The sequence below is a fragment of the Platalea leucorodia genome (assembly GCF_965183815.1).
Source record: "Platalea leucorodia genome assembly, chromosome: 11".
Taxonomy (NCBI): Eukaryota; Metazoa; Chordata; class Aves; order Pelecaniformes; family Threskiornithidae; genus Platalea; species Platalea leucorodia.
Window position 1 is genome coordinate 13,672,633 of NC_138833.1, and position 71,103 is coordinate 13,743,735.

At 45.4% G+C, this 71,103-nt stretch overlaps 2 protein-coding genes across 5 annotated transcripts; both read right to left on the reverse strand.

Annotated features, from left to right (window-relative positions):
• Positions 1-1,384: 1,384 nt before the first annotated feature.
• On the reverse strand, positions 1,385-11,614 carry LOC309596328 (uncharacterized protein). The gene is made up of 6 exons (XM_082324399.1): positions 11,535-11,614; positions 3,679-4,775; positions 3,541-3,585; positions 3,410-3,436; positions 2,584-2,724; positions 1,385-1,575 (listed from the first exon to the last, which is right to left on the reverse strand). Exons 2-6 carry the CDS (start codon positions 3,784-3,786, stop codon positions 1,468-1,470), a joined length of 429 nt encoding a protein of 142 aa, XP_082180525.1. The 5' UTR covers positions 3,787-4,775; positions 11,535-11,614; the 3' UTR covers positions 1,385-1,467.
• Positions 9,352-26,498, reverse strand: SLC25A48 (solute carrier family 25 member 48). Of its 4 annotated transcripts, XM_082324397.1 has the most exons (8): positions 26,283-26,494; positions 24,227-24,270; positions 20,597-20,668; positions 19,759-20,011; positions 18,246-18,494; positions 16,864-16,997; positions 13,788-13,917; positions 12,983-13,204 (listed from the first exon to the last, which is right to left on the reverse strand). In XM_082324397.1, the coding sequence occupies exons 1-7, from the start codon at positions 26,326-26,328 to the stop codon at positions 13,795-13,797; spliced, it is 921 nt and encodes a 306-aa protein (XP_082180523.1). In that variant the 5' UTR covers positions 26,329-26,494; the 3' UTR covers positions 12,983-13,204; positions 13,788-13,794. The 4 variants fall into 4 exon arrangements, with proteins under 4 accessions (XP_082180524.1, XP_082180523.1, XP_082180521.1 ...); XM_082324398.1 differs by lacking the exon at positions 13,788-13,917 and having other exon boundaries at positions 9,352-13,204; positions 26,283-26,490; XM_082324395.1 differs by lacking the exons at positions 12,983-13,204; positions 13,788-13,917 and adding an exon at positions 13,926-15,958 and having other exon boundaries at positions 26,283-26,495.
• Positions 26,499-71,103: the final 44,605 nt, after the last annotated feature.

The window sequence follows — 71,103 nt, forward strand, 5'->3', positions numbered from 1 at the left end:
TGATTTGCCAGAAATGTGGATGATTTTTCTTCACACTAGAATCCAAAAAAATGTTTATTTAGAAGAACTCTGTCTGAGCTGAATTTTGAGTAGAAAATGTAGGAAGATATGAAAATGTGAGAAATGAAATTGTTGTTTTATTTCTTGGTTTCATCTGCATAGGCGTTACCACAGAAATAGTGTTTTTTATTATCTTCTTATCATATTTGAACCAGGTGGCAGAAACACATCAAGAAATGCATTTGATCTGATATATAAGTTTAACTCCTTTTATATACTTGAATCAGATGCATTTTCTATAATCTAGTTCTCTCTTTTTCCCCAAGCCCATATTAATGGAAACCTTAAGAATAATGGTGTAGTTGATGAGCATTTCCATCACACTTTTGATCCTAGAAACATGTTCATCCCATCAATATCACACTTAATGCTGGAAAAAGAGAGGGAATTACATGCCTGTGTCTGTTCCTTGAAGTCTGAAAAATCCACCATACTTCAGGGGAGGTGGTGAAGAAATGACGTCATTGGAGATCTTTTAAGATCCTCCGTCTCAAAGGCCAGCCCTGTTACAATGCCTCATCTCTGAGGCACAAAGGAGATGAAATCTGACCTTCTCTCTCCTTTTGGGGACTTTCCCTTGTGTGAAGAGATCTTAGAAACTACTGGTAAGGCTTGAATAGGTGGCTGAGATAAGCGTCTCCCCTTATATGTTTTTTTTTTTTTTCCCCAGCAAAGCTCCCTTCTTGTGTCTTTAGTTTCTGTTGAGCTGAGTGGAGAGGTGATAGAGAAGCATATCTGAGCTCATGGCACTATAGAAAGATCTTCTTCAAAGCTGGTGTTAAATATGTCCTGAGAAAGAAACAGTTGTCCACAACACCTTCCAAAGACACAAGCCCATTAAGAACTTGTAATTAACCCTGGGTATGGTCTTGCTTTTGTACGTTAAGATGTTCATGAGTTCTCTACTACTGAATACTTAAAAGAAAAATAAAAGTGGCTATGGGCAGGAAAATCTGCAACCTTGCAAGAAAGAAGCTAAGCGACTTATTCATGGGATGTAGATAATATTGAAAAATAAAAGTGATGCAGAAAGAAAAGTGATGCAGAAAGAAAACACAGAATTTCTGTTTGAATCTCAAGTCACCAAATATTTCTGGTGGTATAGAGTGGTCAGAGTGTGCATTTTGCTGTAGCATCTCATGTGAGTGAAATTATTGGACTGGAGCTTTGCAGAAGCATTTTGACACCCACTACAAAAACAGGATGTTCAGACCTTTCACCAAGTACAAAACATACAATGAAGAATAATTTTGGTGCTCATGTAAATTATAGTTTTATTGGTTTAGCAGTTGTTATTTCTACCTTTTATATTTCAGGTGGACAATAAATACAATAAATAACTTTTCTGTTCCCCCTTCTTATCGAAGAGTTTGGGGATTTTTAAAGCTTTTTTAAGTTTTTTTTTCTTTAAGCTGCAGGTTTATTGATTGCTTGATAGGTTCTCAGGATTTTATTTAAAAATTCCTTCACATTTCCCTTGGTCTTGTACTGGCATTGATTCCCGCGTGCCAGGCTCTGTGATGGAAGAAAGAATAAAGATTGAGTTACCAAAGATTTTATAAAAAATAAAGGATTTAGATGAAACAGCTAAAACATACATTCTTTGGAGCTAAACAAGGATTTAAAAAACAATTCCTAAAGAATTGTTCCTTGAGCAGTTAGTGTAAGAATGGCTTTTCATGGTGACTAACAAGGTGACAGCTGGACTCTCACATAGTTATAGCTGAAGTAATTTAAAGTAGGCTGTTTCAACCCAGAAAACAGGGCAGACAGAGCAGTATGAGAAGCTGGGTAAGACTAGGGCAATGGGTCTGCTCGGTGTCGCCGTGCCTCTCTAACAATATTCCCACTTGCAACTTTGAAGCTAGTTTAAAGGAGCTCGAGACACTGCAGCATCAGCATCTTCCGTGTCTCGTTGAATTACACAACAGTTTTGCTCAATATGTAAATAAAGGATGTTTCACTGCCTCAGAAGAGGCATCTGGGGATCCAGAAATCTTCCTGAGCATCATCACAAGTTTGAAGATGCTGCAGGTCACAGCAGTATTTCATGCCCAGGCATCCTTGAAGAAACTGCAGCATCAGTAGAATTAATGCTCCAGAAGAGAAGGATGTCTCTGTCTGCCTGTCCCCAGCCATGCTGCTTCTGCACATCTACTCTCTGTTTGTATATCATTACTATTTAGTGTAGAAACACATTTTGAGAGAGGAAAATAGAAAAACAATTTAAATAAAGTTCCTCTCCCAGAGATCTGTCTTTAAAGGTCCTCATTCTAAAGGGGTTTGGAGAAGGGAAAGGGCACAGTGGGGCAGAACCCATCTCCCTGCTTTCTCTGCCAATTTTAATAGCTTTCCATTGCCTCAGGCATGTTGCAGCTATGATATGTGGCTCCTGCATAAAATGACTATTTAAAATATATTTGAAATTAATCCAACACTTAGCTACAAATGTTTAAATTATAAAAAGTCCTTTCTTTTACAAAAGATAGACAAAGATCTATAGAAAAGTAAGAAAAGTCTTACTTCACAGAGCTTTCTGTCCAGTTGAGTCTGAAAGGTTAGATTAAGCCTTGAAATTATTATGTTTGAATTGTTGTGGTTTAATATGTTGTTTTTCAGCATGTGTTCCGTTCCTTCCACAAAGCATGCCAATTCGTGGCCAGGCTGTTAAACAAAGAAGGTATTAGAAAAAGCTAGAATGCATTTTGTGTTTCTCTACAGAAAGGAGAAATACGTATTCCTAAACGAGGCAGCACGTAACAATTAAACGGGATGTATTTTGCATTCTATTGAAAACCAATATGAGAACTTTGGGGTGGTTATAAAACAACAAATCATCATGTATGCCGTAAGAAACACCTGTCACGTCTCTCAGAAAACCTCAAACTGTAAAAGTAGCCTCTTTGAAGTATAGTTTCAGCTAATGCTGGGTTTCACCATATCTGAGGAGGCTTACAAAAATGAAATGGTTTTTGGATACACCTAGAGCTGAGCATCTGCGGCCTGACATCTCTGGCCCAGGTTCAGGTATTTAGGCACCTAACCATAAAACAAAGTCCTGCGGAGATTTTCAAAGCAAGAACCTGTATCTCTTCATTTGTAAGTAAGTCAAGCCCACAGAGGACTTCTGCCTGACTCTGGACTTGGCTCTGATTGCACTGGTAATGGGAGGACTTCTGCTCCCCTTCCCACCACTATTCCTCAGGCTCAGTTTTGCTGCTACGAGTGTATTAAAATCTTCCTCATAACTGAAAGCAAAAGTTACATAAGGAGCAAAGTGAAAAAACTAAAACTCAGTTAATACTGAACTTCTTTAACAACTATAGGAGCTTAAAAAAAATAGACTTACCTCAGGAATGGGAAGACATGAACATGACTGAAAATGAAAAGAGTGAGCATTAAAATCCAGCATCACTAGCATTCACCACACAAGTACATTTTTGTTTAGTTTCATGATATTCTCAAAAGCAATGTACTCACACTGACAGCTGTCTCCCTACATGGGCAACTTACAGGACTTTCACCCTGAAAGAATAACAAGTGAGAAATCAGTATTTATTATCATCTACTTTACAAGCATGCATTTTTACAGAATTAAGGTGCTAAAGAGCCACTTACAAGTAGATGTTTTGTATAGCGGATAATTTCACGGACACTGCAATTATGTGCTTGCACAGAGAGCAGCAAACAAGAGAAGAGCATGTATGACAGCATGCTGGCATTCATGTGCAACTCAGTCTGATGGGTGACAGACGAATAGGAGGACACTCCTTTTAATTGAGTCTTCACAAAATTCCCATTCTAATATGGAAAAACCCAACTATAAAACTGATACCAGATGCCCACTATTTTTTCCCACTAGCTTGGACAGCATTTTAGAGAAATCAAACGTGCAATTGAGTCACCTACTGCAGTGACTTTTCTTTAGTACTGCGGAAATTCACAAATCCTCCTCAGAGGTGATTAATTTGAACATTATGATATCACACCCCAACAGGAAACAATGGTTAAAAATCTACGAAAGCATTTTTTTTTCAGATGTGGGGTTTGTCTCCTGTGCTTATGTAAATTATGGTTCCATGAAAGCGAAGAGACAATAACGTTCAGCATTGCCAAAGTTCCTGAGAAAACAAACTGACAGGCTTCCCCCTAGATTTAAAGCAGGACCTTTCTCAAAGAAAGCTGGTAACACTGCAGGGGTCTGTTGAGCAGACAGACAGACAAATGGATGGAGTTGTGGAGCGGTGGCTGGAGAAGCTGTCACTCTGAATTACAGCTGCCGTGTCCAGAGGGCAATCCCATAGTCCCTGGCTGTGATCCCACCTTTGCCAAGTGCAAGTGCACTAGTGTGCGGATAAGGATCGGGCCCTCAGAGTGCAAACACTGACCGCAGTGTCTCATCCCATGCGCTCCTTTTTAAGCAGAAAGGAGTGGATGCAAAAATAGTCCCAAGTGACCAAAATGGTATTAACTTGGAAACTCTCTCAGATGGAGTCTCCAAATCAGGTTGAATGTCTGCTCTGTGGCCACAGAGGTTTTCTTTTTTTCAGCAGAGCAAGCCCTTCAGATTTCTTTTAGATCCCCAGTGTTGTCTCTTAAGCTTCCCTCCTGTTATGCCTTTAATCCTGTTATGCCTCAAAGATCTCCTCCAAAAGCTTGAGCCTTCTGCTGGTCAGTCTGGCTGCAGGATGAGCACGATCTCGCTGGAGACTGTCCTGGAAAGACAAAACATCGGGTTGCAATTTGCTGGTTTTGATCTGGCATTTGCCTGCCGGCAAGGGATTCATCAGGCTGAACATGGCTCCACTGCCTGCCCGCATGCCAAGGGGAGCGGAGGAGGATCTGCGTGCGGCTCCTGCCCCTGCCTCGCTGCCTGCCCGCCAAGCACCAGCTCCGGGCTGGGGCGGATGCTCCCTGCCTTTTATTTGAAGTTCATCCTTAGGTGATTTAGTGTGGGAAGTGTACATCCCATTAGGCAGCTACAGCTTTCACACAGGCCCCAGGGAATACCTAGAAAAAGCCAGAGACCCTCCCTTGGCAAGTTAAAGCTGGTAGCAGGCTATGTTGTGATCAACAGACGCACGAAAGTATATTGAGAGGAGGGATGGCATTCATGAGCCAGGCAGTGGCGTCTTTCAAGGCACTGGGCTGTTAGAGAAGGGCTAAAATCATTGATTTGTGATCGAGAGCCTATGATTCCCTGAAAAGTAGTAAAGAGACTTCTGTGATGGGTAGGTCTGCCTTGAGGAAACAGCTTTTTGCTGAAGGAAAGCAATGGGCGTGCTGCTCTCTGTTTCTTCAGCCAGTAAAGCCCCACGGCAAGAGCTAGAACAATTAGTTCAAAGCATAAATCCGTGAAGGAAATAAATTATGTGTGACATTTGTGGGACACTTGGTTTCTCAGATCCTTGAAAAAATGATTTTGCATGGTTTTAAAGGAAAGAATTTGCAAGCATCTTTGATTTAGCCAAGGCTGTGCAAGGAATATTGTAACAAGTCATGGGGAGAGAGGGCCAAGGGGCATTTCGTGACAGCCAGGAGTTTTTACCGCTTCTTGTTTTTAAGGAAAATATGTTCATTCAAAATCCCCTTTTGCCCAGGTGCTGCTACACTCTGTCTTTGCAAGGATTTTACAAAATCTGATACACTTAGCAGGGTCCCTAGGGCCTCTTCACCTAAGGAATGATGTCTCAATGCAGCTGCCACGCTCTGTAAGTGAAAGCGATTGGTGGCACAAATTGTATGCAAGATACATAATTAGGACCTTTCCATACATGAGATGTAATTATGTTCACCGGACAGTGGGCAGATCAGATAACTTCTTCCCAGGCTGATAGCCCAAAAGGACAAGATCTGTAGTTTTATTACTAGTTGAAGATTAGAATGGCAGAGCTTCCAGAGCTGCTTCTGAGCTGCTCCTTGAGCCCACGATTCCTCCTCGCAGTCTCTATCTGCCAGAGGTGCCAATGCTATCTCTACATCTTTTAATTTCTATTTGATTGCTTAATTAGATCCATCTCATGCGGTTGTTGCTCCAGGGCAAATAGGTCACCAGAGAAGTGGTATTCCAGAGAAGTGGTATTCACCAGAGAAGTGGTATAATTTAGAGTGAATCAGAAATCACCAGAAGTCGAACTGGCAGAGAAAGAGCTTTCCATGTATTCAGTGGAGCAGCAGTGGATTGGGCACAGAAGCAAGTGGCACCAGTTATGGCTTTGGAGAGTTTAGGCTCTATTCCGGCATTTAGAGGCTGATCCGAAGACCAGTTTCCAGGTGGAAATTAATATTTATTGCCATCCCAGCAAAAAGACCAGCTTTTTTATATAATCTTTAAATATTTAGTTTTGATATTCTAAAAGTCTCCATTTTGATGACCAGCTGCAGCAACGTATTTTCACAAATATATTGTCATTTGTGTGTTAAATACGATCAGCAGTTTATTTTCTGTCCTCATGTCTAGGTATCTGATCTCCCTCTGTTCCTCTCCCTTAATCTCTCTTTCAGCAACACAGGCCAAAACGTAGAGAGGAAATAGAGGTTTTTCAACCATCACTCAAAAAAACACAAACAAATTCATAATAAATTCAGTAGCCAAATTGCAGTAGGTAGGAAGGTGACTGTGTGAGTCCACTTCCCTCTGAGGTTGCAAACCCACAAGCCTCAAAAGGCCGGTTGTCAAAGTGGGGAGCCACCAGTGCAAAGTCTGGTCTTTCTGAAGCTTTTTTTCCCTTTTCCAAATAACTATTTTAGCCTGGTCAGCATGAACCTCCAGATCTTCTGAGTTCTCATGAGAGAATTTGCATCCCAGTGTAGTGTTTCCAAGAAACTCTGTACAGTTTGGGTTTTTTTAATGTAGAAAATAGATTCCCTGTAGAAGAAAAATACCAAGATAACATACCAGCTTGTTTTACATTTGCTGATCAAGATGTAAGAGCTTGCAAAGACCACAAATGAAAAGATGCTATTGATAGTTTCATTTTCCAGAGATAAGGTGGCTTGGAGTATTTTTTTTCCTTTCTTTTACATATAGATGACATATGCTAGTGTAGAAGTAAAGGAAAATAGGGTCATTCTAATTCCTCCACGAAAGGGTAAACCATAGCGTAGTAATAGCAAGATTGCCTGTGACAGAAAGGTGTAAAATCCAGATGAACTCGGGGAACATTTCATGTGCCACCTTGAAGAGGGCAGTGGCACCTCCTGATAGCCACACGCTCTGCTCTGTCCTAGCAGATGGACCACGGGACGTCCTCAGGACTCGCATTAGCTTCTGTAGGTCATAGAGGCCCCATTGCTTTCAGAAGAGTTTTAATAAATTTGAAACCATTTAAACTAACTAATCAAAACTAGTGGTGCTCAGGAGCTGTGAGATGGGGAAGCACACCTGAAAGGGACCTTCAGAGCTCTGAGTCATCCTTGTTTCATGCAACAGTACAGTCACTGGAGCTTTCCTGTGTTTTCTGGCAGGGGAGCCAAGCTTTCCATGCTGCAATGATATTTTGCAAGAGCTGAGGCATCAAAAAGTAAAAAGCCCTGACAGCAACACACCAGCCATGCTGGGCGTTGGATATATTGCAAGGGCATCTCACAAACAACAGCCTCCAGAAGTAAGCAGAGGAAAGCAAGAACTGTCAACAAAGGTCACCAGTTCTCTTGTATTTTAAGGTTTTCCTGATGCCATTACTCTCACTTTGGGATCCCCCTTTGTGGGCCTGATTGCTTGCGCACCAGCAAAGAGAAACACTGCAGAGCTCTGAGATCATAAGTCCACTCACCCTTCCTTGCTTGTCCCACTGGGAGATGACCCTGGGTGCTTGGTTTCCCTCTCAGCGCAGCATGCAGAGGAAGGTTGAACATGAGGGACAGACAGACAGCGCAAGGCATTCACTCCGTGGCTGTGTTAGAGCCCTCACCAGCCAGACCCACAGTGCAGCTTGCTTTTCATGCTGGAAGCATTGAAAAACTGCCTGCAGACTGCTTGATTGAAACACGGCAATCACAATTTAACAATGAAATAAGCATGGATATTGGTTCACACCTAGTTGCATGAGTAAGAATAGGCTGGCCCTCTTCCACAAGAGTTGGCAGGATTTTCTGTACTATGTGTAAAGTAGGCTACATTAGTGCTAAAATGTTTTGAAACGGGAATAGACCATGAGCCGGTCCAGTCCATGAAGATGAGCTATGTAAGTCCTCATGCTTTTACAGCAGGTGATGCTGTGTAGGTGCCAATCCTGAAGCACCAGGTGTTGGCGGCAGGGCAGTCTCAGCCTGTGCTTCCCCAGTTGCAAGGTTCTTGTTTCTCCAAGTGTTTCGCCTTGTGACCCAAGGTTATCCACTGCTTTCTCCATCACTCAAGAGGACCTTCATATTCTTTTCAGAGATTTGGTGTTCTACAGTCCAGTAGCCTTAGTATTTCACCTATACTAAGAAAGGGTTTCTTGATGTATCCAGCATTTTATATCTTACAGTGAAACCTCGTATGGGACCTCTGAGACCCCCTTGAAACGATACTCTCCTGCTGCTGCATGTATGGCTCAACAGGTTGGTTGTTCCACTAGTGTCTGATTCTGGAGCTGTTGCAGGATCTACAGTTTAGGAAAACTGCTTTGAAAATCAGTGTAACTACTTAAATTTCCCCTCACCAGGGGGAAAGGCTTAATTCCCTTTGGAGCCTATCTCTGGAATGATACTTTACATATTACTTATCTAAGTTGGCAGTGATCAGTCTATGCATCCCTATAGGAGCATGTACGTAGGCAGAAGATGGCTTTAGAGAAAGGAACATGTTCTTCTGCCGTTTATATTCAATTTAGCAACTTGAACTTCTCACTTCTGTCCTTGGATCTTACCATTTCTTCAAACTCTACACTTTACCTTTTTCTTCACGGGTACAAGACAGGTATTGGCCTTCTTGTCTTTCTTACATGAATGCAATATCTAGGAGAGAAATCTCCACTATAACAACATCTATGACAAAACAAGGAACTTCAGATAAACCAAGGAAATATAATATATCCTAATGCATGCAAGGATGTCACCTATTCTTCTGTCTTACAGTACAACAGAAAAAGAGAAACTGAGGTGGGGACTGTGATCTCACCTTCCCCTGAGGTGTGGACACGCCAGGCAGGGACTCCTGAGGCATGAGAAAATCTCAGCCTGACCCAGAGCCATCACAGGCAGGGCTTCAGCAGGCACTAAAACCGCTGGGGGTGAGCTTCTGCATGGGATGTCAGCTGCTGCCTGCCTGGAAGAAGGACTCAAGGACATTATAGGTGCCCAGCAGCAGTGGGGATGCAGAAACAGGGAGGTGAGGTAGCCCCCTCCTTGCCCCCTGGCCAGAGGGCAGCCCCAGCCTGCTCCCACCTCACACCGCACCAGGCTTCTCCCAGCACCAAAGACCTTCCTCCAGGTCAGGGCTGTTGTCCAGAAAAATAGCTTTTCACTGGGAAATTAGTTCCTGTTTGTTTGGGTTTTTTTGTTGTTTTTTTTTTTTTTAAATGAGGAAATAAGCTGCTGTTACCTTTTTTCCTTCCATAGCACTACATAGTGTATCAACTGGGAAAAACAGCTACACAGCCAGCATCTCATTAAGTAATATCGGGTGTTGTAAGAGCTGGAACACCACCAGCGACATGGAAGTTGGGCAATTACAGACTCATTTGAGGCATGGCAGGTCTGAGTATGCTTTCACATTCCAGGCAAGAAAAGCACAGAATTAGGTATCCCTGGTCCTTCTGGTCTCCGTTCTCATTTTATACCAATTTCAGGATTTGCTGGATTTATCTGAGAAATGTGGGGCTCTGTGAGCATCTGTGAACAAGCTATCAAGCAGATGTGTCCTCCCACTCCAGCGTGCGTGGTGCTGGGGAACGTGCCACCGACAGCAGGTCACTACAGCCACAGCACTGACAGAGGAGCAGGTCCGTATCCTGAATTATGTTGACACGGGGGATTTTTCTTTTGTGTAATTCAGGGACAAAACCACCAACATATGCAATCAGTGCCCCATACAAGGGATTTGAATCAGCTGTATGTATGGCGCTTTGCCTGCCAGGCAAGGCACTGTTTTAAACTCCCATCAGCAGGTCCCCAAAAAGGATTCCTTAGAGATCCTGATTTCTATCAATGGATAATGATATTGATATTATCTCTAAAAATTAATGCATTTGATATATCATAAAGAAAATCTCCCACAAGACGCAGACCTGTCAAGTCTCTGTGTGCATAAACTGTAATTGCCATCCCTTATCTTCAAGACATGGGGCTGACCCCCTGCGGCATCACCCAGCCCCACCACTGGACCTCTTTCCTTGGTGACGCAGCCACGCGCTCACTACTTCAAAAGCAAGACCAAGTTATTTATCAGGCTCTGTGTGCAGGGATCTGCTGTGATCGATCGCAGCGATGGGTACAACCATATCACAAAGTGCTGTGTCTTAAAAGCTGCTTGTCCCAATCCTGCTGTGCCTGGCCCAGCAGCAGCCCAACCTCCTGCACGCTGGCCAGGGCTGCTGTCACCCTCGAAACCTTCGTGCTCCAGCCTGGCATTGCTTTGCCTCACTTGTGGTTTGTCTACGAATGCTAATGGGGTGATACACTGATTAACCAGTGCATCCAAGGCTTGCCTCCCGCGCTGCTGGGCTAGGGAAGCCATTGGCAGGGCAGGGTCACCCCAAAATCACCTGCACGCTGCCAGTGTGGGGCTGCCTTGTTGGGGAGGGAGCATGTGCTGGTCTGGCAGCAAGCCTGGACTTGGGGTTGAACGGAGCAAGACACAAAGAGATTGCCTGGCAGCTCCAGCAAGCCGCACACGGCTGTGCCCTGCCACGGACGAGGATGCCATCATGTGGCCAAAGCTTTTTATTCACTTCCCACTTGCTTTTCTTGTTTTTATATTAAAAGCTTTCTTCCCTCTGCTCCCTCTCTACACTGGGTAGTCCACAGCTCTCCCTGACAGCTCCTTCTGGCAGGTGTGTGTCACACAAGAGTTTTGCCCAAGTAAATCCTGGGCATCCATCTCAAAACTGCTTTAATTGAATGAAGAATATCAGGAAAAATCACTATGCAACTCCAATGTGTGTCTTAGGGCTTTACGCCCAGGGGGGCACTGAACATACCAAACCTGTGCACCGTGAGGGCAGGATCATTCAGATACACAGCTTGTTGCAAACCTCATCAGTTTAATTAATTCATGGTCCATTTTACATAATGCAAGCAGATAAGCTACACCATTTATTTGCACTGAAAAACTAGCGTCCCCGAGTATTATCCCTGGAGACATATGATATTATGCATCCAAAGGACATGTTGTATGTATATGTATTAAAAGAGGTGACATGGAAAGGATGAATCCTTAAATGCAGCCAGCAACAAATACTTCTGTGAAGGCTCATCAATTTTATCTGTATTGTTTACTAAAGAGTTCCCTGTGTTCTTGCCAAGCTCAAAGGCACTGTGAGCCTCCTCACCTGCAAGTCCTGAGATGAAGCAACACCAGTTGTTTCTCCCACTTTTTAAGGCCAGTTTTGGGGGAAGCCACACTTCTGTTTTTAATTTAGGCCCCAGTGAAATAGAGCCTAAGGTTGGGGACCCCATTTCTGAGTACTGCTTCAGACCAGAGTTTTTAGGCACTTTCTGCTGAAGTCTTCAAGTCTTGTCGCCAGTTCCTCCATTCATCCAGGGAAGAGGACGCAGGAGTTTCTCTTTCCTTCTCCTCCTTTTCTGGAGGACAGCTGGACAGTTGCTGAGGTTGTCTTCAGAAACCTTTATTGAGGGCATCTGCTAAAACTGCCATTGCTGGGCTATTTCCCTAGAGCTCTTCTTCTCCAGAGGAAGATGGGGGGGAACCATACATTTCCCAGAGGACAGTGTGGTCCCAGACTGTTCCCCCATGCTGCAGGTCCCTCTGCATGTGAGGCTGTTACCCCTCAGCCTCTCCTGCCAATGCCAGCAGATTGCTCTCGTCCCAACAGAGCTGGTTCTTCTTGGGTTTTGGCATCAGAAGCTCCATGCTTAGAAAATCAAGCATGGAGATACTTAACAGCATAAACAGAAATAATCATGATGTGAAAGATCTTGGAATAATTGAAAGGCTGAGGTAGACCAAAGAGAGACCTGGGCCTGCCCCAGTTGTCTCAGTGGGATTGCAGCAAAGAGCTGGAGGTCTGAAGCTGGCCTATGTATTTTAGAGAGTAGTTTATCCCAAACTCCGCATCCTTTAAAAAGACTTCTTTTGCTGGTGGTCTCTCAAGGCTGCAAAGTGATGTCTGCAGGATTTGGCAGTTGGCAAGCTGGTCTGTCACGTCAGCAAAATCAGGTGATCTAACGAGATACCTCTAGCAGGTCCCTGGAGGGCTACACAAGGCAAGTTAGGTGAATTAATAGGCAGCCATCTATATGAAATGCAGATTTGTTTTATTGTTTTCTGAAGAAAAAGAGCAGCTTAGTCTCTGAATTTAACATCCTCCTGCTGCCCAATTTAATTTATATCTTGGATAACAAACTGAAGCTGTTGAAGCCCTTCACATCTTTTCATGATGATCTTGCCCGAATGGTGGCAAACTGGAGAGTTCTGTGATGTAAAACATGAGTATTCGTTTCATACAGGGGGAGTCATCCATTTCTTTGATCCTGAAAGCAAGCTATGTTTTGGTGGGAATCCAGACCTTCCTATATGAAAAGCACCTGCACACCCATCACACCTCTCCCTTTCATTGTTCACAAAGACAAGCATTATATGCAGTGTTGTACAAAAGACATTCCCTCAGCTGATGTAGGGTGGGCTGGTGTGGGGTATATCTCACTCGAGTGGGTAAGGGAAGTAAGTTGTTCTTTCGGCTCAATGGGAAAAATGTCAATGGGAAAAACATCATCAGTGAAAAAGCCCAACACCACCATAGGAATTATTAAGGTGCTCTTAGACAACAGAGTGAAAGATTTGATAAGAAAATGGTCTTTGGATTTGATTGAGCTGGTGCAGTTTTCGGAGTCTTCCAGAGACTAAGTCCGTGGCAGAAGAGAAAGCAGATGCTGTAGGTTCAGGACGGGAGTCTTCAGTCAGAGCAGCTGAGCCCTCACCAACACCACACTGCTGATTTGGCTCAGGAAAGTAGGAGACTTTCAGGTCTTCTTGGCAACACTTTTGAAATAAGAAAGAAGGAGGTTTATAATGTACTGCAAAAAACAGCAGACTGCCAAGAATAATCTTGACTATTTAACTGCTAAAAAAGCTTCTGTAATCAGATATTTTTAATGCTGCTCCTTTATGCAACCCTAGGTTTATGAGGGAAAGAGTAAAACTGTGAGCTGATAGTCAAGACACTTTGAAAGGGCTTAATTTCAGGTCTGTGTGGATGGATCAAAGGAGGAAAGGATATTGTGCAGGGACTTCAGTGAGAATGATATTTCAAAACTTATAAAATGTTAGAGAATATTTTCCTTTCAGATCTTCTTTTCTGATTCACACTCATCAAAACAATCACAACAATCAGACTGGATAGTAGTGAAATTCCAGGAGATCTGGAATGAAACCAAACTCTATCAGCACATCTATTGTCTGCTCCAAATCCCACAGACCCCAGTTTGAAAAGTGTTTGACTATTCAGATGTAGGTAGCCATGTAAGTTATCTGACTTTCAGAGGATCTATACAATTGCAATTCCATTTGATTCAAAGATTAATTCTCTAATTTTAATAAAGCTGGAGGGTCTTTATGCGCTGACCTGGAAGTTAAGGATTGGTCTCAGTTTGGTCTCTTTTCATTGCTTTGAGGGAAAGTTCATAGCCAAGAAACATGGCTGAACTCATTGGGAATCCTCGCACTGCATTGACCGTGATGCCCCTAAAAAAGACCTGTTGGGGATGGAGAAAGGTTAGAGCATAGGAATATACTGGCTATTTTAAGAAGAAGAAGAAAATATTGAATGAAGTCATGGTGGGATTCTGAAGAACCAAATCGTGGTTTGCTCAGGAGATCGCTCTCACTGCTGGTCTTTGCTGAAGTCGGTGCTGGAGAACAGAAATGCAATGGCAAAAGTCACTGGTTTGGTATCATTGTGCTCCATGCTCCCTGCGGACCCACATCTGCATCTGCCAGCAAGGGCTACAGGAGGTAAAGGGTAAAAAATGGCCTCATGCCACTGGTGTAGAGCAAGAAATCTAAAACGTCTTCCAGTGTTGTCCTACCTAGCTACAAGTCCTCCTTCCTTTTGGGTACAAGGATCATGCAAACCACAGGGTACAACAAAAAGGCTGTTGTTTTCATGCAGCAAATGCTCTGACACCCGGGGCTGGGTCTATGGGTGCAGAACACGTTTGGGAAGTGGAGAGGGAGCGGTGTGGCTGCAAGCCAGCCCAGCCGACACAGGCACTGTGCCACGCAGACTATTTTGCAGGTTTCACCTTTGAGCATAGAAACAATTTCTCAACCAGCAGAAAACTAGACTTACTCTGTACCTTGCTGAGAACTAGCTCTTGCCACCGACTTTGGAAAAAATACTCGATAGAGGCTGATATTTTCACATGTGGGTTCCTAAGGTCAAGCTTTGGTGTTCATACATATCCCAGAGTTTTCTTTCATTAAGATAATAAATATGAATTTATATAGTCAGACTTCCCCATTCTGCTCAATATATATATTTTTGAAAAGATGCTGGCACTTACAGGAGTGAAAGACCCTGCGGCTTTTAAGTGCTTGAACAGTAAAGTGCTTTTTGGAAAGTGGAGAAGGGGCCCTTGTCGCTCCTGGCATTGGCTTGTCTCCCTTTGAAAACCCGCCTCGGTACAGACACTACTGCCTGATATGTGCAAGGGTGCGCACAAACCACTCGCTCTAGGGTGAGCCTATTTACAAAATGATGATTGCAGGGAGTATCTCTGCTGGCCTATTTCTCTCAAAATCACTCCGTTAACCACCCAGGCTAATCACTGTAGTCACTAATCTAAACACCAGAAGTTCACAATAGACATAAGTGTCTAACTGGTATTTTCCCTGAAATACTGAGCTCTGCTAAACATGACTATATGTTATACCTAATAAAAACAAGTTCATGGTGCTGACTCGTATGAGACAGAATAAAAATGTCTGCCTATTGTTTAGGATAGAGTTTGCAATGTGAAATTGCAATATTGGGATATTTAGGATATTACTTGATTTATTGGGGTGGTTTATTTTGCTAGGAAAGACAGAATTTTCTGGGAGAAAATTCAAATTTTTGCAGTATCCATAAAGAAACACGAGAGAGCCAAGTTAAGATTTATGAAGAAAAGACTAAGAGGCATAAATTTTTCTCATCAGAATGAACATACCTGACTATGAAAGAAAGAAGAGAAAGAAGAGGGCTATATTTACATTTTTTTGTACCCCAGGCAATTATTTTCAGCACTGTTCCTTTGTCCTAGAATGAAAACATCCAGAGCTGAGTTTGCTGTTTATCAGTTGTGTCTCCCAACATATAAAAAGATTTTCCTTACGAGAGAAGGATCGAGTCTTATCACCAACTGTTACTTAATCCTATTGCTGGCTTTGGTCCGGGTACCAGGCATGATAGCAGAAAAACCGCCAGCAGTTCAGACCTCAAACAAAAAAAACTAAAAGTGCCTGAATTAGCTGTTAGTATTCAGGCAGGACAGGGAAGGTAGGGGGTGAGGATGGGGAAGGTGAGAGAAGGGAAAACACATGGAAATTCCCTTTTCAGCCACCCTAGGTTTTACTGTGAAGCTGTAAGCCAAACTGAATGTGCAGGGCAGGTGGTCTGCAGAGAGTCCGGGGCACCCTGACGCTCCTCTGACCGTCCAGGCATGGTCTGTAGCCTCTCTCCAAGTGCCTGTGCTTCATGTGACTGTGACTTTCTTCACGGCAAAAAACCAACCAGACTGCAGGCTCCTGTGACGGCTGGCATAACATATTGGCATGTTGGCAAATATTTAAATCACACTGACTTGTGACTTTGCAGGTTATTTTTCTTTTTGTAACTTACTACTATTCCCTCAGAATGCGAAAATTAACACTTTGGAGCTAAGAGCCCACATGATGTTTTGATGACAACTTAAATACAGATTTATTTCAGTATCAGAAGACATTGCTTCTCATAACTGTGCATTGGCAGTGCAATAAAGCTGCAAACCCTGGTCCTCTGCCATTCACATTTAACTGAGGCAAAGTTTGCAGGTAAAACAAACAACTTTTATTACACTAATAGACAAAGTCAGAAAAAGGAAATAAGTTCTTTTTAGCATGCAGCCCTTCTTCACGTTTGAAGCTGAGGCAATTCTGATTTAAGAGCATTTTCAATCTACTCTGTCTTGGTGAAAAATGAGGGTAGGCAGTGCAAACCACAGTATCATTCCCACCAAAGCATTGCCCAAGGCAACCAAATGCAACGGGGGTGCCAGCACAGTCCCACTGGAATCAGTTCCCATTGACTACGGTGTCAATGGGAAACATTTGACCTCTGCATTTTGTAGAAGCAATCACAGAGGCAAGATTTTCTACCTCTGATTTATGATAAATCAAATCATATTCACAATTAAATGCATTGACATGACGTGTTCTTTTAAGTTAATTACACCAGCAGACTGTGACCCCCAGTCATTCATTTTTTCATTGCTGTAAGGTGCATTATTACTCTCACTATTATGATTTAGAAAGAATCTGCACTATGATTACAGTCATAATTTAGCAGTAACTGGCTTTAGCTGTCTCTCAACCCTGCAGATGATAGGTTTGTAACAGCCACTGTATTTCCCAACTGAAAATTAAATGCCTAATACCCACATTTTACTTCAAGTAACACTTACTTTTAAGCCCTCGTTCTGGTAGCTCTGCAAGATACAGTCAAGGGTCCCTTTGTACTTGTTTAAATAAACTCCATCTGCCTGAAGTCGACTTTTCACAACATCCATTGGAGTAGCAGTCCCCCAGGAAATGGCTCCTAGAAAAATGCAGAAGTGTTTGAACAATTTCTTCTCTATATTTCCTTGGCCGCAGGTCAGTGAACTCAGAAATTCACCTCTCGTCTACCACATGACATCCATGGGATTTTCGTTTCAGGGCATTCACCCTGTTCAGGGACAGGAACGGTACTTCTGGAAGCAAAGTTTCCTGTTTCTGGAAGAAGCATGGAGATTTTGGGGGTTACGCTGGTAATCAAACGCAGACAACCCAGGAGGTCCTCTCCCAGGTGCAAATACATCTTCTGCCGTGCTTCTGGTGGAGCATGGACATGCCGTGGGAAGGGCCCAAGCTGCAGGGAGCTGCTGCCTGGGGCAATTTCAGAAAAAATGGAGTCCTCAGATAATGCTGTTGAAAAGCAAAGTTTGAGATGATAATGCAAATAAGAGGCTGGTCCGTGCCATGCAATCAGGATTAGGCTCCACGCAGCTGAGATACATCATCATTCCTATAAAGAAACGGTCTATTTACATTGATCAGCCTGCAGCTGAGTGGGATGTTTCACCTCCCTGAAAAGGTCAGCATGTGACCGCAATACCTGGCCCAGTTGGATAGACAAGAGTTTGTTTGGACCTGCGTGAGTGTCGGGGCATACTAGAAAAGTTGTCCAGATGGGCACTGTTTATTTGCAGGAGTAAACGGAGAGGACATTTTGTAATCATTACCTGAGCTAAGGATTGACTTGCATTTAGGGGTCTGCAGTTTAGAAATGGCCAAGAAATGGGGAGTGGGTGTAGGGGTGACCTTACACATCTAAGCATGGTAGGGGATGCACGTGCCAGTCTTACTGGCGGGTGTACACAGGAAAAAAAGAAGGTGGTCAGTAACAGTCAACTCTGCTTCTGCTGCATGCAGGTAGGGTGCACACCCTCCTGGTGGGCAGCCAGCAGGTTGAAGTCCTCTTCTGGAGGCATCTTGGCTGCCATGGATCGCTGGCAATGTGATACACAGGCTGCCGTGAGACATCCACATCCAGGGAGATGAAGGTGCTGGCTGTTTTCCTTCTTGCTGGCATTGAGCCTGATGAAGGTCTGATAACACGACTTCCATAAAGTTTGTCAAGTCATAAAGTGAAGCTGTGGTGCCAGGGGACCTGGCCCTGGGGGAGGAAGGTCATTCAGCCCCATGTCCTCTCCTGGTGACCAGGAGGATGTGGCGGCCCCTGAGCCACCCCTGGCAACCTTCCTGTCCTTGTTTTGCCAGTGTTTTGGGGAAAAAAGGTGCTTACCTGCTACACCCCCTGCCAGCCAGATGGAGGAAGGATTAGGCGAAATGCATCCGTCAGGGGTAATCCATCCACAGAAAAATGTGTAAGGGATGAAATAGAGGCAGTACCCAGGAACATCCCTCAGAAGCATTGCTCCCACGCCTCGGTATATTCCTGCTATCCCTTCTTTCTGTAGGACTGTCCTAAAGCAGTGAATTGGGCCTCGGTACACAGGAAATCCAGGAACTGTGGGCTTTAGTTCAATGTTTGCTGCAAAGAAAGATACAACTGTTATAACAGCTATATTGCTACAGAACTCCTCCCAAAAGCCTACCACCACTGAACAGACAAAAATCACTGCCATCCATTTTCTTTTGCTGGGATCAATATGTAGTGTGGGAAAAAACATTTTAAGAAAGAGGACTTAGGTCCATTTTTAAAAGATGTTTAGATAATTCAGGACAGATTTTTCTTAGATGCATTTCATGCCTCCTAATAGGTACGTGCCCAGTGAGATTTCCAAATGAGTTTAAGGCTATGTGCCCAATTTTCATGGATTTTAACCACATCTGGTGCCAAGCTGCATCTTTGAAAGCCTTGGTATCTTCAGAGCCTGGCCCCTCTGATGTAGAGGACCAAGCTGTTTTTTGAAAGGGCATTAGGTTGCTAAGCTGCATGCAGGCTTTTAAAAATGGACATAATATTATTTTATCAAACCAATAAAAAAAAGTCACTATTTCACAGTTAAGCACTGCAACGGTAACATGAGAAAGGTGCTTGTGAAACTGCTGAAATCCAAGCTGTTCAGCTCTGGAGCTGCACCGTCTCTTCCTTTGGCTGTGCATGTGCTCCAGTGGGGTTTGCTCTGCCCTGGCAGCCTGCGATGAAATTCAGCCGCCACCTTGAGCAGAAGCAGCTACTTCTGCCTGCAGCTTCTGGAGAGATTACAGCTGCCTGCTGCCATCCTGCCAGTGTCCCCTCCTGACCCATCTTGCCTGCACCTGGGTACCTGTAACCCTGCCCTGAATGAGCCAGCAGTTTTCAAATGTACATGTGAAATTTTTGCTTTTGAACAGAGGAGGGTGAAATAACAGAGCGGGGTTTATGGGCAAATGTACGTGGAGCTGAGAGTGTGCAGAAGGAGATGCGGGGCTGGCATGACTGCTGGCAGCTGTGGTGGTGCTGCTGGTGGGATCTCCAGGGAACCTGACAGCCCAGGGACTCGCTGTTCCTGCCCCATGGCCGTGCAGGGAAGGTGGCTCCCGCAGGTCCTGGTCCTGAGCAGACCTGCCCCTGTGTTTGTTATAGATCCCAATCAACTGGAAATGCCAGCAGAGATCTGATCAATGTCATTGATAAAAACCCTCCCCTTGAGCTGGGCAGGATGGGGTCCATCCTGAGGCAGAAGGATCTGTAGCTCAATTGTGGTGGCACAAGGCAGCAGAGAGATGGGCCTTGAAGCAAAGTTGTCCTAAAGCTGATGGGAAATACCGAGAACTGGCAGAGAAAGGAAAAAGAAACTCTTGCTTCCTACCTTTGATGTACGGCTGCGTTTGCATCTGTAGCCTTATCTTTACCAGGTCCACAGGAGTGCCGATGCCCACGGAGATGAACCCTGCCACCACGCTGGCCAGAGCCACATCAGCGAGCACCGGCGTGCGGGATGGTTCTCCATGGCGGAGCTGGCTGAGGAGCCGCTGCGTGTTGCTGAAGACGCCAAACACCACGGAGCTGTAGACGGCGATGCTGGCCAGCGGGAAGGACATGCCTTTGAAGAAGCCGGCCACCTACCCAGGGAAGGGAGCAGGAGTTAAGAGAGTGAACAGGACTGAGCAGAGTAAACCCCAACTTGTCTGTCAGGCCAGGAATGCAAATCCAAGTACCAGATGTCTCCTGGAACCAACCGTTCGCACATGCTGAGCAAGTGAAAATTAATTCATACTGCTAAAGACTTGTAAAGATTGTGCAGAATACAGGATATGCTGAAAGCACTGGAAACGGTGTAAAAGTCCCTCTTATGGCCAGCTTCTGTCCTGGCATCACCAAAGCCAGAAAAATACCTGCAGTAGAGCTTTGCCAGCAGGTACAGGCAAAAGAGCCACCGTGGATGTAACACCCTGACCCATGCGGAGACATGGGCAATGTCATTTATCACTCCTTGCCAGGGATCTCTGTTTTCCCTAGAGGAGTAACCAAGAGAGTTACCTTGGACTTAGCAAGAGAAGGCTGTAGGAATTTGCAGTCTCAACTGCAACTTTATTGATCTTCATATAACTGCTCGTGTCAACAGTGATTTTGTATAATCACTTTATGTATTTATCTATTTATCTATTTGCATTTTCTACCAGCACATTTTAAGATAAAGTACTTACAGACTCATTTCTGTACACAGTGAGAACACAGTTGAGTGTATTTCCGTATCCTTGTCCAGCTTGCAAACGAGTCTGCAAAAGACATTCATGAAATGCAATTAAAATCCCATGCTTCCAGCCCAGTGAAATCTCATGCTACATAAACAATGTGTACTTTGCTTTGAGAGCGAATCCTTCCTTAGTTGTAAAGAAAACAGAGCAATAAAATAAGATATATATGCATCCACCCCCTTGAACTTTGCCAGAAGCAGGGCTAAACGGGACCTCAGAGGTCTGAAGCTTTCTGCAACATCTGGAACCGATGACTGTCAAATTGCTCTCGAGTCCAGACCAGCTACCCTGGCCCGGGACAGCGCTCACAGCAGGCTGCTGGCGTGCAGTGCTGTCACTGGCAAGGTCCTGATTTATGTGGAAATTGGAGAGTGATGGGGTCTCCTCCATTTGGGGACTCTCGGTGGAGGTTGGGATGCATTGCTGAAGGATGGAGAGGAGAGCTGCCCTGGGAGGCTTCCGAGGCTCTTCCGTTCCAAGGTGGATTTTAAGACATAGAAATAGTAAATGGAGCCAAAATAATTCGGCTCCATCTCAGAAATTCTCCATGCTTGACTCAAAAATACATTTTTACATCATTTCCAACAAAGACATTTTGTTTCTGGAAAGCAATGGTTGTACCCCTTCCAAAAGATGCCTACAACAACTGTAAGAAATGGCGTGTAAATCACGACAAAGCCTGTATGCTTCAACATGCTTTCCCCTTCTCACATATATATATATGTATGTACATGCACACACATATTTAGATCATCTTTCATTCAAGCTGCTCACAAGTTTGCAATAAAAAAATCCTCACAAGTGATGCATTTTTTGGACTTAGAGGTGTGTGAGGAAATGGAAACCCTGTTTGGTTCATAGGACCCGGGGCTTCAGCAATTAATCTTGGCTGAGGCCAGAGCTCATTTTTTATAGGAATACAGTCACACGTGCTCTATTGGGGATGTTTTTAGGGAATGGGGACATCATTTCTGGTCGTATCCATCATCATTGCCGCTATCAGGAATGGCAAAATGAAGCCTGGAGGGACAGTGCCAACCTGTGCTGGAGGCAAGTGCCCAGTCCCCTCCAGTGCCTCAGCCCTGACTTACACCAGGGTGAAGCAGGAACTTTATTTGGAAATGTAAAGCCCAAGGGAGTGAGTGTTCTCCAGAGTTCAAGCCTGGGGAGAGCTTTTGGATAGCAATCAGCAGGTTGAATGACAATGATTTGGCCCAGAGCCCTGCCCAGGGCCCTGCAAGAGGCTGGCTGGTAGGGTGCTGCTGTGGGACCCATCCAGGGAGCGAGAAGGACCAAAGCCCAGGCTCACCCCTTGCCCCAGGGCTGCTCCTTGCAGCTGTCTGCCCGCACCAAGCACCGAGCAGCACCAAGCACCACTCTGTGCCTGGCCAGAGGCCACGGAGAAGGCGGTAGCGAAAGCAGAATATTTACTGAGCCCTTACAAACAAGCTGGTACATGAAGATGGCGGCTACAGCTCATGCAGCACACGCTGTGCGATGCAGGCAAGCCTGGGCCATGGGTGCAGACCTGTGCACACTGTGACTCACGCCAGGGTAATGGGGCTGGGGGGGACCGGCGGGGAGGCTGGCTGCACCCCAGGCAGCCCAGGACAGAGCGACTGCAGTGCCCAGCCCTGCATTCCCTCCTGGCTTCATCTGCACACTTAGCCCAGGTGTTTCCATTTTGCCTCCATGGGCTTGTTTTTTTTTCTTTTACACAGTAACCGGGTATTTAGACGTTCAAGTTAATACATTTTTTGAGTAACTGAGGGCAACTGAGTGCGCTCACAAACTGCTCCTCACATATATGCCCCTTACCTAAGCTGTTAACACCCAGCGCTAAAATCCCTGCAGGCATCTCTGTCAAAGTCAGCTGATACCAGTATGGATATTCCTCAGGAAACTTCTCCTCTCTGTTACATTTTAATTAGATGGGGCCCTTGGGTGACACCCAAAAACTGAAGGAAGTTCTGGGGAAATGAATGCAAAGTGGAGGATGAAAAGTGAGTAAATGTAAAACTATTCAGAGTTTTGCAAGGCCATGGAAAAACAGCTGCTTAGGTTTGATGGAAGCTGCAACGCTGGGAAGGGGCCAGCTGAAGGAGGAGGCCTGCTTGATGGGAACCATGGTGCAGATACCACATACTCCATCCAACCTTTCGTTCAGTCTTGTCCTCTCCTCCAGGTGGGGAAGGACCCCCCATTCCCCTGGAGGCTGCGAATGCTGCTGAGCCGCCCCTTTGCTGGCTTTAGTGCTGTGTAAAAACTCTCCTTTCCAGTTCCCTTCCCCTAAATTTGGAAAGATCACAAGTCTGCCTACTTGGTATTCCCAGGCCATGTCCAAAGCCAAGGGCAACAGAGGGGTCAGCCTGACAGTTGTCTTTATAAGCACTGAAGGATGGGCTCGCTCTTTCTTGGCATCCAGCAACTCAATGCTTCCCAGCAGGATCCTCTCTCAGTTGTTGCCAAACTCCCCCAAAGCTGGCAATGATGCCCCGGTGGCCAGCCTGAGATGGGGATTGCCTTGGCAACCCTGGGCAGAGCCTGCCTGCACTGCCTGCGCCCTGGCCCTGCCCGTCGCTGGGATGGTGCGGGCAGCTTGCGGCTCCTCCTGCGTGGGGTCTGCACCCATCCTCACACGGCAGTGCTCCCAGGGCTGATATCACCTTAGCAGTGCCAAAAGGATAGGGCTGGCAGGCCAACTCCCAACCCTAGGAGAGCCAGCTGTGTGCGAGCAGATGGCTGTGATGGTGGGGGAAAGGATGTGGCGTGGGCTGTGCTGGAGCCTGCCTCCTCCCCATCTCCCTCCACGGTCTCTAAGGTGCAAACAGGACCACTGACACTTGGGTCTGCCACATCTGACAGCCCCGCCTGGTGCCAGCAATGAGGCTTGAACGAGATCAGAGCACATGGGCAGACCAGCTGAAGCAGTGAAAGCTGGCCAGAGATGCCTGTCACACTGTGCAAAAGAAGAAAGGAACAGAATCTTCCTCTCTATCTCTGCATCAGTAGGGATGGTCAGCTTGGTTGGGCCAGACTGTATTGGTGTGTGCATGGGCTTGTCTGCATCCTGCTAGCAAATATCTTCTTACATCTCTAAATCCTTCCCCCTGAGGAATAATTGTCTTGCAGGAATAGTAAATATTGCATCTCATAGCCCTGGGATAACAATTTCAGCACTCCTCCCTTCCAGCAATGCCGACACTAGGAAAACACATAAAAATGTGCCTGCAGCAAAACAAATATAGTTCCCCCATTGCCCTTTGAATACTTGTCTGTGGCAAAGTTCAATAAAACATTTGGTAAACCACACATTAAGCGAGGCCAGGTTTAATTTTCAACATTAATCCTCACCAGAGAACTTGCACGTATCTGCCAGTTCTTTTAGTTTCTCATTCGAAATGAGCACTGGAGAGGAAGAAAGGCTAAAGTCTACGAAAACCTTTCTACCCAGGCTAAATTCCTCCTTGGGGTGACGGGGGAAGTGAAGGTCTTTGGAAGCATCATCTAGAGAGAGCCCATCTCCCCATTGCTGGGGTTTTGGGTGGTGACACGAGAGGACGGTTCAAAGTGGTTTACCTTGATTGTGTCCAGGGGGTGGCCCACAAGGACGCTGGCGGCTCCTGGAGATGAAAGCAAAGTGTTACGCAAAACATTGAAGAAGCTTTTGTGATGGTAGGAAGCGATGGGTTTATAGGGGAGGAGGAGAGATTTCTGTTGGAACAGCTGTACTGGGCCAAGCCAGAGCAACGCCCAGCACAGTGCCCTGTCTCTGACAACAGGCAAAAGCTGGGCAGAAACACTTCCACATCTTCCCTGCATATTCTCCTGGACTCCAAAGTTGTCCTGACTCCAACGTACTCTAAAGTTGACTTTACATCTCAAAGGCATCCAGATGAGAGGAAGAGGTGTTGTATTTGTATGACCTGTCCATGAACACCCACCCTTGCTCTTGCAAGGTCATGCAAACTTTTAGACTCAAAATGGTGAGATTCAGGTTAGACACGAGGAAATGCTTTCTCTCGGTTCAGATAGAGATGCTCTAGAGCCGACTGCTGATGGGCACCGCGAACCCCCAGCCTTTGCCATTTTAAGAGCAGTTTATAGAGATACCTGTCAGGGATGATTCAGATAAAGAGGATCCTGCTTTTTCTTGATCTCTACAGTCCCATCCAGCCTCATTCCCCAGGGTTCTTTGGGAGAAACTGGTCCATTCCCCATTACCATCCTGCCCATCTACCCGTGCCGCTCACTGCCAGGAGCCCCCATGGCAGGGCAGAGCACGGCTTGGTTTCCCCCTTCTCCCGGAGAACAGAGCAACCCATGTGCTGTGGCCAGGATACGGGTTTGTGCACTTGCTCCAAACAACACTGGCAGTTTTTAGGGTGTTTGTGGAGATGGTGGGTAATTTGTGGTGCTTCCCCATCTGCAATTCTCCATGCAAACCAGTGTCCTCAAGTGTTTTAGAGACTACATGAAATTGCTCACTTGTAGCGGATTAGGACTGAAAAGAGAATCATGTTCTTGGTAAACACATTATGACTTTACTCAAAAATGTGTTATAAAATGTCCCCTCTCCTCCTGGGCCTTACCTGATGCCACCTGTGGCCCAGTGCTATGCATGAAGACTGGCCACTGCCACCGACACTGAGCGCTGGTGGCTGTTCACCCCCAGACGCCCTGTCCCACTCTCGGGGATGTGGGGCAATAACACAGGGTCAGTGGGGCAGAGGCAGCCACTGCGTGCTGCACAGCCTCCGCAGGCTGCGAACATCCAAAAATCAGCTGCTCGTGTAACTTTTTGGCAGAGGTTCTGGGTTTTTTTAGAGTCAGCTAACCTATTAACCTCATCTGGCCGGTCAGGATCCGCGAGCCATCTCACGCCCCTTCCTGGCGTGAGCGGTAGCCTGGCCAGAGCTCTGGTCTGTGGCGGCCGGTGCCGCGATTGCCCCTCTGCTCGGCCGCTCCTGCAGCCCACCCCGGGCACGGCAGCTTAGCCGCGCACCTTATCAGCTGCTAAACCCAGTGGGAACTTTCCGTTCTGTGAGAGATACTACGTTACCAGCGCCTCTGCAGATCCTCGCGTTTCCTTTTCTTTCGGCTATCTGTTTCCCCGGTGTTTGCCATCAGCATTTTCAGCAGACCGGATCAATACCCCTCCCGGCCAGCACCGCCGCCCTGGCCACCACTCTGTTTGCCCTGTCGGGACCGCGGGGTCAAAGCCAAGCGGTTCCTCTCCCGGGGGTGTGTGCGGCTGGGCGACCCCGGGTTGGCTGCCGGTAGCCCCGGCTGCTCGCCTCCGAGCCCGGCGGTGCTTCCAGCCCTGAGAGAAGGGGAGGGAGAGCCGGCGGGGGCCGGGGGCGTGCGGGGAGGCTCCGGCAGCCGCCCCCCACCCACCTGGGCGCACGGCAGCATCGCCCGTGCTGACACTTACGTTTTAAGCATCCCGCCCGTGGAAATTGGATTAAAGCGCACTTCTGAGGCAAAGCGAAGCAAAGCAAACCGCGCACCCGCTGGTACGAGCACTCCGGTCGGCGGCACACACCACAGGTGACACGGAGGATTTTATTCCCACGCACGCCCCTGTCCCCCTCCTCGCTGCCTTCCCCCGCCCCGAGCCCACGGCACCACTTACCGCCCACCCAGCCCGCCGCGAAGTCCTGCAGCTGCAGGCTGCCCATGCTGCGCGCCCGAGCCCGTCCCGCCGGCTCCCTCCGGGCAGGGGGTCCCCTCCGGGCAGGGGTCCCCTCCGGGCAGGGGGTCCCCTCCGGGCAGGGGGTCCCTCCGGGCCGGGCCGCGCTGCCGCGGCAGCCCCGCCGCCCGCCGCGGTCTCTCCCAGCCGCAGTGACATCACGCACCGGGCCTTAAAGGCGCCGCACAGGGGCCGGCGGCGGGGAGAGACCGGCCGGGGCCGGGGTGGGGAGGGTCGCGGTCAGGCGTGGGGGGGTGGCGGTGGGGGCAACGCGGGTGTTTCTCGTGGGACTGGTGTTGCCGGCTGTCGGATAACTGGGGTCAGACCAGGCTCCACTTTACGCTGGGGTCGGTGGCGCTGAGGAGCGGGAAAAGCAGCCTCGCCCCTTCGGCCAGGCAACAGGGGATGGGGGCTCTGTATGGAGAGGAAAAACCAGGGATTTGGGGGGAAGTACGCTATAAACTCTTAAATTAAAGATGTAAGTCGAGAGCTAAAGAGTATAACTCACACAGCCTTACTCAACTGAAAAACAGCTCTGTTTGCTTCACTGAAATCACACTGCCTCATCTTTTCAGAAGATGCCCCAATTTCTGTATTATCTTTTCAGGAGATATCCACAGTTTCTGTGTTTTGGCAAGCAATGAACAATTGCTCCCTTCTCAGTTGTGAGTGCAATCTACTCTAACAGCAATTATAAGGGAAAGCGATGAGGGCACTTTGCCCACTGAAATTCAAAAGGGAATTTGGGATAATGCAACTCAATTTGAAAGGGAATTCCAATCTTGGTGGTGTCTAGTCAATTTTACCTATGACCCCACCGACAGTAAAGCCGCAGCTTTTGTTTTGACAATATGCAATGCTTTGGTATACGCCATGTACCCAGTCATTGCACTGGGATTCAATCACGATGGAACTGCCCTGTGTCCATCAGAACACAGAGTATGGGCCCAGCAAAATGGGAACAAATGGCAAACTATTGGTGTTGGTGCATGTGTTGTACGGGAACAACAGGGATTTATTTGTGGAAGTAATACCCTTAAGGCCCAAGACGTTTGTCTTGACACTGAACAAAATGTTTGTCATTTTGAAATACATCCTGATGAACCCCCTGAAACTGTACCGGTATACGTTGGAAATGGATGTGTTTGTATGAGAACCCTTTGTGATTCTGTATTTATAGATGATACCACTGTAGATATATACAATCACTCAAGTATCTGTATTTGTAATTTTACCAAAATCATAGGATGAGACTTCAACTATTCAGCTCCTGTCACAACTCGCCAATTGTTACAATCTGACTATGCATCGTATCAAGATTCATTGCCTACCCCCATTGGAATGAATCTCACATTGGTGAGAAAACTGTTGCAGCACACTGACCTGAGTCAATTCCTAAAACAAATTCAGAACAGCGGACAAAACCCCCTAATTACTGTCCATCACGATGCAGAGGAGATACACCATGTCCTGGAAAGAGTGAAGAAAGATGGAAAACATCACTGGTGGGAAACTCTTTTTGGATGGTCCCCGACAGCAACTGGGATTTTTGATGCTACACCCAATTGTAGTTTTGTTGATTTTGACCTTATTGTGTTTACTGCTTATAATCATTCTGTAGATCAGAATTTGGCAAAAAATTAAACAAATCACATCAGTCCAGCATGTAAAACATACAATCAATTGATTCTGTATGTAACCTGGTATATAACTAACATTAATTACAACACTTTAAGATAATTGGACTCTTACCACTGATCTACAACACGCCACATATTTATAACATAGAGGCAAGAGGTGACCGTACTGCCACTGTATGAGTCGATAAAGTGGATTGACTGTAGGCACAGGGTGGAGCATGACGGGTGCGCTCGACCCCTGGACCAGACTGGTGGTGGTTTGGTGCAGGCTCGGAAGAGGTAAAGGCCTGAGCCGTAGCCAGGCCGTGAGCTCCTCGTGTTTCAGTCTGTTCTCTGAAAATCCACAAAGGAGCAGAGCGACACAGTCAGTATCGATGCACATGAGCTTGGAACACCGATCATGCGATTAACACGTGAATAGCGCGTGGCTTTTCCAAGACTCATTTATCAAGGAACAAAGAAAATTGTAGGTACAAGGAGTCTCCTGCAGACCTTTTCTATGGTGTGTAATCTGACTGCAAGCCAACCACTTTATTCCATAAATATGACAGCCAAAGTGAGCCTTCTTCGAGCTCTCCCTGCTAGGCAGCATGGCTGTGTGGTGGTGATCTCCCCTTGAGCTGGAACACCTCTCAAGGTTGCTCCTTGAGGCAGAGAGACCTTTTACCAATGACAGATGTTTGGTAATCAACCAATATCATGCATAACCTTGTAGTAGGGTAACTTTGGTTGCATGCTGAAGTGATGCTAATGAAACATTGTCTAAATTTTGCATGTACAATCTCTTAGACATAAACCGTTGACCAAGTCTGAGACTAAGATTATACCTAGCCACACCTAAGCAACATGAGGAGTTTAGAAAGCAAGGGGGTCTACTCTGAACCTCGTGACTCACCGGGAGGGTCTTCCTTACTCTTTGCATCTCCAGTCTCTCTGTGAATCATTCTGACACAAGTGTAACCCAATTTTCCTCTGTATGATTCTTCCATGCTGTAATTAATAGAGTGAGCCTTGCCATTAAACTTTGTTAAGTTGCACTTTTACAACATCATATTAAAACCACTTTTGCTGATACCTTTGTTGGTGATTCCTTAAGTGATCTAAATCACCCATTCATGACACCTTCCTTCTCCATAGCATTCACAATTTTGTTATACATCTATTACCTGCTTCTTCCTCAGTCCTGTCTTTCCCAGAGTTAAGAGCCCAGCTCTGTTTAGTTCCCCTTTCATGCAAGATGCTCCTTTTTACCCTCCTCAGTATTTTTTTTTTTTTTTTTAAGTCTTTGAACTGGGCAGCCAGAACCACAAGTGATAAGAACAAGCCAAGCACTCAGGACCGTAAAGATATTTTCTGTTTTGATCTCAACCCCTTTTCTGGCAATTCCTAACATGCCTTTCTGATTGACGCTGAAGACTGGGCTTTCTTTCTTGAATGGTAAATACCTGATTTTGAGCCCAGCCTGGGTGTTGTGCCTCTTGTGTGGCACTTTCAAGTAGTAAATCTAATGTCTTACGCCTGAATAGCACCCAGCCACTCCGTAGCAGGACATCCTTCTGGTCCTTAACCAGATCACTGGTATCCTTGTGCTCACTGGCTCCATTGGAAAACTCCTCTTGAACTCCAGGGGCACGACTTTGCTCTGCAAATATGCGTTGGCCCTTCACCACCGTATGTATGCATCTGTCTCGTCTGGCTGTGGTTTACTACAGCCCAAAGTGAATTTTGTTCTATAGAGGTCAGATTTCTGCAGATAGCAGTTCCTTGGATCAGTTTTGGAGACTTTCTGAAAAGATTGGCATCAAGTTTGCTACATTGCCTTTCTGGAATACCAGATTGGGTTTTGTTGAAATGTATTTTGTCTACATATTCTGGTAACTACAGAAAATGTTGATAGTTCATAAACAAGAAACCCTGAACACCAAAATACTGGCTGTAAATATAAATATTTTAATTTTTTGCTTAAATAATTAGTATTTGATTTTCCATTGATAAATGAATATTTTCCACAAAAAGAGACATAATTATTCAAGCCGACCTTAAAACAATGTCCCCTTATGTGCGTGCACATATAGGCAAGAAACCTTATCACCAAGTTGGCTGAAGGGAGCTTTTGTCTAGAAGTTGCTTATGGAAACTTGATATTGGGTGCATAGTTATCAGCTCAAATAATCTACACCTGAAACTTTAGATTTTTCAATGTATGTAACAATGCACGCTCTCCATGAGGAGGGTTTTGCTCAAGCACCAGGTCTCTAATGGCTCAGTGCGGGTTTCAGGGGGGCTGTGGTCCTGGATAAATGTTGGGTACAACATGTGTGCACAAGCACTGTGGAAACTTGTCAGTTATTTGTTTTCTCAAATAAATTTATTTTCTTCTTTTTAGAAGAGACGTGATTCATATATACAGTAATACGGAAAGAGGATATTGTCCTCATTTTTCGTGCATGTTTTCTTGCAAAATGAGAAGAAAAGCTGGCTGAATGAGGTAATTGTTCAAATAGCAGCATTAATCATTAGTCATATGAATTCTCTTTAACTGTGAGCAACACATTTCCACACCAAATTCACATCTGCTAACTCAGGGAGAGTACTGGAAATGGTCTTTGTGTGACGTTGAACCAAGAGTTGAAACCAAATGTTACAGAGACTTTATTGTAAACAACTCCTAGCCTGGAAGAGGAAGGCAGAGAAGCTAGGATGGGCACAGAAAGTGAGCTGAGATGCCCTTGCAGCTGTACCTGTGGACATACTCACCCCAGCGGCATGTAAGGGTGCAGGACGCTTACGGCTCTTGCCATCGGCTGCTGTTAGCAATGCCCACAAACCTACAAATCAGCCCCGGAGTGGGCAGAGACCTGTGCACAAGCTCGGAGTGGTTACTGTTGGTTTGGCTGCTCCGTGCCCTGCTCCTCTGTGCTTTGTGAGGGTGTGTTTGCCCCCAAAGTGAAGTGGCTCAGGAGGAGAGCTTTTTATAACTGTCAGCTACGGATTGTGAGCTGATGAGCCGTTTCCACGCAGACTGCAGCACCTTTCACTGGTTATGCACAAGTAAACCTGTGCCACTGCTGGTCTGTCTGCAGGCATTTTGCCAAACTGCTGTTACACTGGAGTGAACTGGGACCCATTAAAGCAAAGAAGAAGTCCCCTGCTTTGGGCAGCGGCACTACCAGGGGCATCTTTGCACTCAAAAATACTTTCCAGCATGCTGCCAAGTCTTGCCCATGGGCTGAGAAGCTCGTGGCTCTTATCTTCAGCCAACAGCATCAGATATATTACTGCTGTTTGTTGAGGCCTGTGCATACACCTCCATCTCCCGGCTGACGGAGGATCTCCTTTTACTGATAACAGGCAGCAGTGCTGTCTGGAAAACTGGGAAGAGATCCATCCTTTCTGCTGCTCTGAATCCCAGCCCGGGCTTGTAGCTGCTCATAAGAAGTGCTGGTCAGAGGGAGATGAGTGTGGTTTCGGTTAGGGATGAGGAATCCTCTTCCTCCTGCCAAGAGGAGGAACAGGGAGGTTGTGTCATCCTGTACACTCTTGATTCTGCCTCCTCCTCAACCACAAACCCATTGTTTTTCACTGTACCACACTATTTTGACCAGCTTACATTCTTTCCACAACAGGTTTATAATGCTACTGATAAAAGAGAGGAAATTTCCCACCATCTTACCAGGAGCCATGTATTTTCTCTGGGCAAGCGCTGCAGTGCAGGGACTGGGGCAGACTCAGTAACTCATGGTAGATTCATACTTAACTGCTCTGGGAATTAAAGAAATGACTCAGCAGGGACAGAGTATGTTAGAGATGAAAATGGATTATACATTTCTTGTCCAGCTGTAAAAGATTTCTGGGCTAGGATGCATTTCACTGGAAATACAGCAGATCCCTGATTTAAAGGGATAAATTCCTTTTAAATATTAACCTATTAATAACATATAATGGCTTAAGCTGCTGGGCAAGATACAAGTAAAACAACATTAAACCTTGCTGCTGCAGCCAGAGTTTCTGGTCATCAGGGTCTAATGCTTGGTGTCTCTTTGAGGGGCTGAGTCCCATGAGCAGAGGCCAGTAAATTAAAAAGCAATGTACACAAACACCCTGAAGCAATGTGCGAGCAGTGATAAGAGGACAAATTCATGTGCTACAGCAATCAGACAGATCCAGGCAGCGGGAAGACATGTCAGGGGCCACATAGCAGAAATAGTTATCCCCACCAGGAGCTTCCAAGCAAGCTTGTTCCTGTGGGCAGCAAGGCATGAGTGCGTTCTCTGCAGGAATGTGCGTGGAAGATGGATTAGGGACTACAAAGGCACCAGAAACAGGCATGGAGGGCCCCACTACCAATGACTGCAAAGCTCTTCTCTGCCATTCCTTGCCCAGGACTTGGGTAGGTTTTACTGGAGAAATAGTGTCCCAGGAAGAATTAGGCAGCGAGGGGAACCCTCTGGTCTTTTCATCACCCATTTGCTTATGGTTTTATATAGGGAACACCTCTGACAAATGCCTGAAGTAGCTGATGTCCATGAATGCCTCCCGCCCTACAGGCAAGGCTCAGCAGATGCAATTGCATAATACTGGAGCAGACCTCCTGGGACAGGCTGCCCTCCGCCTCGAGGGACCAGGAGATTTCCCCGTTACATGCAACGTATTCCCCCAGATCACAGCCTGAGCACCAGCCAGCAGTCAGGGCAAGTGTCCCAGGAGCAGCCCCCTAGCACCATCCAACAGCTTCACTTGAGGGCCATGAACAGCCCTCTCCAGCGCACCAAGGTGCTGCTGCAATTTCTGCAGGAGAAGCAGCAGCATCTGGAGCCTGGCAAGCTGCAGCCACGCTCCCACCCAGGCAAGGCTGACCCTCCGAGAAGCCAAGGAGGTTTTGGCTGAGATGAGCCGGCTCAGTAAGGACATGCTTGAAGCTGAGAGCAGAGCAATACTGCAACAGGCACCTACAGTATGGAAGAGAAGGCATTTTTCTCCATCCTGTCAGGAGGAGACAGCCAGCTGTGACTCATGCTCCCTGCTCCCATCCCCTGGGTTCATTTTCGACACAGCAGCTATTGATAAGATCTTGAAAGAGCAAGAGGTTTCCCTGGCAGAGGTGGCTGGGCGGGCAACTTGTGGTTATACTGCTAATGAGCCTAAGTAAGTGGAGCGCTTTGCTCAAAGGCATGAACAAGTTTCTGTTGATGATTGTATCATCAACAGCCGCCTGCTCATGGTGCTCAACTCAGCCCCACCACACTTCATGGTCAAAGGGACACTTTCACCAGCACCACCATTATATTAGTTTTATTATAGGCAGAGAGGAGAGAGAGCTGCCAAAGAGGAGATCAAGGGACGGGTTGATGTTCAACCAGAGCAGAATTTAACAGCGCAGGCTGTGCTGTGTGCAACAGCAATGTGATGGTCATGGGAAAAGTACTTTCCCAGATCTCTCTAGGAAATGTTGACTCCCGTGACCTGCTCTCTTACACGTCAGACCCTCCACACTCTCACAGAAGGAATTGGAGCATGTAGAAAGAGTGGTTGAGTAAGGAGGAGGTTTTCTCCAAGGTTAGAGACAGGAATGTCTCTGGAGGCTACAAGCAAGTTGCAAGCTCAGGGAGCTTCATGCTCCATTAGCCAAGCATCTGCAACAGCCACCCCAAAGTGCTTACACTGCAAAAAGCTGCAGGAGATATCCTGCATTTGCTGCCCTCCACCCTACCTGTGGTTGAGAGGCAAAGCCCTGCCCAGGCTGCCCAAACTCTCTTTCTAAACCCCAAAATACTTCAAATATGATCATCACATGTTATCCCCCTGACAGTGACCTCCTGATGGACAAAAGTCCTTGTAAGTTCACCTTGGAAGTTCACCAGCCTCTCTGTGTTTTCATTTCGTGGGCAATGGTTAATGTTTCAAGCAGAAAACCAATTAATTTTGCTCAAACTCATGAATGAGAAAATCTGAGCCTCAGCCAGTTTTTATTGGAAAACAACAGTAGAAACACAGAAAAAGCTTTGAAAGAAGTGTCTAGGCCTAAGAGGTTTTTGTCAGCTGTGATGGTTGTCCTGCCCTCTCTGACAGTGGAGGGGAGCTGAGAGGACTGGAGCCAAAGCAGGGCCTGTGCAGGTGGGCAGGAGCAGAAACAAAGGGGAGCAGAAGAGGAGGTAGAGGCAGGAGGCAGGCACAGGTCTGCAGGGCTGAGACATGAGAAGGTCCTGGAGAAAGGGGTGGTTGTGGAGAGGAATCTTCTCAACGTCTGGGACAGGATTTGTCCCTTTGAACTTTACATTTCCCTTCTGCAGTTGTCTGCCTGAGCTGGTCATCTCAGCAGCCTTAGGCATCTAAGATGAGCCGTGGCTTGTGATCCAATGGAAACCTAAGCTCAGATGCACACATTTCCACTACAGAAATCCACATTTAGGTGAAATAATTCCCGCTCTTGGCTTTCAGGTCTTGTGTCAAGTCAGACACCAGACAAAGACTCACCGGGTGAGATGAGCTCCGTTTGAGCTCCAGCTTCATGTGATCAAACCCCTCCTGCCTATATGCATATGCTTAATACCACATCTGTAATAGCAGCACGTGAATGCACAGTTCCTCACACAAACGCCACTGGCAATTGAAAATTAGAATAAACTATTCTTTTCAGCTTGTGGAAGCTGGATATCTAACTCTCTAGAAAAATAAATGGCAATTTGGAGCTTGGCTTTTGTAAATTGCCTTGAAAATCTCAGTAATTGTGAGTAATTAAAGTATTTAACCCTAAAATATAGTTTAAATGGGTTTTTGTGTGTGCATGTATGATTATCTTCAGCTAAATAGTTTCCTCCATCTTTACCCCTCCAAACATCCTTCCACCCTTTTTTCTATTATTCTGTTGTAGGAAAGGGATTTTGCTAGGTTGCCAAGCCCAGCTGGGCTGGGGTAGAAGCTCATCATCGGGGAAAGAGGAGCAGGCTAATTTTACAAGGTGAACACTCCTATTTGCATGGAAACGTCTCTGCAATCAATAACATCAGGAAGAAGAATGGCAAACAAGACAGTTAAACTGAGATCTTCGAAGCTGCAAATACTAATCAGAGTGCTTGAAAGCTGCAGGAAAATTTATATGGGAGAAGCAAACAACACTTCTTTGTGGGCAACGATTTGATTAAACAAGCACAGTGAGACAGTTTCTCATTTGTGTTAATGGAGAAGCATCCTTTGTTCATGTTCAGTCCCAATGATTCCCTGCTCACAATGTCCTATTTAAGCTCCATTAATTCACTGTGGAGCCTATAGGAAGAATTCGTGTTGATCCTCACTGGAAGGACTCGCAGCATTACTGCTAGTGAAAGGAAAAACCAAGACAGCAGCTGAGAAGGTCTCAGATCTGAAAAATCAGCAGAGTGAAAACTGGAAAATGAGGAGTGGAGCCTTGGGTCTGCTGAAGAAATCCTGCTGGTTGTGCCTGAGCCAGGAATTCACCCTTTGCGAACCTCTTCATGACAATTATCTGACCTTATAAAACAGGACTCCCAGAAGGTCCCTCTGGAGGCTCCTCAAAGGCCGGTAAGGCAGGGAAGAATGCTGCACCTTTAGCTGGGAGTGGATGTGTCTGTGTGCATTTTGGCTCCATGAGCTATTAAAGATGAGCAATGCCTCAAACACTAACGCCTGCATGTGAGCCCTTTCCCTCAGACATGTGGGACCTGCCCTGGCGCTCGGTGAGAGGCTGTGTGATTAAGTAAGAGCTGCCCATCTCCGGCTGCCTGGATAAACAGGGAAAGCAAATATGCTGGAGCAAAGAGCCAGGCCTTCTACTGAGCTTTAACAGAGTGAAGCTGCAGCAAGTATTTCAAAGAAAAAAATAAAGTCAAGGTACTGCTGGCAAATCCAATTGCTCATCACACATGGTCATGTTCACATCCAGGCAGTTGGGTCTCAGCAGCCTGGGTGCCGTGAAGGGTCACCTTCCTGCATGACAACATCTCGCGCTGGTTTTCAGTGCTGCCATGGGACATGGGGCTGTCTCAGCACTTGTTTCCCCACGCTGGGCTCCACATATGTAAGGCTGATGGGCATTACAGCAGGGGCTGGGTCTTTGTGTGGATGCTTTTCCCTCTAGAAGTACACAGTTCAGAGCCCAGATGTGGTCCAAGTGGTGCTTTTGCAGCATCTATCCAAAGTTCAAGGAAATGCTCATTCTTCAAAATGTATTATTTTTGCAAATGGCTCATTACTGTGCTTCCTTGCTGTCCTTCCAGCGTCCCCATTGGTGTGGCCACTACCAAAAGGAAGCTATGCACAAAAACTTCAGGTCCAGCCTGGACCAGCATTTGCCTAGCAGATATTTATCGCTGTTGTGATGCTATCTAATTGCACGGATCAATACCTTTCCTCCAAAACCTGTGGAAGCAACAGAAACAATTTGCTGCAATGTATTTCCCCCAGCAGCAAGAGCTGCATTTTGGTACCTGGAGGAAGCCAGACCCCCAAGGAGGGATTTCCACCTGAAACAGCAGCTGATGATTTGGTAATATTTGGGCAGACAGTGCCACCAAAAGGAAACGTGATAAACTACCCAGCCTAAAAATGCCTTTTGCTGGTGCTTTTTGAGCAGTTGCCATGACTGCCCTCCATCCACAGCCCTCTGCTTTGTTCCCCCATCAGCTCCTCAGACAGTGCTTCGGTGCATCTCTCTCTCTCAGAAACACACACAGCCCTCCTAAGGCACCGGCGTTGAGAAATTAATGTTTTTGTCATTCAGCTAAGGGAGAGTCTCTTTTTAGCCTAGCAGCTAAAGATTTTTCCAGCCCTACACAGCACAATCTTATGAAATTGGTTGAATACTAAACTGCAGCACATGGAGGAATCGTTCTTTGAGAGTTTTTAGATAACATATTCCTCTATATCCTGCAAAACAACACTTTATTTGCTTGTGATTAACTTGAGTACTTTTCTCATTTTGTTTCAAAGCAGGCACTACCAACGAGAAATTAAACATATTAGAGTTTGCCTGGATCTTTAAAGTACCCATTGCCGTAGCTGACTTCGCTCCGGGATGCAGCTCAGAGGCTGAGCCTGGTCCCGATCCGTGGCCTGACTCTGGCCACAGCCACCAGACCCTTGCGGTCTCACCACGGATGAGACTCCGCTGAAGCCTGGATCTGCCAGATGGGGACAAGGAACTTCGCATCCAATGTGCTTTACATCAAGCTGATATCACTACTGCAAGTTTCTCCTAAATTAATGAGAAGCCAAAATAACGGTCTCCATTTATAGGGGAAGATGGATTAAAATGCTTCTCCGAGGCTGTTTTTTCCCAGCTTTCGCTGCCGGGGTGGCTGCAGAGGGTGCTGTTAACCTGCATACACCAGCACCGAAACGGGGACTCCACCGAGCAGGACAGACCCTGCGGGCTGCTGCAGGCGGTGCGTGCGTTCTGGGGGGACATTGCAGAATTGTACTGTTAGGACGTTAATTCAGGCACTGCGCAGACCTGTCTGCTACAACCCCACCTGAAGACTTTAATTGAATATGACAGAGAAAGGCCGGGTCCAGTTGGCATGTCCCATCCAGCTGCCTAGAGTTTGTATTTTGGAAAAACCATTGTCCTCTGTTTTGATGTTGGGTGTAGCAGGATCTTGCAGCTCCCTGCTGGGTCTCTGGGTGTCCCCAGATGGGTGGGTTTGAGGGGGACAAAGCCGGCAAAGGGGGTTCGATGAGACAAGGCTAATTGCTTGGAGCAGTGCAGAAAGGATTAATGAGCTTCACACAAGTATTTTCTTTGCTGGTGGGGGAGGACGTATATCTGTATTTCTGGTTAATCTGATGATGGGGAAACCACGGCTTGGCTGCTCTGCACTGCTGAAGTATAAAAATAGTCCTTTAACACCATCCTAAGGATCCTTGTCCCTTCCCAACGTTTGAATTTCATTACCAAGGACAACACAGTTGTTATTTATTTTACCAATCTGAGAATGCCCCATTTGTTTGTGGGGAATGGGCTGGGCAAGATGGGCTGCATCAGTCCTGTCCTCCAGGCTGAGAGCTGGAGCTTTCCTACAGCATCACGTCTCAGGAGGCAGTAAAAATTATTTCACTCCTTTAGTATGATTCAAAGCTTCACTTTCTATTTTCGAAGGCATCTTCTTGCCCTAAGTAATGACAAAACCAGGCTGTGCTCCCACTACCAAACATTGTCTTCTGCCCTTTCCTTTGATTTTCCCTAATTCAGAGGAGACCACCGCTGGGCTGAGAGCATGCTGGAGGTTTCCCTGAGGTGCTCACAGGGTGGGCACCGGGATGGGGCAGGGATGGGGACACGGATGTGGGGGGCAGGTGATGGTGGGAGCCGTGAGTCCTCTCCAGCTGCTGGACATCCTGGAGGAGCTTTCACAGGACTCGGCAGCAGAGATCATTTATTCATGATGGCTTTTAAATCCATTTCATTTCAGCATTAAATGCATATGCCTTGCTCATCATCAACTACGCAATGGTTTTAAAAGCTGTTTTTTTCCCTTAAAAATCCTGCCATGGTTTTGCTCCTGGTTGCTCTTGGGTTTTCTCTAATCCTGCTGCTCTAGCGAAGGCGGCTGCAGCTCTCCCGTGCCTCTGCTCTGACACAGACCACCTTGAGAATTGTGATTTTCAGCATTTGGCTCACCACCTATGCAATTATTTTCTGTTCAGTGAGTACACGCATGTGCCAGCTAGCAGATGCAGCCGACAGACTGGTCTGAACGGGCCACGGCTGGTGAGTGCCCTTTCGAGTTGGGACTGTGACATTTTTACATATGGACTACTGTTACCTTCTCAGGTTTGTTTTTTTTTTTTCTCCTTTTTTTAAATAAGAGTTTCAGCATCATTTTTCTGGCTTTCTGCGTAGCCATATAGGGAAGAGTAATGTCAGAGGAGTCAGTCCAAAGCTGATTGATTGAATTTTTGTTACTGCTGCTACGGTAGGATGGGGGCAGGAATAGACACTGGAGAGTGAGGATCCTCCCAAGGGTGGGCTGGGGCTGTGTGGGGAGGAGGCAGAAAGCTCCTGTTTCCAGCCTCAGCACCCCTCAGACAGGGCATGTGGTACCCAGCCTGGTCAGCCCTGCCTCTGAAACCACAGGCGTTTTGATTAAAAAATGGCAGAGAAGAAAGACAAGAGGGAGAAAAATGTTCCCAGTGAGGGACTTACACAAAACATCAGAAGACCCATTCCCAAATTTTCCCAATTTTATCCCACTCCATCCACTGTTGCTGCTCAGTGGAAAAACAGTGAAAAAAATCATATAAAAGACTAGTCCAGAACTGCTGTGCATGAAGGCAAACAGAAACTCTCAGCTTATTTTATTATCCCATAGCTGCTTGCTGCTGCACAGTGGTTTTAGTCTCTGTGACCCAAACCTCAAAGCTGCACCTGTAGGCACCGTGTCTGGATGTGCTTTGACTTTGTCCCCGTCACTCCTCAGGTATCCTGGCTCCATCAGCGGAGCTGCTCTGGCAGTGAAGGTCCTGGGGAGCCTGGAGGGAAATAGCTGCAGCAGGTAGCGCTGCAGCTGCTTGCTGCAAGCCCTAAAGCTGCTTGGGGCCGCTTTTAGCACAGTTAATGCAATTAGTGCAATTAGCAGTGTTAGTGCCGTTAGCACACACACACACGTCAGGGCCATGATTGAGCCACCCGAGCTGCTGCTGCTCCCTACCAGCTCACCTCCAGCACAGACCTGCAGCCAGGCTCCCTGCTTGTGTTGTCTCCTTTCCTTTTCCTTGTATGCGTTTTTATGTTTTATTAAACTTTAGAGTTCCTCAGTGGTCCATAAGAAGCATCATCCTAGTTTCTGTCCCTTCATTCCCCCATGAGCCAGGAGAAGTGATTGCTGGGGAAAAAAAAAAAAAAAAGCTATTTGTGTTTTTCTACCCAAATATTTCCTTGCTGGTGATTCAAGGGTGCCGTGATTTCCCTTCAGGTCCTTTGGAGTTTTCAGTAGTTTCTTCTCCTGTCCATTTTCTGTGATAACAGTCTGAGAAACATCTGCACCCCATTAGGAGCGGCTTTGGGTACATAAAGCTGAATCAAAGGGTAAAAAAATGTTTGATGGCCGAGTCACGCTCTCATCCAGGAAGCAATCTGGCAATCAGCACAGGATCCCTGGGGTATCCAAGCTGAAAAACAGGCTTGACCCTTATTTCTAGCACACCACTGAAGCTACTTACTCTGTTAAAATACTAAAGCTACTATGAATCATACCTAGAGCATGAAGAAGCTGATACCTTCTGTGTCACCTAGCAGTATCAGCTTCCTTTTTAGTAAAAATTACCTGGTGAAGTGCTATCGTAGTGTCACCACCCAGAGAGGGGCTGTGTACCCACTTTCTGGCTGCTGCAGCGATCAGCTTCTCTTGATGTTTTCTCAAAAGCTGGAACAAGGAGATGCTGGAAATCTGACTCACTGTCAAGGGGCCTCAGGTAGATCTGATTTTGGTAAATTGGGGGCTATTTGGTAAATTACCCATCAGACAGCAGTGATTTGCCAGCTGTGCTTTGTGGTTAATCTCAGCTGTGTATCTGAAGTCAGCATGGTGCTTTTCAGGGACTGCAAGCTCAGCGTGGGACTGGTGGGATACATCTCCATTGAACTTGGGTCCTGAGATCCCCCTGAACCAACCACCTCCCTTGGGTGATTTTACACCCCGTCTGCCTGCCATGATCATTTGAATGTGCCCTTTGCAATCTCTTCTCAGGAAATTCAGAGCAACCCTCAATGTTGGTGGGCTTCATTTTTTTGTGCTACCTGCTGATGCCGCGTGGCTCCTTTCTTCTCCAGATGACCAGCAGGCTCCCCGAGAGCTCACCTCCCCTTTTTGTTAGCCCATTTTCTCTTAAAGCATTTCTGATTTTCCTCCTGTTTCTGGGAACAAGCAGAGATAAAGGTGTATAATGGCCATTTGAAGATTCATTTTTCCATTTGCAATCTTCTATTTTGAGGCTGTTTTGACTGTGAAGCTCCTTCCATGCCCATTGCTGTCCCCAGCAGACTTGTTGCTGACTGCTGCAGATGCTGGTGGTGGGTGAACTCAGGTGTCCTCACTGTTTCCCTGGGCTGGATGTGGGGCATTTGCATCAATTCCTGAAGAAAACTCACAACCATGCACACAGCTATTTTTTTTTTTACGTACAACCTGTTCGTGCTTTCTTTGTGCCCACATGGTTTAACAACTTATTTTGGAAAGTCTGATTCTAAGGTCGAAGTCTTTGTGGGCTGAGGAATGTTTCAGACACAAAGGCTGACCGTATTTTACATCCTCATCTGCTGATTTTCTTAGTCTTTATACATGAACGTAAATCGCAAGATTCATGTTCCTACTTTCAAGTGAGAGCACAATCAAAGAAATCGTATCCATCCAGCCAGGGTTCAGGCATGTCTGGGGAGGGTAATCAAATATTAAAAAAATGGAAAATGTTTTTCATGCTGCCTATTGCCGCAGCTGACAGTGCATTGCTGAGAGCTGGGAGGAGATTCCGCCAAATTTAATAGCCAGGACTTAGATGGATAACTAGAAATAAATCAAGACAATCATAGACTGGAGCCAAATGGTTTGCTACAGTGTGTAAAGAGAGGATCGTGGTTTGGGAAGCACAGTGATTAATTTGTTTTCATAGAGTAATTACCAATTAATCATTTGGCTAATGATGCTCTATTATGAATTAGTTATAAACAGACTTCAGCCCAATTATAAGGACTCAACTAGATCATTTAATTGAATGTTTATTCTTCCAAAAGTGCTGCAGAAGACTTCTTTTTAGCAGCTGAACACATACGTCTAACTGGAAAATGGCACACATTTGAAATCACTGGCTGCTAAAGATGCCTTAAATTACACCCCGTTGTAATTAGGAGGCTCAGTGGTGTATCCATAGCTGAGCTTGACCTCTGTGACAATGCCAGTTGTTTAAGCATGTAATCATTCTTTTACATCAGATCCTTTTTCCTGAAAATATTGGTATTTAAGGTGGTTTTTTACTTCATCAGATGAGGGGGCCTAAAATAAACATTCTTCTCTAGGCTGACACATGACAGCATTAACAACGAGTTGAAAATAAAATTGCACACGATATGCTGTTTAGAAGAATGTCCTCGAAATTGCTGCAGAAAATACCAGCTGTACGTAGCAGACTAATACTTAGCAATTCAAGTTCCCCCTTGGGGGTACATCTGCCAGATATAAATATTAATGAAAGGGAATTGTGACAGGAAGATTAAGATTCATTAATCACTATTATTATCCAGCATCAGGTGCTAACGGGGCAGCTGCTTGGAGTGAGATGCCGTCACCTTGACCTAGCGCACACGTTCATGAGGAAGCCGTAAGAAAATGAGGTCTTCAAAGGAAGCAATAAGCACGCTGCTGCAAGACGAGATGTACTGAGGGAGCAAATCCAAAGCTCGGTGGCTGTGGGTGTGCATCGGGTCCCCGGGAGGATGTGGTGGGACAGGGGAGGACCTGTGGCACCACCTCTGGTTTAAGCAAGTGGCACTGCAGCCGCTGTCTCTGCATTGCCGGGGTGATTCCCTCTGCTTTCCCCTCTGCAGACGGGACCCGCGGTCGCCCCACACACTGACGGTAATTCAGCTGTCTAGGGAAAATAACAGCCAGAGAAACCAGGAAAAGCTGCAACTCCCATGCTTCGGTGGGATATAGAAGATTTCACAAACTTTCCAATCCAACATGTTGTTCAAACACTCTGCAGCTGTCAGACCCCCATTGTTCAGGTTTATATCGTGTTGGGGTTTTTGATGTCTCAGCCATTGCAGAGCTTTTGAGTGGGAAAGAGAGGCCACTGCCTCCTCCTCCTCGGTGCTGATCCTCCTTTCCCAGCCAGGTTGGTGTCTGTTTTCACAGGCCTCTGTTCAGCCGCAGGCTTAACTCCTTGCTCTCCACCACACTCCCTTTGCATTGCATGTGTTGCCTGTTGCCTTCAGATCTTGCTTCAGCAAGAATTTCCATTTTAGCTGCTTGCATTTGATAATTTTGCCCAGTACTAGCCATCACGGAGTGCGCTTGCTCCTTGGTGCAATTGCAGTAGAAGCAGTTTTGTGCCACCTCTAGTCTTTGGCATTATTTTTTCTCTCAGCTAATAACATGAGAAGGTGCCCCAGTTTCCCCCAGGCAATTGTCGTGCAGGTTGCTGTGCCCCATGCAATGGCTGTTGCGCAAGACCACCACGCACAGGAGGTAGGTGCTCAGAAAAGCAGAAACACAGCCATTCCCCTACACAATGTATATGTTTCAAACATTAGGTTGGAGGAGTCCCACAGCTCAGGTGATCCTGTTGTAAGGCTGTCCTGGGGAATTGGTTTCTCCATTTATTTTTACCAGTAGCAGAAACTAGCCCAAGGACACCAGCCTTGATAAAAGACTGCTAACTAAAATACATAGCACATGCATTTTTCCACGTGTGAGACTCTAATGATTGCTGCAGAAGTCAAAATAAAGACTACATAACTTGGATCAGGTGCTAGCATTTCTGCCTTACCCACACCTGCAAATCCCATCAGCTTGTGTCCCTGGGAAAGACGAAAGTGCCCCCAGCAGCCTGGGAGCCTGGAGGCACTTAATGAGAACTGGTAGCGTTGGGGTAGGGACAGATAGATTTATGGGGTATTATGTAGGTCAGTGGGCTATTTGCTCTTTCGTCATCCATTCCCACCTGTATCATTAACCGAGAAAGGATTACAGACGGGTCCAACCTGCACCTTCATCGCAGCCCAGCTTTTCTCTTTGTGTTTTGGGAAACAGTTGCTCTGGGAAGAGACCTCACCTGGATTACACACCCATTTGTTCTGGAGAGAATTAAGATATAAATATAGATAGACAGAGATATACGTCTGTGTGTCAGGATAGACTAATCGAATCTGTTCAAGGGTCCAGGTGTGATGGGGACCACAGCTGCTTCCCCTCCTGATGCACCAGCTTCCATGTGGATCCCTGGAGCTTGCATCCCTCACTTCTTCATTCCTTTGTATTTCCATTTATTCCTGCTGATGATTAGCATTTGGCACAGCCCTCAGGCACTACCTTCAACTTATCCCTGTTCTGCAAAACACGGTTCCTATGTCTGATGTGGTTCCTAAGTTGCATTGGCAAAACAAAGCAGCCTGGACTAGACTGTCTCAGCAGGAGGGCTGTGTGGTTCCCCCATCAATGGGCTTACCTGGTGACGTGCATGTGCTGGTATTTGCATGAGAGGTATATATTCAAGGTATTCTCTGATCACTTACCGTAAATACGGTTCTGAATGGAAGCCGAGTTGTTTCATATTAATTAATCGCTTCCAATCCTCCCTATCACGTTGTTGGGAAGGGACCTATTTAAGCTTCTTTGTTTAATGCTGGGTTCTGTTCCTCTGTGATAAGTGTTGCTTGCCAAAAGCTTCGTTTCTAATGATGTAGTTCAAAGTAAAGTTATTAAGTCATATATGTCGACGTAATCAGGATTTAGGAGAGGAAGAAGATCTTAGCTAATCACGATCCTTGGGGCAGGATGCACACTGATGCTGTTACGTGTTGGTGAGCTGTTTTTCTCCCTAAAACATCATTTGGTGGGGTTCAGGTTTATAGAGAGGGAGCATTTCAGCCTGCTGCTCTGTACCAGATGGGGACACTGGAGGCCCGAGCCCGGCCTTGCTGAGGCTGAGGGAATTTTCTTATTGATTTTAGGATGTTTTGGGTCTAGGTCTTAAGGCCTGGAGTACTTTAGCAAAGAAGGCCTCTTCTACACGGTTTCAGAGACAAATTCCATGCCCTGCGATGTCTGTGTGAACCTTTTTACTGACTTTGAAGTAGGTTTTTCCCTAGGGGTATGTAGATTAACAAATACTGTGACTAAGTCCTTTCCTCCCCCGTTTCCAAATGAAATCTGATATCAGCTCTTGAGAAACAAGAACCTGCGTTATAAGAAATCCCCAAAGACAGTGATGGTCATCACCACTTCTGTTATTAAAGGGCATATTTTGCCGTGGTTTGTTTGATTTGTTTTGTGAATTAAGTTTGTGAATTCATGAGATTAAAAGCTTAAATGGGATCAATGAAGACTACACAGCATGCATCAAAGTAATGGTGGATTGTTTTTCAAACTCCGGAGGACCACTAGTATTGAAGTACTAAGACTTTAGAGCAATAATTATGAATTTTTCAAATAGAGAGATGAAAGGAAATGCATTATCAGTACATGAGGCTGAACTGAACTCTTTGTTATTTCCAGCTGACCAGGACCTCTTTTGGGGTGAAGGTACATGATGTCCTCTCTAAGGTAGCAATCTGATCCACGGAGCAGTTTGAGAAAAATCATTTGCTGTTTGTGTACAGGATGTTAACTATGTGGAAAAGTAATAAAGCAGCGTAAGTCTTTGAGAGAAACACAGAAGCTTCCAACTCTGCCCGCCATCCTTTCCTTTTTACCTCTGAGCAAGACTGTATGGAAAATATATTAAAACAATGAGTTTTATTCAGCTCCAATTTCCAGATGGCAGCATATGATATGATATTTGCTGGCTTTTGATTAAAATTAGGATTTTCTGATTCATAAGGGTAAAACTTGTAATAATCTCATCTCCCAAATCCTTGATTTCTGATGTTCATTGTTCCCATAAATTATCAAGTACAGCCAATAGAAAGCAGCTAATTTTTATCTAGTGGAAGTCAGGCAGATTTGTGGATTTGGTACTATGTAGTTTAAACTATTTTAATATGCCAAATTTATGGAAATGCTGAACTTAATATTCTCAGAACAAATCACACCTGAATTTCAGGCAGAACTCCCTCCCTCCTCTGCCCAATCCCTTGAGTTTAGATAATCCCACTATATTTTGCATGGTTTTCCTTCAACATACCCAAGACATAGGCCTTCTTCGTGCTTAAAACTAGAAGCTATTTCATATGGCCTGACTCGGTTCAACCAGAGTCTGATTTGTCTTGTTTTTCAGTGAGGAGGTGGGAGAATGATATTGAGGTGCCCACAGGGTTGCAGGGATGTGGGGCAGGGAAGGCAACACCGGCTGCTCCAGTCACGTTCCTGTTTCCAGCCAGGGCAGCTGTGCATGAATATTGGGATGAATTTTCACCAGTTTGGCTGACCCCACGTTTCCTGAAACAGCACCAAGCTCTCATCCACTGTGGGACACAGGCAGCTACTGCTTTGGGGTGGTGCATCGCCTCATCCTGAGCAGTCCCTAGCAGAAAGACCGGGGTCAAAGGTCCTGTCCTCTGCTGGGTCCCAGCATCCAGCCAAAAACCCCTCCCTGCCTGCCAAAAACACTTAAGTGCAACGTGGGCAGAAATTATTACGCAAATCATCATATACCTGACAAGGCTGTAGCCTTCCCGTTCTCAGTGTCACACTTACCCACAGGGAAAACTGGTCTATGGGGATGTGAAATAGCTAAATATGATGTGTTTTGCTTCTTTGATCACTAAGAGAAAATACGCGACACTGGTACATTTAGCTGCGGGCTGCTCTCTGAAGACAGTTATTGGAGGCTATAGATACCAATGTGTAATCATTACAGAAGCACTCAAAGATTAACTAAACAATTGGAGTAAGCACATCTGTTTTGAAGAGAAAGTGTCTACACACATAGCAGCAATGGGAAAGAGCCGTGTTTCATCAACTTGTGCGGTGTCTCAAAGAGGTGACATAGTTGGCAGTTAGGAGAGTATGTTGCAAGATTTCACAATTACAAAGAAAACACCGAGCTGACCTTTTTTTGGTCAGATCCTCATCTGGTGTAAATTGGTCAAGATTCACCAAAGCCAAGTTGTTCCTGGAGGCTGTTGCCCAGTTTTCCAGAGTCAAAACTGATGTTTTATAGAAGCTCATAGTTGCACATATTAAAGTAATCAGGAGTATTTTCATTACTGACTGTGCAATTGAAATGAAGACAGACATAATGGAAATGTGTTCAAAAAATTTTATTGACAAAGAATTTAAATAAAAATGTTTTTTTCTCCTGTGTATGACTTGTGCACAGTAACCAGGTCTAACAGATGCCATTAATACAATGGAAGGATTGTAGTGGAGGGGAGAGGAAATGCATTTCCCAATCCCTACTGGAAATTATGTCTCTGCTTAATTCCTCCAAGCAGCTTAGATTTAAATAATTCTTATTTTTTTCCCATTGGCCATTTCCCATAGCTGCACATCTCTCAAGTGAGCACCTAGCCTTTGGGATTAGCCACAGAAAAGCACAGTTCTCTCCCTCACCCTCCTCCTTCGGGATGTTTTCTAGAGCAAGTTTATCTGTATTCCCCCAAATCAAGCATTTCCCTCTCTGCTGCTTTCTGCTGTCATTACACAGTCCGGGTTATCACTTGTTGTTTTGTTTGAGGGGAGGATTATTTTTACTCCATATTCATGCAGATTTTCATGTTGTTGTAGTTTTCAAGAGCTTCTCATTCACACCTGTGTTGACTCAATCTTTTGCCGATAAAGACAAACCTCCTGCTTTGTTCTCAGCACACCACGCAGCTGGCGCCGAGACTCCAACTACCTGTTTCTCCCTCTTGTTCTCCCTCTTTGTTCTCCAAACCTTCTGTCCCAGTGAAGAACCTGTCACCTAGAGCTGGAGCAGTACAGAGCTCTCCCTCTGTCCTGTAGTAAGGAAAGTACCCACCGGAGGGAAAGGGCTGATTCAGACCTGGCAGCCCACTGGGGAGGGAGGTCATTGACAGGCGGTGTTCAGAGTCTCTTAGGACTTGGTGGGTTGTTGGTTCTTCATCGGTCATAGAACAAAGCGCCCTCTTGTCCAGCTCCAAACTTGGTGGGATGGTCTGAAAGAAACATGTGCAGGGCCAAAAGCTAAGGTCTCAAATGCATGAAAAAGCAGGGATGGCACATTGGAAACTGTGCTGTATTTGGGGACGCAGCAGTCCCCCGCAGCAATGGGACAGATCTCATCCAGAGCCAACAGTGTCCCCACACAGCAGGAGCCCAGGGTCCATGAGGTTGTTTCAAGGGACAGGGACCTTGCCAGGGCCATCTCATGTATCTCCTCCTTGCAGATAGTTCTACGCCTGCATTATGTTTTCAGAGCACAATTCATTATTGTGTTCTTAAGGGCCTAATTTTGGGGAACAGTATGGTGTGAGATGTGCCCACCTTTCTTCCTCCCTTCCTACCCCTTTCAGAAACATTAAAGGTGAGTTTCACCTCACTTAAATTAACCCAATTTAACCACATAGACTTTGAAACAGTCTGTGCAGGGTGACTTCTAAGAGGCAGCTCAGAGGGGGCCAAGATGCCTCACTCAAACAGGGGGGACGTCCCCATCGCACACACCTAAAGGCAACTTTAAGAGCTCCCACTCTTGCCTTTGGCTTATTTTGTTTGGGTTTTTTCCCAGTTATGTTTCTTCCTGTCCTGAAAGTATGTGTTCATGCAAAGGCACTGCCTGTACAAATCCTGCATTTCTTTCTTTGTGCGTGACCTTGACTAAAGGAAAGTGCGATAGCAATGCTCAGGCAAAACACATCTCCACGTCCAATTCAGCTACAACACTAGTGCCATCGGAAGGGCTAGCAAGGCCCCAGGGCAAGCAGGAGGCACCGAGATTGGTGAGGTCAGTGCTCCCACTCATGGTGGATGGAGCATTCCCTGACTCTGCAATCTTGGGGAGCAATTTAGCAATTACCCTTGCAGCTTACTTTCTCAGCATCTCCAACATCCTCTGCACATCCACCTTCGCTTTCATCTTCCCCATCGTTATCAGGCTTTTTTTCCTCTGTATTTAATCCATATGTGAGTGGCTGGCCAAGAAGCTCTTCGTACGTTCTGTAACATGGAAAATATCCCATGGAAATGGCTGAATAACTCACTTTCTCATCCTGCTTAGTGTTAACCTTGCCATCATTGAAGCTTTCTGCTCTTTCTGTGCTGATATGCAATGCAGCAAGGGAAGAAGGGCTGATGAAAATGTAAGACGTTCTGTAGTAGGGCAGGTACGCAAAAGCAAACACCAGGTGATCTGGGACTGACTGGTCATTGCACAGCGAGAGTTTAGTATTCAAGTCTTCAGGACTGTCCCTGGTCAGCAGGACATGCTCCAAGACTCCAGGGCTGGATGGCGGGGGAGTGGTTTCATCCCTTGTCTCCAGATCTCGTGGAAGCTCCTGAAAGAAATTTGTATTTGATCAAATATAACAAGATTATGCTATCAATGGGCAAGACCCATTAGCAAAACCAATCACCAATGTTAATCAGTTCTGCTGTCAACCCAGGGCATGGCACATCAGCCACCACAAAGACATAATGAGGCCAGTCGGAAGACTGATGATTGTAAGGATTTGGCTGATTATCTTTCAGCTCTTTCTTTTTGAGTCTTGAAATGGTTTCTCATACAGGGTTTTCAATTAAATTTGAATACCCAGTTAGCTCCTATACTTTCAAACAGTCTTCAGTAGTTCATACGGGAAAAATATGAAATTTCCTGTTTTCCCTGTGTTGATGAAGAGCAGCAATAACCAGGCTTCAGAAATAAAAATCCAGTCTCCATCCCCTGCTACCTGATTTTTTACAGACTACTGTTTGGCACTGTATGAAACCATGGCCCGGAGAGACAGTTTTTGTACCTGATGTGAGGTTAAACTTACATCTGATTTCATGAGCTGCCTTGGCAGACTCCAAGCCAACGAAATAGGACTCCCAGGGGCTTGGGCTATTTAGGGTGATTTATGGCCTCCTGAAAATCTTGGTAGGTCAGCGGTGCTTGTGAGCATTCTAGAAATGGAAGAACATTAAAATTTGGGTAAAGCCTGAAAAAAAAACCCTTTACAGCCCTCTTCTCCTCCAGATGTTTTCTTTCTGAATTTTCCATACAATCAATCAAAACTGGCACATACAATGCAAGGCTTTGAAAGAGTTTGGATTTGATGTTTCAATTCAACATCAGTTTTATCTCTCTCTATTTGAAAAGCCTATGTGTCAGATCACCACTATTATAAGACACTTTCATTGAAGAAAAAAAAAAATGTAGAAGTTTATCTTACTGTTACAGATAAACACACACAAATATTTTGCTACTAGAAAAATTGTCTACCCCTTAGCTGTTTGCTTCTCTGGTGCTGTTAGTTCCCCATCCATATTGACTTTCCTCTGCTTTCTTCTTATCAAAAAGAGCTGTCTCTAAGGTTTTTTGCATTTTAAGGATATTTTACAAATATCTCATTCAAATTGGCCTGAATCTGTACATTTGAGTAACATAACTGCAACCCACCTGTTCACAAGGGTGAGAGAAAGGAAGTTTTTATAGTTACCAGGTGCCTAAGAAACATCCAAGAAGGGAAAGCCATCGGGGAGAGCATCACCCTGCGTCTGCCTGGCTGCCTTGGTAACAGGGTTCCAAGGCAGCATCACAAATGGGGGGACATTCCACCCATCCCCCCCGGCTCCCTGCTGACAGAGCTGTCCCCTTCCTGCTCCCCAGTACAGTCTTGTGGACATCCTGGTTTTACTGGCATGCTCACAGATGGCCTAGCTTCTTTGTAAAGAAGAATCAGTTGCTTTTATCCCTGTCAGTGAGATAATGAACTAGTGAGATAAGCCCTAATAAACCAACTGGTCCCAGCAGGGGTGATGATCCTGGGTGGGGTGTTTCAACAAAGCCTGGAGAGGACGGGCTCCTCCACCTTGTTCTTCACTGGTGCAGGAAAGCTTGTTTGATGGACTCCCAACCAAGCAACCACCAGCCCAAGTGACACATTCAAAAGAATAAATTTCAACAGAAATAGCATCAAATTGATGCATTTTTTCATTTTCATACTAATTGCTGCAAAGATGATGGTAAGTATAAATTTCATCTTACCGTGACAGAATAATGCGTCTCTCTCTGGTTTCTAAATGTAGAAAAAAGCACAGGAATACCTCAGTTGTGCCTTTTAAGGCATTTTCAAAGCCATGTATTTCCACACTTTAAAAAAGAATATATCCTGTAAATATATAGAAACAGACAAAGACTTCCTGATATTTCACATTGAAATAGTTATCATCTATTTTCCTCCATTCAGTTTTAAATATTTTTTGCTAAATGACAGATGATTTTTCTTATTACTGCATCAACATGTATGTTTTTCAGTGTTTAACTGGCAAGTGTAATAGAGTGGAGCAGCTCCTCTGACAATACATTAAAAATGCTCATAAATACCTGGGTAACAGAGAAATTCAGAATAAGATTCATTCCCGCATAGTATTTGATCTATTTACTGAAATTCCAGAGCTCTAAAGCACAGGAAGGATTTCGAATGGACTATATTATTATTCACCCCATTTATTATCCTGGTTGCTGCCTGCAGTAAAAAGTGGTTTATTATAATGTGATTTCTCAACTGCATCAGTATGATATACCAGCAGCTAATGAAGTGTTCAGGCACCCAAAACCCTAGCCTCATTGAAATTCATTGCCACAAAGATTCTGCCAGAACTAATTGCTCTCAAGGCTGCTTATGCATATGTCTTAGTTTCATTTCACAAAATGACAGAGCTAATGCTAGTACAAACCAAGGTGAAAAAACCCTCCAGCCTGCAACAAACTCCAGCACTTTGCAGGAGTGAGCTGCCACTCCTGCAGGGCCAAGAATAGTCTGAGGATTTGGATACTTTTTTAAAATAGAAAGATGGCATTTATGTGCAGAGGAAATAATGACTGAGTATGGGAGGGTCTTAAGGAAAAGACGGGGAGGTCTCCGCTGCCTCCAGCGCACCCTGAATAACCAGGCTTTGGGCAAGGCATGAGGTTTGGGCCAGAGAAGGCGTCAAACACCTGGGATCTGAAGGCAGGAGAAGGCAGGCATGAGCACCAACCTGTGGCTGGTGAGGTGTCCTGGCCCCCCTGCACCCCTGGGTGCTGAGCTCCCACCTCCAGCTCCCGCCACCCTTGCAGCCTCCCCCGGCCGAGGCACAGATCCTCCCTATGCCCCCAAATTCATACCCACACCCAGAAGACCAGACCCTCTTTCCAAGCTGCAAATGATCATTTGCAAACTGAGTGTTCCTTTAAAGATGCTTTTGTGGGAAAAAGCAATAAATGCAATTTACCGGGAAGGAAGGGAGAGGAATTTGTGAGCGCAGATGAAGTTTGTGAACCCCAGGACTGCTTGAGCAGATTTGCTGAACAACTTCATTTACATGATGTTTGTGCATTCCTGTTTCAAAAGTCAGCCTACGCGGATCGCTCCAGATACGCCTTGCCAAAATACTTGGGACTGATCCAAGGGAATGATCTTGACTGTTGCAGGTGGGTTATGGACCCCCCGAGAGGTGCTGGAGGTGTCAGGGAGTTCACTAATTACAGCTCATTACGGCTTGTAGGGGAAGGATGCTCTCAGCACAACAAGTCAGGGTGCTGTAGCAGGACGCCTTTTCAGACACCTCCTGATGCAGGCAAGGTGAACAGGGATGTGGCTTTTTCATTTTAACCTTCCGGAGTTACATTTTGCTGCTGAGATCGGTGGGAGCAAAGCTGCCCTTTCATGGAGCCTTTCAGCATTTTCCGTAATGGTTTCCCTGCAACCTCAGACCTCTGTGATTTGGCCAGTTAGTTTCAACAAAGACAACTTTTATTATCTTACTGAAAAGCCTGGATGTGCTGGTATGTTTTGCTTGCTACATATACATTTTCAAGCATTAGTCATGCCATAACATCTGCTTTTTATTGGTAATTACACTATCCCCATTTTAATAAGAGGTAATTCTTAAATTTCTCATAAAATATATATGACTCCAGGGAAAGAAGGTGAAAGGTTTTGCAAGCCTCTCACAGCCACAAGACCAAAACGAGTGAAAATAAATCCTTTCTGAGCACAACTTGTCCAGCCACTCATGACAGCATGTCCAGGGATGCCTGTACGACTCGCCATCCCTATTTCTCCTAATTGTTCATGCTCTGCAGAACAGACCTGCAAAGTCTGTGCGCCGCAGCCCTTCTGGGTGCTATTAATGTGCTCAAAAACGGGGACCTGGTCCTAAAATTGCACGTACATGGATACCCCCTCCTGGGTGTAACTCGACTGGAATTAGCGTGAAGGGGGTTCTGCGAGATCAGGTCCAAACTGGGGAACAGTAAAAGTTTGTGGGCTGTTTCCAAGTGTTTTAGATGCTTTAGAATTGCAAATAGGTGTCCAGATTAACGGACCGTAACTTGTTTGCATTCATATTTATTGTAGGCTCGGTATAAACCGAGTTGAAATAGTGTGCCTGAAAAATGAGTAACATCTGAAGTGGAAGACCAATATCCAGATAAAGCATCAAGAAAAAAATCTTTTGGGGCTCCATTAGAAGCTTCTAGTTTCTTATTTCTCACTCTCTCTGTAGGTAAGTGCTGCTGCGCTGCTTTGGCAATGCAAGGGTTGGGCTCTGTGATTCCATCGTGTGTTTCCAGGGATTTTTCTAGCAATTCTGGACAAGGCAGTGACAAATGACACTTTTGCAAGGTCATCCCTACATCTTTGAAAACCAGGGAGCTTTTGCAGTGGCTCCTGCCATTCAATGAATGCCAGCAGCCAAGCCCATATGGAGCATTGTGTGCTGAGCTCATTGTTGATGCAAATGCACACAACTAGTTTTGATTAAGAACAAAATGCAGAATTGACTCAAACTGCTTTTTTTGTTTGAGAAGCTTCAAGCCTCTCATTATCATCAGGGTTTCTTTCAGGGCAGGAAATTGGAATTTCCATAAAATAATGCTGAAAGGCACAGGGTGAAGTCAAAGAACATTTACGTTCTTAACGAATGGAAGAATAAACATGCAAAACAAATTTGGGGACACTCAATTAAACATTTGGGGGCATGTTATGGCATGTGGATTGTTTAAATTATTCAATATATATTAAGCAGCCACATACACAGATGGTAAAAGGACAAAGCTGTGGGTTTAAGAGGGGCCTTTTCCCTTTGCACAGTAACTCATAGCTATCCAGTATGTGATTATTGTGTTCAATAGCCAAGGAGAGTTTGTGTTGTAGCGTGCCTGGATTGCATGGGTTTCACGTGAACAAGGAGCTCATTCCAGTGCAGAGGAGGGTCCCACAGCAGCATTTGTAGCCCTGAGGTCCCTGAGGTGGGATCAAAAAGACTTTGTGTAACCTCAGGGCTGCTCTGCTGTGTTTGGAAATGCTGGTGCTTGGAAGGACTTGCCGGCCACTGAGCACAGCCAGCACGCAGGTGGTCCAGTGCCGTTTCCCATCCTTGGGATGCCCTGCTGATTGGAAAATCCTTGTGCCAAGGGAAACTGGAAAGTGGCAACTACATTCTTCGCTCTTTCAACACCCAGATGAATCTGGCTAGAGAGTCTCTTCATTTTTATGGGGCTTTAATCATAGCCAGGGCTGGCAGTGTTCCTTACAAATAAGGATGTTTGGTATTTCCCGGTGCAAGACCAGGCTACTCTGCATATGATACTGCAGGGCGGTTTTGTGTTTTCTGGGAGGAGGGAAATAAAAGGAAGGACATTTTTGCCAAGGATGACGTTAAAAAGCTATATTGCAAAGACAAGCTCTCCATAATTAGAAAACTGGGGAATTGAAGTGGCTTTGTCCCTATTTCTCTGCATGCCTCATCGTGCAGATTGCGGTAACAAAAACAGCTCCTGCTTCCTTGTGTTGTCTGCCTGCCTTCCCAGGTCTGCAGCAAGCTGTGGCACTCGGAGCTCAGGTTCATTCGATGTGGCTGGAGAGAAGGCAAACTGCTTTCAAGGCACAGCTTTGCAGAGTACAGACTACCTGTGAGCAGGTGAGAGTCTGGCACGTGGGTGGCCTGTGCTTTACTCTGCTCCCAGGTGACATTACTGGGAAAGAAATTGTCTTTGAGACATACACTTACAAATGTGGCTCTGATTTCCAGAACTACCTTATAAATAAGGAAAAAAAAAATCTTAAAATCTATTAAAAACATAAAAGCAATTAATGTGAGGGAGATGAACTGTGAAACCATCATCCTAAACAGCACAGAAACTACTGCTTTCCTTTGGGCTGGTGATTCGAACAGCAGCTCACAGCCTCTCGAGTTGTGGACTCCCAGGGTGGTGGTCAGAGAGAGCAGAATAATCCTTGAGAAATGGGAATTTTCCTATGGGGAATAATCCCACCATCTGAGAGTTAGTGGCATGGTGTTGGGGAAGCCTTGCAGAGGAAAGGGAAAGGAACAGGACAGGAAAAAAAAAAAAAAAAAACCAACAAAAAACAAACAAAAAACCCAAAAACAAACAAAAAACAGTTTTCACAGTGAATTGGAAAAAACTTGTGGTGGACTGGAAAAATACTGGAAAATACATTTTCTTTTTGTTGTTCCACCTCAAATGGAACATCACCGTATCTGTTCAGGACAAGCCAAAATGGGGGGAAATTATTACAGCTGGCAACATCTAGGAACCAGAAGAAGCCTAAAGCAGAGAGGGAGGATGTGTCAGGGATTGGCACCATAAGGTTTTCTTAAAACATATCTATCTCTGCCTTCAGACTGGTAGGTGGCAGCGGAAAGAAAACTCATTGTGTGTTTAAAAAACAGGTCATCTTCAAGAAACATCACAGAAACCTTGAGTAGACATGAGCAAACAGCCCTGAGGGAGTCATTTGTCTTTGCTGTCAAGAGGAAAATTAAGACTCCAGGGGACACAGAGGCTGGGTTTGATGGATGCTTGCAGCAGAAGGCAAGTGGGTCAGCATTCCTGTCTGCCACGAAATCGGGTTCTTTCCCTGGAGAAAAGTGACTGCATCAAGCGTACACCTGTGTGGAGGAGAGAGGGGATGGGAAGATAAATGGCGGAAAGTCCCTAAAATTATAAGTGTCTCTTCTTGTTTGATATTGACAGAAATAACCTCTCTCTAGAAAGGCGAACTGGATCACCATGAGCTGGGGGCTGGTTATTGCTGCATGAGCATATTTGTGGGCAGAGCATGGTTAGTGGCTACACCTGCATTAGCTTTAGCAAGCAGATCTGAGAAGTGGGTGTCCATACTAGATGTTTTCAGGGGGATCGGTCCTGGTACTGAGTGATCGTCAGTGGCCCATGCATTTAGGTGAGCTGGAGCACATCATCTGGTCTCATGTCCTCCAAAAGCCATCCAGTTCATGTGCTACAGCACCACTCCACATAAGTGGAGATGATTGGGGTATTTGCTTCAAAATTCCTGATCCTAATGACAACCTTTATGTAGATATACCTGGATAGAGTACCTATTGGTTAGGAGAACATTCCTGTGATGGTCGACGTGATGCAGCTCTGCAACGACCAAACCATACTGTGTGAGACCCAGCCCTGAAAAGGAAGAGAAAATGCAATTTCTGCTACAGTCAAAATCCAAGAAAATATTGCCCTTGTATATCCTTGGAGCTCTTCTAGATCAAGTATCTTGTCATCCTCTTAACACACACACACACACACACACACAGAAGATATCTGCTGATTAATAGCCTGAATCCATTTTAGTAGACAGACACACCTCAGTGAGCTGTGCAATATATATTTCTACTTGAAAACAAAATTTGAGTCCTATAACCAACCTGTTTCAGTCAGTGAGGGTATGGTGAATCATGCCAATAGGTTTACTGATTTTTTTTTTCTGTTTTCTAATCAGATGTATTTCAGCCATAAAACACAGAATCTGGTGATTAATGTTCAGCAGATTTCAGCTGAGTAATATGTGGCCTTGGGTTACTAACATATATAAAAAAAGAAAAAAAAACTTTTCTGATAATATTTCAATATTGATAACTGCCAATGCTGGAAAAAAGCTGCAGACAGGCTCCAAGTCTTAAATACTATTTCAACTTTATAATTAAATTAGAGTTTCTTCATCTACTTTTTCAGTTTAGGCATTGAGGATGTACTGAAGTCTTTAAACTTACTTTTCCTGCAGCTCTCGCATAATCATGGGCTGCAGGAGGGGGGAAAGCACTGCATATAATGAGACATACTAGTAAGCTGCAGAGTTTGGCAAGCACAGTGATCGCTAAAGAGACTCAAGGTGTTTATAGACATTTCAGCCGCGATAGATCTTGAGGACTAGGCTTTAAACTCTCAGCATCTGCAGCTGTTTCTGAGCAGGTAGAGAAGAAAAGGTACTGGTGACACAGGGGTAGGACTGGAAAGAATTGCCTGGCCCCTGAGAGCACTCCCTGAACACAGCAGTCATCTGCATCACTTAGTCCCCAGGAAGGGACAAGCCCCTGCTTGGCAGCAAACCTCCTCATTATAGTGTCCTCTTAGAAAGATGTTAAATTTCCATTGCGTCCTGTGACACCCAGCCCTGAAAGGGGACGAAGAAAGGAAAATGCTCTTTGGGTTGCCAGCCCCACTGCCACCTCCATGCACACACGGCAGTGGCTGGTGGTTCACACTTGATGGTCCAGTTAACCATTCAATTTATTTTATGGAATATATTCTTAATTTGGCATCTGTGACTGTTTCCTGTCCGGGAACGATTCATGCGTGCAGCGGCTCTCGAGCTTTGCATTCGCTCCAGCTTCAGCTCATTTGCCTCTGGCAAACTTTCAATGGTGCAACTGGAAAACAGGTCCCCAACTGCCCTTGGTGCAGTCTGAGATAGTTTCCCACTGTGGGTTTTTTTTAACACGGGTGTCTGGTCCATACTCACTATTTACTGCAGCAGCAGCTGCAAGCATCTGTGCTCCTCCAAAAACCCGGTGAAAAGAAGGTCTTGCCATTTGGTACTGGTCCTTCTGTGACTCCCCCAGTCCCCAGCGTGAGGCTGTGCCTCCCTGAGGAGCACGCTCGGCCAGAGGAGCGAGGGAGGCTGACCGGCAGGACGGGCAAGCGGAGGGAGGTGGATGCAGTGTGTCCAGGAAGCACATTCCCGGGATGTGACGGCACATCCCGGGGGCCCGAGGGCTGCACTTGTGCTGGGAAGGAAGGACTGGGCTTGCTTTCAGGCTCCCCTTCTCACTCGGGAGCAGGACTCCGAACAGATTTTCTAAAGCCACTTCTGTGTTTTTCCCAAATTCCCGCCTCAATACTTCTACTATGATTCTGAAGGAAAAATAATCTGTAAGCAAGGGTTAGCCTGCAAGCTGCCGAGAGCTCGTGGCACGGCCAGGATCCCTGCTTGCCTTACTCCCTTCGTGTGTGTGTGCCCACATCTCCCCATGTCAGGGGAAGACCTCTATGGAGAAGGAACATTTTGTCCAACAGCAGCTAACACGGAGTCCCCAGTGAGCCACAGCATTCCTGGACACCAGGCTAACACATTAAATAAAACTCCAGTAACACGCAAGGAGGATGCGCTCAGCTGCAGCCTCACCACAGTCCCAGCCCATGCAAGATGGAAAGCAGACGATGTGGATCAGCAGGACACCTGCGGGGCTGCGTCCTCACCTCCTCAGCAGGTTCATGGTCACTATTGCAAGGAGGACAGGTACATCAGGACCTGAATATCCAGCCTCATTTTAGCTGGATATGCTCTGTCCAAAGTTGTGCTCACTTTTGCCCCAAGAGGTGCTTTAAGGGAAGGAATCAAGTTCACTCACACAACACTCAGGTGAAATTTGAATTCACTTTCCATGGTCTTCTTGCACTAGAAACCTGATTTCAATGTTCACACTTACACAATCCAAGACGAAGAAAATTTGCCATTTGCTCTTCTCCACTGTGCAGCACTGGGCAGCACAACGAAACTCTTGAAAATTATGAAAATGAGATTAATTATTTTTAAGTCACAGATACATCTGAATATAGATTAAAAGCAAATGAGAAAATCATATACTGTTGGAGGGAGCCAAGGCAAAGCATGATCATGCCAGAATGGAGATTTGGAAATATACCTTCTAAATCGATGCAGGCTCCCTTGTGATGACGGGCTTGCAAGCTTGCAGCAGAGGTCTGGGCCTGGAATTTGCTCTGAGGGAGCTGTGGTTGAGCTTCTTTTTGTCACTGTTGTTTTGCAATGCCATAATAAGTGTTGGTGAATTTGCAAATCATAAAAGCATTGACCATGGGTGGGTGCTTTCGTCCAAGGGCTAGAACAAACATTTTTGGTGTCAGCCCATTCCAGAGAGATTTTCAGTGTTATAAATTAAAAGCCAAAAAAAAAAAAAAAAAAAAAAAAGCTAAACAAGCAACAGCTGTTTGGAACTGGCCCCTAAACCCAAAGTATATAAATGGTGTTCAGACAAATGCTTAGAGACAGTGACAAGAAAATGCTCAGCGCAAGAACTGCAGGGTGATTTCTAGCTACTCTGCTCACAAGACACTGATTTTTGTCCAGCCGCAAGAAATTAGCCACTCTCAGTGATGAGAGAAGCTTTGATGACAGCCACTGCCACATCTCCACATCTGCCTGGTGGGCTGGACCGGTCGGAGCCCCCAGTGACAATGGGTGGCAGCTTTGGGACGTGTCCCCGGTGACTGCACAGGGATGTGGCCCAGCCTTGCACAGCAGATTAGGAAACACTTGAAACAGCTGACTTAGGAAGCTGTCCATAGAAATTTTAACATTGGGGATAACAAATCAGAGATAATAAGAGAATAAGTATCAAAAGAAAACAGCAATGCTGGACAGACTCCTACAAGGGGAAATACATAGTCTCCAAGTTGAATTATGAGTATTAGTTTGTTTGGAAAGGTATTTGCCCTTTGGACAGCCATATTTGTGTTTTGAGCTTCAGAAACATAAATTACAGTCATTTAAACCCCAGGCTTACATTTTACTTCAATGACGTAAATGAGTTCCCAACTTTCAAAGGACAGCTGTCCCTTACAGCAAAAGGTAGCAATTATATAAAATTCTTTTATTGCATGGAGGTATTTTCAGTCCTTTAAGTTTATGTGCCCCAGGTGAAGCAATATAAACAAACTATAGCTGTCACAGTTGTGTTAATAATGGAAACTGCATTTGGGAAGTTTTAGGGATAAAACCTATAACTTTATACTGCTAAGGTGTCAAACCTTTCCAATGTAAAACAGAAGTGCAGCTGTGTAAGGTGCTGAGAAAGGTTTCTGAAAAGCCAACATTAACAGACTCTTTAGGTACATAAAGGCAGTTGCTTCCAAGCCACAGCTGTTAATAAGAATTGCTGGGAAAAATAAGGTTAAAAATACATTTAAATGGCTCTGGGTTTTTGGTAAACTTGAGATACACAGAGTTAAATTCACCCCTAATCCAGCCTTACTGAAATCCGTGTTTTACAGGTGTGCATGTGTTCATGGCTGATGGCAGCAATGAAATGCTGAGGCACAGTCTGAGTGTGGACACGCCAGACAGTCCAGCCTGGCTCTCTGCTCAGGGAATTGCTCCATCAGCCCCAGTGCTGGAGTTTTCCATTATGGATTTCTAATCCCTTGGCTTACACTTCAAAAACAGACCAGGCAAAGAAATTGATTGCAACAGTGCAGGTAGTTGGGTTTGCTTTTTTTTCCCCAGCCCCAGCAGATGAACAGAGAAGTGCCACTACCTTAAAATAACTGTGTAAAGGTTCAAAGCCAACAAAAAACACATCAAAAAGCACCAGTGTGCCTATGGATGGCTCTAATTTGCTGCCCTGTCCACCCCAAGAGCAGAGCATGGTGCAGCAGCCGAAAGCACACTGTATTCCCAGCTGTGCATGCACCTGGAGCTGAGCTTATTCTGCTTTCCAGCTTATCGTTCGGTTTTGTACAACAGTGACATACTGAGCTACATGGGAGACAATAATTCTGCTCCACGGCAGTTTTAAGAACCAATTTTCATTCTGCATTCAGAAATACTACTTTCCTTTCACCCTTATTCAAGCAGAATGTGGGAAAATTTGGCCTCCTAAATCAATGGCAGTGATGTAACCACCACACCGGAGAGCCGCAGCCAACCTGCCTGCTCCAAGGAGCCGTGCATCACAGTGTGCGCACAGCTGAGCCAGCAGCACGGGTCACTTGCTTTGGCAAACTGGGGGACAGGGATGGTCCAGGAATGGTTCACAGTCAGGAACTCACAGTTCCTCCACCCTGGTGTGGCATGGAGCAGAGCTTGCAAGCCCTTATCCCAAAGGAGAGGTGTCAAACCTCCTGGTGAAAGCACTGTTGAAACCAATAGCCTTTCAGTGCTACAGTTGCAGTGTTGACGTGTGTATTCATGAAAGGCCTTTCACAACCTGCAAAATGCAAGAATTTTTTTTTCCTAGGACGAGCAAGAAAAAAGCCCGCATGTAGTCATCTGGTTTGATTTAGGGACAGAAAATCCAAATGCATTCTCATCCAGAGAGCTGAGTTCACACTGGGATGGGCGCCCAAGCTGTTCTCTCCTGCTAACCTCCCTACACTTTCGGCTGTCACCTGGAGAGACAGCTCTTTTTTAACGTAACTTTTTCTGACCTCATCCCATGAAAAAGTCAGGGCATTTACTATAAGGCAGGCTTCCAGCAAGGCAAGGCAAAGGTTTGAAGGCAGAGAAGGGAAGCTTTGCATGCAGTTCACGTCTCTAGCTTGGTGAACTGACAAGGGGGAGAATTGAACTTCAAAGGCTTCCATTGCACAGCTTATGACATTTAGGAAGAAAAGGAAAATTGTTGCTTTTTTAGGAGATTTACAAATGTCATCCATGTCCATGGGTGTAATTTTCCATTAGGAAAAAGAATTTCAGAAGCAACATATGGACCATGCAGTAAAGAAGTTACCATAGCAACCAGCCTCCTAAAAATCCCTATATATGTATACAGAAATCAAATGCATGTAATAATTATGGCTGCATGTCTAAAGTCATTTATAAGTCCCATCTTCCTAGCATTTTTCTTGTCTATTAAAAGCCTAATTCATGCTTCAAACATCAACTTACTGTGCTGCTTCTCGAACCTGCACACATTTTGCAACTGAAAGTCAAAATCATCATGACTGACAGTCACTGACAACAGAGTGAAATCTAATTTAGCTAATTCAAAATATATGCTATAAGCATAAAAGAATGGTTATGGGACCAGAATGAATTAAGCTCTGGGAATACAGCTGAGATGACATTTATGTTCAGAAAATGTTAGCTGTTAAAAATAAACAGATGAAGGGGTGTGAACATCAGAAAAGTATTATTTCCAAAGCAGGGTGTTTTACCAGGGCAGAAGGGAGTTTGGAGGGCTTACAGCCCTCCCTCCCCACTGCATGTGGTCCCTGTGTGGGGACAGACAGGATCATGGATCATCCTCTCCCCACAGCCCCAGTTCTCCCATCACGGTGGGCTTGAGGGGACACACTTCTCCTGCTCTACTTTTTTGCAATCTCTGAAGGGATCTTAAAAGATTTCATGGCTTGGCACAGCATGTTCCCATATTTCTCTGTGCTCTGGCATTAGGAACCAGAGATCTTCCTTGTTGTCTGCTGGACACTCTGGAAATTTAGCAAAGATGGATTTCCTAGATTGACATCTAGGAAAACAAACCCCCTGCTGTTGAGAGAAGATGGGGATATGGAGTCAGTGCCAAGAGAAGACCTCCTCCTGATGCACCTGACTGTGGGATGGGAGGCCATCAGATGCATTGACGTTGTCTTCCAGATCCTGCTTCAAAAGATGCTGCGAGGAGATGTTTCACCCTTGCCCCCAGGGCACCATCGTGTCCTCTTGGCTGGCTAGAGTGGAGAGCATTATTCATTAATTAAATGTAAATTTTACAGACTGATGTCACGGTCTTCAGGCTGGCAGTCCTCAATGTTGAGGTCAGTTACAGCACCCAGAAGCCCCAAGGAGGGTTCAGGTACATTTTGATGTATCTTCAGCCAGGAAATGAATCAATTAAATGCATAACAAATGAACAGACTCTCTCTATCTACCAGTGTTCAGAAAGACTCTCAGTGAGCTTCAACGCATGCTCTAACCAAGCAGTGTTAAGCTTAGTCTGTTAAAACCATTTTTTTCATCACACCTGGCTCTTGTTACTGCAGGTGGGAGCCGTCTCTGTGTGCGTGCTGTGCCAAAATCTGCACTCCTGTTTGCAGGATGCTGCATCCCTGGTGTACAAACAAGGTTCCTGCCGTCACAGGAGCAGACAGTCCAAGGAAGACATTCACTTCCTTTGCAAAAAAAACAATTTGAAATGTGGAGTACCTGCTCATCGCTGGGACCTTTCACAGTCCCTCCTTCCCCCAACTGCTGTTCCCCTTCCTGCTCCCAGCATTGGCTGCTGCAGCCTCCACGCAAAAGGAGGTAAAATGCAGCCTTTGACAGGTTTTGTGCATGTTGCCTCCCCTTGCATCCTTTCAAAGCACTTCCAGCGACTCATTCTTTCACCCTTTCAAAGTGAGTTGAGAGCTGGTGAGAAGGCTAGGAAGGATGAGGTCCTGCAAATGTTGCTTCAGAGGGAATGCTCTTAAACGGACATTTATCCTGCACTGAACACTGACAGAACATTAATAAGATCACATTTCTAAGCCCCTCAAGCACTTGTTCTTGATGAGAGTTATTTCCATCGCAAGCCTTAGCCCTCCTTCTGGCTAATTTGTGGCAAAGTCGCTCAGGAAAAGACTGAGCCATGATTCTTCTTATGTGAGCAAAGACATATTTGTTCTCCCTGAGTTGAAATCACTGCTGTTGGAGAGCCAGAAGACGACCTTGGCTGAATTTAAATCCTTTCTTTAGTATGAATGGATATTAAACTAGCTTTTGCTTAAATGTCGTTTCACTCTTCTGTTGCACAGACACACGATTCCATCTTGCTCAACCAGAAAATAAAAGGCATCTTTGGACCTGATAGACACTACCTGTTTTCTGCAATGTCTTGTGGGACTGTAACACTTCCCTTCTGCTTGCAATGAGGACCAGGGGTTTTCTTCCCAGATGAAAATTCACTGGTTTTGCTTGTTTTGTTCTTCTGCTTAGACAACAAGGGAGATCCTCCTAAGCAATGAGGGTACAAAGTCCACATCACATCTGGACTGGACTGGATCACCCTGCATCTTGTCTGCTGGGGAGGAGGTTTCAGTAGGTTACACCCAGTGTGACACGCTGAGATTTACAACTCCTGCCTGGGGGGCAAATGAGAAAGAGTCCCAAAGCTTGGTGGTTACGGGAAGGTTTCCACCTTGCTGCTTTGCCTGGTGCCCACTGCTGGCAGCCCTGGTGCCATCCCCTGGCTCCCAGCCTCAGCCTCGCAGGGTTCCTCCTCCCAAGGCATGCGTTAGAGCAAGGCACTGTCTGCAGGGATGAAAACAGCTTGTTGCAACATTTTTTCTAGCTCACATTAAGTCATAAATGGCAAACCAGATGGCTTTTAGGAAACTTCGGCCCATGTTTGCATGCCACGGGAAGGCCACTCTTGTCACTTGCAGGGGGATTATGGTTCCACCCTCGTTCCATGGAGAATGTGTGGTTTTATGGATGATATAAAGTTTGGTAAATGTTTCTTTGAAATGGCCGTTCTTCTTCCTTATGGGCATATAATATTCTTTTTGGTGGCTGGACACATAATACTTTTTCTTAATACTTTTTCCATTAAAAATTCACTTAACACAGGGGACTCCACATGCCTTTAGGACTCTAACTGAGGAATACCAATTCTGAATAGGGTAGAAACACAGCAGCATTTTAACGTCTGGCAATGACAACAAAAAGCCAGCAACAAGAAGGGGCAATGAGCACTGTCTTAGGGCTGGGCATTCAAGTTCTTGCACTGCTCCAGGCTTCCTGCTTGATCTTGTATGAAACACACCCCTCTTTGGTCCTCAGCTTGGCCTGTAAGAAGTAAAGATAAAAATGTGTAGATCATTGCATCCCCTAATTTATTGTGAGACAAACAATTTAGAGGCACAGAGATGCAGGAGCTGCACAGACCCCTCTGACACAGAGCATATGGACTGAAACAGGAGGGACCTTCTGCTTCAGAGAAGAAATTATTGTACACACAGAGATGAAGGGTTTTTATAAACTCAGTCACCTAAAGATGAGCTCCATGAGCTGCACATAGCATGCCAAATGTGAGGCTTGAACATTTTGGTTCTTGTCTGTTCTGCATATCCCAATTTCTCCTGCTGAAGGGGAACTTGCCAAGGCTGATGCTGTGATCTGTGGGTTGTACACCGAGAAGGCAGCGTGCAAAATCTGCTGCCGCCTTCTGACCTGCTGGGCAGAGTCTGTCCATCCTCAAAGCACAAGAGCCTTAGGGTCCAGACTTGCTGGCAGTATCAGGCTTCCTGGAGCTCATGGTGTGCTCATGTCTCTACCCAAGTCAGTGTAACAACTTATGTCATTGCTTCTGGCTGCCGTTCAGGAAAGCATCTCTAGGAAAGGACTAACACTCCTTTGGAATGAGACTTAAACACATGCTCAGGTGCCTCCTTAAGCAAAGATATCTATGCACATGAAAATGGTGAGAAGGTGGCAAAGAATAGGCAAGTTCCCTACAAGCTGGCATCTTGTGCTCCTCAGGCCAGCATCATGGTGCCCCAGATCCACAGATTTACCCCCTTAGGCTTGAAGAGAGGCTGTTCATGGGACAAATTTCTGTGACCTTTCCAAAGCTCTCCCCAGGCTAGGGATGCCAAGCTTGAAAAAAGTCATTTGCCAAATGATTTCTTAATGTTTGTGTCTTCGGGTGAAATTTGTCATGCTTTTAATTTATTACAGAAGAAAAGGGAAACAGGGAAGGCTTTATGATTTTTAAATGTTCTAACATTTATTTCAGTGTTTCAGTTTTTATTACAATTATGTTTGTGGCAGAGGAAATTTCTCAAGACCAAGAGCTAATGTTGCTTTCAGCCACTAATGCATTTTCAATTAGTGTCAGAGAATGCTCAAACTCCTTTCGCTTCTTCAGAAGTGAAGAAAAGCCTCTGGCACACGTGTGCAAAATTGCCACTCTCATTGGAAGTGAACGGTGCTCAAGTCCACCTTCCTTTTACTGTTTCCCTTTACTGGGTCATGATTTTTCTCTGTTGATTTTCACTTGAGCTGGATTTCTCTCTGCAGGCTTCTTGGTGAGCATTTTGCAAAAACCACTTAGTTCTTTTCAGGCTGGTGTGTGAAAAGAAATCACTTCTTTTCACACTGTTATGACAAGAAATGCTGAATATGCATCTCTTGCAACAGCTATTTTCCTTTCCTGCAACCACATCTGTAAGTGCCAGGTTCCCTGTTAGTGCAAATCAGTGTGGTTCCTGTGGTGGTACTGGTGATGTACAAACTGGTGTCATTAGATGGTCTGGATCTCATTTCAAGGCTTTGTATTCTTCCATGTGACATCTGAACCTCAAATAAAATGTTTAATACAGTCACTTAACTCATGAACCCTGGATTTCCTACCTCGGCATAACTTACATCCACTTCTGGCGTTGTATGATACTTACAGTTGCAGAATTCACGCCATCCAGTGAGTTAGATCACATTATGACACTTCCTTGACCTCTATGTCAGCATGAGGATAGCAAACAAAATTGATTGTTTAGGCGCTGTTCTTTTACCATTGTGTTTCAAGTAGAAAATTTTGCATGAATTTCAGATCTCAAAAAATAAGTTGAAATGTAAGTACCGACAGAAGAAAGGTGCTTCTTTGTATTCTGAAGTTTTGCTTGTATAATGCTTCCCCAGTGAACACCTGTTACTTAATCCTTATGTTTTTCATCTCAAGAATATCTTCCTGATGCCTTAAATGTGTGGCTGAGTCTGTGGTTGCTTTCTGGCATGGCAGACGGAGCTCACACCTTGGCTGAGCTCAGGCAGCCCCTGGCGCTGGTGGAGAAGGGCTGTGCTGACCCCCCAGCAGATGTGCACAGGGCTTTGATCTGGCCGATGCCGGGTTGCAGGCAGCCCTGCCCATCCCTTTCATCTGCAGAGCCAAGGCTCTGGGGAACGTGGATGTCAGACCTGGCCGCACAACAGATGCCGCTCAGTGGAGGGAACGGAAATCCGCGAGTAAACAGCTTCTTCTTGCTGCTCTGTGTTCACCTAGAATATTTTGATCCCTAATATTCTAAGTTAAAAGATCTGACTATATTAAATAAAATGAACACATATGGTGTTCTCAGAGATGCATGATACAGATACCACATCCTGATCATATTAGCTAGGGCTTACTGTCTATACATGGTGCATTCATTCACAAGCAGCAAGTTGGGAAGGCGCCTCCTGAACCAAGATGTGAACTTTGATATGACCCTCTCTTGTGGTGCGGAGCCATTTGCTGCAATGTAAGTAAGTCTAGGCACATTGGACTTGCTTAGCAAGTTTTTTTTCCCAGGCATGTGGATTGGGATAGATGGTGGGAGGTGAAAACACCAGAAATCTTGCATGAGTCCCATCATGTAGTTAAAGAAAATAGGAACTAACAGGGGAATAAAAACAGCAGGACTCTGAAGCCTGAACAGCCAGGATGGGGAAAGTCAGGATGGGGAAAATGTATCTCATCCTGGCGGTAAGACAAATGGATTAATGTAAAAATGTAAGAACGGCTACAGTGGGCCAGACTGAAGGTTCAACTACCCCAGGAGCCTGTGGTCAGCTGTAGCCAACACCACAAGTCTAAGGACCACTGCGACCAGACTGCAGGAACAAGGCAAGTGTATGTCCCTATGGTTTACTTTCCCAGGTTGTAGGCAGGGGTGTTTTTATTATTTGATTTAAAACCTCCACATCTGTTGCTTTGTTTTGTTCCTCTGCTTCCTAAAAATCATTTTTGGGTCACTTCATGCACCACTGCTCTCAAAAGGGAGTCTCACAGGTAGGATCACCATCCCAATCTGGTTACTAACCCCATGCAGTGCAGCATGGCGCATCCAGACTTCATTCCCCATGGCCAGTCGCAGAGGGAGGGAACTGTGGGACTCGGGGATGGCAACATTAGTCGCCTCCATACCAAGGCCCTTGGAACTGTTCTGTGTTTGTGAAATGTTGCGATGAGTGTTTGGTTTCTATTGGTGACATAAATCAATCTCACTGCCTTGGCGCTACTTTTCCAGAACAAAGAATTCCCAGAAAAAGGGAACCCTGCTGCTGAGTTGTATAATACAAATGTATGATCCTGTTGGCCACATGGTATTTCCAACACTGGATATTTTTTTCTCCAGGATACAACCAGGATGCTAATGAAAACAACACATGGAAGACTTCAGGATAAGCCCCAGTGTCTGCTGAAGAGTACACAGCTCTGGTCTGGGTCCTAAAGCAAACACAGATGCATCTAAAACAATTATCAAAGAAAAACAACATGTGACTTGAGAAGGAGAGTCTATATGTGCCTGCAGACTAATGGCTGGCTGGTCTAGGCTATGGGATTAACTTCCAGAATTTGCATGTGAAGAAGCAACGTCTAGTAAGAGGAGCGGAAGCTGAACATACAAGTGGCCACGAAGGGAGTGTTGAGTGGTGTTTCTCCTGCTGAGGACAGAGAGGAGCTGCTGTTCTCTCCAGGTGTGGAGACCTTCCCACATCCCTGCTTTGTTGGCTGGTGAACCAGAGCAGAGTGCCTCAGCCTTCGGACAGCCAACCCCAGAGCCCTCCTCTATCACAGTGCATTGCAAAAACCCCCAACGGAAAGGTGAATTGTGAGCACCACAACCATAATGAGAAAAAAAAATCGAGCTTCTGTTCCTCAAACCAGAGCTCTCTTGTCTGGAAGGAATTAAGGAGCAGCCTGTTTCTCCTGCTGTGAGTGCTGAGGGCAGCCCTGGGCTAAGGCCTCCACGAACACCATGAAAATATTTTGACAGACTTTAAAGTGCAGTTTCTGCAGGGAAAAATTCCTTCTTCAGGTTAGATCACAACAAATGATAAAGATTTTTCTCAGCTATAAAGCTGAATATTTCATGTAGCTTTTTGATGGGCAAATTTTGTACTGATCACAGGTGATGCAGTACAAATATCCAGAAACAAGTCCAAGCAGATAGATGAGGAGAAAACATGGTTTTTGTTAGCAATTCACTCAGTGGAGAAACTGATGACTGAGCACAAGAATACTGCAAGAAGAAATTTTGAAAGCAAGTCCTCAGCCTAGCAGAAACCTTCCAGCCCCTCTTCACGCTACTCAGAGTGCTGGGTGGCACACCTACCGCTGCCTGCTCTGGCAGCATTCTCCCATATTACTAATATGGGTTTAATTATATCTGTTGGGTTTGATTCTTGTAATTTTTCAGACGAAAGCACTAAGGACCTATAAGTGGACAGGAAATTATTTGGTTGGTAGGTTAGGATTTTTTCTTCTTTTTCTTTATTTCTGTCTCAAAATATCTTTGGCAATGTACTTTTCCATTGACATTGGTCATTCAGTAAGTTCTTATGAAATTTCGGTTTGCCTTGTGAGATTTGCCAGTTTGCTCCATGGAAAACTATATTTTTGGGCAGGCTGTAGAAATACCCAAGAATTCAGAACATCATAGATTTCAACATCTTCCACTTGGAAGAACTTTGGAGTGACAGTAGATCTGTTTTCCAGTCCACACAGTGAGCTGAATCACCATCCTACAGCCAACATCTCCCTATGTTCAGCCTTGTTTCTGACGCTCCATCAAACACTGGAGCTGAAAGCCAGCCCAGGCGTAATCCTGCATTTCTGTGCATTGGGTCTGATACATCTGGGGACACAGGACAGGTGCTGGCCCAGGAGCCAAACTCAAATTGCCACAAAACACATCAGACACAGACTAGCCTAAACTGGACGGGAAGTTATTTAGCAGAATCAAACTTTAAAAAAAATTTCATTGATGGATTGTACCTTCTTTATTCTAATAGTAATTTATTTTATCTTTTCTTTTACCTACTGGCAACTCCTGCTGTTCTGAATTAATGTGCAGAGCAGAGCATAGTCTCGTGAATTCTGATTTTTCCAAGTATATTTTCAACACGTTCCTATTTCCCCTGAAACAAATGGTGTTATAAGGAGGTTGCTGACTGGAGCAGCATCAGAGGTGGAATATTCCCAGATGTCCAGCCTTTGGTTCCATTTCCCTATCCGCCTGAGCCCTTCTGGGGATCGCAACTCGTACCCCCTCCAACATGCCCTGTGTAGCATTAGACCACCGATGCCTAATTCACTGAATTTCCCAGAGCCCAGACTCACTCCAGTGGTGGCTTAAAGGGAAAATAATTACCTTCACTCACGACAGAAAAACAATTTTTAAGTGCTGTCCATCGTTTATCCAAATATCTCTTTCCTGGCATTTGCTCAGGCACCCTCCCTTGCCAAATAAAACTCTTCTTGAAGGCTGAGGCCAGTGATGAACCTGAGTGTCTGTGTTTAACTGGATTACGGCTGTCACAAGTGATGTATCCTAGTAAAATCATTTCATCCTCCTTTTCTATCTGTTCACCAGTAGTTCTGCAGACAGGTAATGAAATACCAAAGTACTCGAGCAGCTACAGGTGGGGTTTGGGGTGGAGAGTCGAGGCTTCACTGAACTTGACTTTGGCAACTTACACAGATTAGTCCAACAAACAGGAAAAGCTTTCTTGTTATTAAGGGAAAAGATCAGAAATTCTTCAATGTTTGGGGTTTTTTTGCATGCCAAGAAGTTATAGCTGCACAAAACAAACCTTTCTCAAACTTCATTAGGATTAAAATTAACTTATTGTTCCCAGCAGATTCCTGTAGCAAACCTGTCTCCTCCCTAGTCCCTCACCTACAAATGTAATTAGTGACTGGGGAGCAGGAAGGGGACGAATTCTTAAGTTAAGCTTGAGATAACAGGTAGCAGCCTGTAAAATGGAATCTACCCAAGCGGCTGCTTGCAGCAAAGACTTCATATTTTGAGATATTTTTTATTGGAGAAATCATGAAATTCCTCTCACCACAAACTTACTCTCTGAGGACCTGATCCGAAGTCAATAGATGTCAGGAGAAAACTGCCATGGGCTGACCTCCATAGCCATGCTCTTTGCCACCTATATGATTTCCAAACTCCGATTTTTGTGCTGAACATTTTCTGCATTGCATGCCTGAGCTTTGGTGACATTTTTTTAGTTTCGGCTGAAATGGTTCTGCCACCTTTAGGAAAAGAGGCTTACTTTTGTCCAGCGCCCAAAAGAAAATAAAAATGCAAGTGGTTTTACTATGAGTCCCCAAGATACCAACCTTTGGAGACATACTTGAGTTGGGATGAAGAAGCCATCCAGGGATGAGGAGTCGATGCCCTAAAAATCAATGTTTCTTGGGAACAAGTCTGAAAAAACACCACAGGGCTGAGCATTGAGTTTAGCACATTGGGATTTATCAGGGGGCAGTCCC

Bases quoted from the DNA above. Each gene is read 5' to 3' on its own strand.
- LOC309596328 (XM_082324399.1), bottom strand. From the start codon at position 3,786: ATGAATGCCAGCATGCTGTCATACATGCTCTTCTCTTGTTTGCTGCTC. The intron at 2,725-3,409 runs GTAAGTCTATTT...TTTGTTTAACAG, and splicing joins CATGTCTTCCCATTCCTGAG to CCTGGCCACGAATTGGCATG. The intron at 1,576-2,583 runs GTAAGACTTTTC...CTTCCATCACAG, and splicing joins TGGACAGAAAGCTCTGTGAA to AGCCTGGCACGCGGGAATCA.
- SLC25A48 (XM_082324398.1), bottom strand. From the start codon at position 26,328: ATGGGCAGCCTGCAGCTGCAGGACTTCGCGGCGGGCTGGGTGGGCG. The intron at 20,012-20,596 runs GTAAGTACTTTA...TTCCCTGGGTAG, and splicing joins CTGTGTACAGAAATGAGTCT to GTGGCCGGCTTCTTCAAAGG. The intron at 18,495-19,758 runs GTAGGAAGCAAG...CTTTCTTTGCAG, and splicing joins AACGCAGCCGTACATCAAAG to CAAACATTGAACTAAAGCCC.